General features: G+C 44.9%; 3 protein-coding genes across 3 annotated transcripts; all 3 read right to left on the bottom strand.

The window, feature by feature from the left end:
• Positions 1-22,447: 22,447 nt before the first annotated feature.
• Positions 22,448-24,590, bottom strand: aar2 (AAR2 splicing factor). Its single transcript, XM_079273299.1, has 3 exons — positions 23,522-24,590; positions 23,202-23,431; positions 22,448-22,949 (listed from the first exon to the last, which is right to left on the bottom strand). The coding sequence occupies exons 1-3, from the start codon at positions 24,279-24,281 to the stop codon at positions 22,782-22,784; spliced, it is 1,158 nt and encodes a 385-aa protein (XP_079129425.1). The 5' UTR covers positions 24,282-24,590; the 3' UTR covers positions 22,448-22,781.
• Positions 24,591-25,274: 684 nt separating this feature from the next.
• On the bottom strand, positions 25,275-28,708 carry LOC306780477 (uncharacterized protein). Its single transcript, XM_079272870.1, has 5 exons — positions 28,510-28,708; positions 28,211-28,345; positions 26,087-26,143; positions 25,781-25,921; positions 25,275-25,647 (listed from the first exon to the last, which is right to left on the bottom strand). Exons 1-5 carry the CDS (start codon positions 28,510-28,512, stop codon positions 25,513-25,515), a joined length of 471 nt encoding a protein of 156 aa, XP_079128996.1. The 5' UTR covers positions 28,513-28,708; the 3' UTR covers positions 25,275-25,512.
• A 503-nt stretch (positions 28,709-29,211) lies between these two features.
• On the bottom strand, positions 29,212-43,388 carry prpf6 (PRP6 pre-mRNA processing factor 6 homolog). Its single transcript, XM_079274130.1, has 21 exons — positions 43,181-43,388; positions 42,195-42,354; positions 41,911-42,029; positions 41,689-41,767; positions 41,000-41,176; positions 40,367-40,480; positions 40,167-40,261; positions 39,914-40,070; positions 39,513-39,675; positions 38,770-38,888; positions 38,464-38,682; positions 36,964-37,086; positions 36,174-36,295; positions 35,900-36,038; positions 35,681-35,800; positions 34,255-34,431; positions 34,046-34,179; positions 33,844-33,935; positions 33,328-33,442; positions 33,093-33,219; positions 29,212-31,338 (listed from the first exon to the last, which is right to left on the bottom strand). The coding sequence occupies exons 1-21, from the start codon at positions 43,363-43,365 to the stop codon at positions 31,186-31,188; spliced, it is 2,889 nt and encodes a 962-aa protein (XP_079130256.1). The 5' UTR covers positions 43,366-43,388; the 3' UTR covers positions 29,212-31,185.
• Positions 43,389-71,931: the final 28,543 nt, after the last annotated feature.

Here is a 71,931-nt window from a genome sequence, read left to right as displayed (position 1 = left end):
TCACACCTTGCCGCTCGGAAACTACTTCGTCGGGAGTAGAGCAGGCTAAGAGCTCCGGAGACTATATAGCTATAGCTAGCCAGCCAGCTCTGGAGATGGACAAGCTAACTAGCATTTGTCCGCTCTGGAGCGCCCCGTCGGCTCTCCTCCCGGCAAAGTAGTCTGCCAGTGGCGTAGAGGGGCGGCTAATATGGTCCAGTTGGTTGATTCTGACTCTCCCCAGTAACCTTGCGGTGAGTGATTGTGGGACAGAAACTCATATGTTCTTCAGCCATTATAAAAACAAAAAAAAAACTGCAAATAAAACTTGCTAGCCTGTGTGAACCAACGCTCTACGTTCAACGTTCTAACCAAAGAATTTGTCTTCCTCCTCCAACGCTACTCCCACAAAAATACATCATTGTGTTAACTAACAGAAAAGGGGTAGACAGCCTATCATAATGCTCTGGCACATAATATAAATCCCAGTCATCATGTCCCACTATGAAAAGCAGAGGATAACAACCAGTTGGAGTTCACGTGGACAGTACTCATCTTAAAGGGGTTTGTGTTTGTGGGCAGACGAGAGGTTTGTGGTGTTAGCTTTCACTGTTTTTAAGAGAATATTCATCATCTCTGCCAGAAATCAGGACCCACTCAGGGATAATGGAGCAAAAAAACACAATGATTCTCAAGTCCACGTTCACACAGACAACCCCTCCCCTTCTACATGCACACACAGAGTTTAAACCCAGCTTCATGACATTCGATACACATTTTTATACGAAACGCAAAATCCTTCTCACAAACTGTAAAAAATTCCCCGCTGGCGCCCGACACATGTGTGAAATACGACACAAAGGCGAAGGTGTCCAAGCTAAACTCTGTGACCTCTTCACAACCACCCGTCCACGCTATGAATTTACAGCTAGATTAGTGTTTCACATTTCATCCCTCCCTTTTGTATTTTCCTCTCATGTCTGGCCAACCGTTCACATACTGCTTCCATATGCTCGATAAATGCCCGGGGCTCTTGGTGCCAGGGGCTAAAATCAAAAACTGCAAGAGCTGTTCTCACTACAGGGCCTACCGTACAACGACATTACCACGGCAAATCTGTAACATACCATTTGTTCAATGGCTGCTAATGTAAAGAAGGAGGAAACAGTTGCGTTTGTTTCTTTTCGGGTGACCCTGTGTTGCTCAGCAACTCTCTGTGGACTGCTGTGTGCTCTGATCACATCTTCCAGTACATTAATTCATTTTGTCATCCTCAAATTGGAGTTGTTGTTTTTCAGCATGCTTTCCAAATAATCAAAATGAATTCAGGCAAGACGCTGTCCAACACAGTGATTCATTGTTTTTGAGTCTAACCGGCAGACTAGAAGTGGGTATTATTAATCACTGGTGACAATGACAGAGCTGAGGCAATGCAATCCCTTTGTGCGTTTATAGCCGTGCCCAAAGGGGGCTTTTGTGTGCACAAGTGTCATAACAAGACCACCCAACAGAGAGCCGGAGTGACTTAACAGACACAGGTCAAACACTCAGTTCGGATGTTACACAAATGTTTAAAAGTCAAACTGGAAATGACAATACAAATTAACTTGTGCGAAGAAATCAGTCATTTCCTGATGTTACTTTTGATTTCTGTACTTATTTGAACAAAACTGTAATGAACAAAATGAAGAAACTGAAGTTTTTTGTTTTTTTATTGTGACAGCGGCGTCTACATTAGTAAATGTCAGTATGATACCCTACACCCCGGTAGCAATACTAAAATGACACCACAGCTAAAACATCTGGATGGTTTACATGAATAGATGACAGAACATGGAACTTAAAACTTTTTATTACTTAAAGTGCAAAACTGTATTTATAAAAAATGTACATGGTTTCAGTGATCTGATGCCTCCTAAACTTGAGTTTATGAGATTTCTTTGATAGTTAACTTTATGTTTGTAACCATGCAGTACATCACATTAAAAGGTGTTTAACGAGGCTTTTGTTTGTAAGAACCGAAGCATCAGTAACAGTTCAGGCGGAGATGTGTTAAAAATGCACAACAGCTGCTGCAACGTCACAGTTTATGTTTCCATCCACAAAAAGCTCCTTTACATCGGTGCACATCCTCTCAGGATGCAAACTTTGCACCATACGGTCACTTTCCACACAATCTGATTCCTGCAGCTCCGCAGCAGCCGCTGTGGGAAACACTGGGAAACACTGGGAATCCCGGAATTCCAAATTCAGTTCCCTTTTCCTTCCAGGAAACGGCTCCACCTCTGTGTTTTTCTACTACTCACCCCTTTCCTCTGCGTCTCGTAGGTCTTTTTTTGAACCCATCCAGTTCATCAAAGTCACAGGTGGAGACCTGTCCTGTGGAGGAGCTGTTAGACTCACCGTCGCACAGCTCACTGACTCACAAACAACTCGTGACCCATGCAGCTTTCTTTCTTTTTTTCACCTGCAGGACACTCCTGTCTTCATCAGTGCGACTATACACATGCAAAGCTCATTTTTCTAATTATTTACTGATGCAAATCGACAAGTTGGCTTCGTGAGAAGATGGAGAGGCTGCAGAGTCTCGGTTACTAGAGCAGCATAATGAAGGTCTCACAAAGTGCACACACACACACACACACACAGTAAATCATGTGTCACAACAGAGGGTGAGCGCACAGCCTATGAGAACATGACATGGATTCAGATAAATGGGAAACAAGTGATATTTACCGAGGTCGTTATTCTTGGCTTGAGCCGCAGCTCATCATTGGTTAATATGACAGCGATGGCTGACCCGCTGTGCTCTTAAAGAGGGTGTGATGGCCATGCTGACATACAATAGCTCCTTGTGAGGACCTCTCTTCTCTGGCAGCCCTTCCTTGACAATGGGGCTTTGTCAAGCATGATGTCAGAGGCATTAAACAAAGAAGCCCAATTCGTTTTTTAAATGCTTTAGAAAAAGGAGGTTTTAAAAATCTGAGTAAACCTTCTTTAGAATGCATTTTAAACTTTACTTGTTCTTCACAGGACTTGCACAAAGGTAATAAAGTCGACCATGAATATGAGATGTGAGTTTACAGATAATTACAATCCCTCCCGGTCATAGTGGAGGTTTATGGCGTTTTGCCGGTTACACCTAAAGTCTGGGCTCGCCTGCCGTCTGCGGAGGTCAAGGATGACTTACAGTGACTGTATAACAAGGAAAACGTGCACAGGATGTATCAAGAGATTGTCAGCAAATTAATTTGCACATGTATCCAACGTTTATCAAAATTTTAATCTGTAAACCCAAAATGACCACTGTTAAAAAAAGAAATTGTAGCATTGCAGTTAGTTAGTTTCGGTGCGTTTCCCATTGAAATCAATCAGTTTGGCGCGCACACAAGTGTGAGCGACACATTGTCAGTCACAGCCAAACATGAGAACTAAAACATGTTGATGCAGCTGGCTGTTTATGGGGGCAACAGAGGGATAAACAGAGACACTCCAGCTCCGAGATACAGGCAGACTCTGTGGCCTGCTGGTCAAACAAAAGCCAGATGCTATCCTGGCTTCCAGTATCAGTTCTCTATTCTTTATTAACCTCTCTCATGGTCCTTTTCAAGGATTGTTGCATCCAGTCCATCATAAACCAGATGAAGCCGAGCCAACTTGTCGTTTTAAATGGGGGTTTGAATCTGCGGGCCTATCTGATGGAGATGGAGACCCATTGAAACAAATCCCACCTATCAACGATGCGATTCCAAAAAACGGTGCCAGAAAAAGAAGAACTTAAAGAGTCAAGCGCCATTTAGCCGCTGTAATGCTCCAATATGTGCCGCTCGGATTGACTGCAGCTGTGCTCGCAACTCCGAAAGGACTCCGATGTCTCGTTGCTGCTGATGCAACAGCAGCCGCTGGCCAGGGCCGTTACATAACCTCTGGAGCCACATGAAAAGGCCAAATTACAAATGAAAATCACTGAAAATCTCCCCGGTCACATCTACAGAACCGCGCAACTCCTCCTAACACAGGCTACCGGCCAAGCACATCACAACAGCTCTCCCCGTCTCTCTCAATATGACTGCCATATGGACGAGCTGCAAATCAACAGCTGAGGGGAGATGTGCTTGTGCAAATTGTTAAGATATTACGTGTGATATCTGCTGAATCGATGTGTGAGAAACCAACCGCCACATGCAAAGAGCTGCATAGCGGCCGACCCTTTCACAAAATAGAATGCGAGCAGAAGTCATTGACATGTATGTCACAAACTATAACGACAGCATAACAGCGCGGTTGTTGAGATTCTCCCGTGAAATGACGAAAAACAACAAATCAATCCCAAACTTGGGAGTCTGCGCCCCCGTGGGCCGAGCCGGTGACACAGAACCAGACGTTTTACGATTGCGATCATAAAAATGAAAGCCATCTCTCCTGCTGAACGGCCAAGAATTCCTGACATGTTTGATCCAGTGAGTCATGCACTCATTCAACCCTCCTTCTCCTCGAGCTGTGAGATCCACAGGAACTTCAGAAGTGTGGATTATTGGGACACTCGAATCAAAGAGCACATCCTTCATTTCATTAGCAGCACTTGGTGTAATATCAGACCCTGGTGCTGGGCGCTATGCCCACATTCTGTCTCGATATGAAGCATTTTCTTATCTCAATAACAATATTAAGAGCGTTGACACGCCGACGGCAATGTGCAAGAAGTGACGTTGTCGGGTTTGCAGTGTGTCTGTTTCATGTTGCTTCGTTCTCAAACTAAAAACAGCAATACTGCAACTTTTTCCCCCCCATAGTAAAAACCTCTCTTCACAGCGAGGGATGGGCTCATAATATATTATAATCTGGCTTTCATAGACTTTATTTACAAGTTAGTTTGCATGTACATAAAACGCTTCTCTGACCAGAACCAAACCGTTGAACGCAGTGTGTGAAAGTCGAGCACGGTAAACAACATAACCGCAGTGCTGTTGGAGACGTTTCCCCCTCAAACTGCCAAATGGATGAGAGTCTACTTCCAGTTATGAGCACACAAACACACACAGCTCACTGCACATGCTCACTGCGCTAAACGGTATTTTATAACCCAGAGCATGGATTGCAAAGTTCTCTGATCGTAAAGAAGCCCATTCAGCATTACAAATATAAAAGAATAGCAGAGGGTAGAAGATATTTCAGAGCCAGGCGCTGTAACCACTAACAGATGGAGGTCCTCCACCATTGGACTTAATTGATGGGGGAATGGAAATCATTCCAGTCCACCAATCAGAGGTAAAAGAGGCCGGTCCTCCCCCTGACACCCCTGTTCTTATTAAACAGCACCGGTGGAGTACATTATAAATCCTCGGTCGGCTGATTCTGCTGCCACTTCTCGACTTCGACTCGCCGTCGTACCGGATGACCCGACAGAACAGGCTGTGATTGCATATTCAATTATTGTGTGCTTTTCTCCCCCCCCCCCCCCCCCCCCCACCAGGGCAAAGTAATCAAGACAAGTGTGCATATCAGCAAGATCTCTGTCTCACTTCATAGTTTGTGTGAGTTTGATGTCTGCAAAATTTACAAATGAAGGTTCCTCAATCCCTGAACGAGTCGACAGCATTTCCTCTCCATAGATGCACTTTATGGTTACCTCCATTTTATTCTACAGGGTATCATTTTAACTTAGTTTCATATTTATTCTCATTATTATCGAGGCAGGATCTTCCTCGTTGCCAGTGTTTTGGTAGATTTTGTGAAAAGACCCAAAAAATAAGTTTAACGAAACTTCAGTAAAGGATGTAAAGAGTAGAATATCATGCTCAAGTAAACTCATTGTTACTGTGAAGACATTTTACTCAAGTCAAAAGTTGCATTAAATGTCAACATATACAGTAGTGGAGCATCACGTGACCAACAATACATTTCTACAGACACACTATGCAGCATTTGCATACCATGATTGATTATTGATAAAACCGCCTTCCTCTCCAGCCGTGCTGAAATCACCTAAAAGTCAGACATGCAAACAAAACATGACTGAACTCGGTTCCACAAAAAGTGGAACACAAACACACTCCTCAGGAACACTGATCATTACAGCTGCTCACAATAACCAAACAGGAAACCAGCCGACTCACCACACTCGTCCCTGTCTCCCAAACAACCAGACGTCTCACTCACCAAACGAGGTGCACCTGCCTACAAGGCTGCGACTTCATCAAGCCAATTACAACCAGCAGAGCCAACTTCTTATTCAAAAAAATAAAATGCACTTAAGTAAAAGTTAAATTACATATTTAAAAAAGTACATGTAAACACAATAACGTACAATAACGAGAGTATGTAGTAAGTTTCTTCCACCGTTACTCTTTAATGTTAATGTACAGTAACAGAAGTGTGAACCTGCAGTAAGAGAATGAGGACAGCATGTGTTACTGGTGATGTGCTGCTGATCCACACAGATGGTGAAGCCAGAAGGGCTGGTCGCAGTCATTTCCCCAGGAAACAAGCCTGCGTGGACCCAATTGGCATGCGTCGCCCCCTCACATTCCCCCACTGCAAGGGATTAAATCTCTGCACATTGAACAGGGAAACTTTCCTTTCTTTTCAATCTCTTATTTTCCTCTGCTGAGCATTCTTTTTGGCTGCAATTCTTAATTGGATGAAACCTATTTGGGATATCTGATTGAAATCCCGTTCAGAGGCGTACCGTATTTACTTCTTTACATGCTAATACGACACAGTGAAGGAAAAGTTGGACGTTCAAAGATGGAAACACAAAACATTTGAAGTGAATCAAATGCATTCCGTTCAGGCACTCTTTTTGCCCGGGGTGGGGGGACTGGAGCGAGGAGGGAAGGAAGCCGTCTCCAGCTGCTGACCAGCATCCAACAAAACTCACCGGAGGCTGGTTCGCATGAAGGTCTGGAGTCCACTTGGTTCTGTTCATGATGCTGGAGTCAGCTCCTCTACAATAAACACGGGGAGAGCTGCAATCAGTCAGCACCTCGGGCGGTGAACAGACCACATTGCCACTGGAAGCCTCATGGGAGTGATTGTGACGAGATCACCTCATCGTTCGTGCCGCCATCGTGGGCACAGCGGTGAACAGTGACAAAATAAAATGTGGTACAGGTTATTGAAAACAGTATTTCCAAAAGAGGATCCAGAGGTCTTTGTAGGGATTTGAGTTTGTCTCTTGAGAAAGTCAGAAGAGTGGTTAAGTATTCCATTCGCTTGCAGTCTGGCAGCGAGCTTTTCTCTGTTAAACAGAGGAAATATTGAGGAACAAGCGCTTTCCCACCACTGCAGAGACCCGGGTTCAGTTGGTGGCCGTCCTGCTTTTGTTTTCGGGTCGAATCGAACACGACTGTTTACTGCACGAGTAGGTCGCCTGTGGGGATGGGGATTAGGGTCTCTGGGGGAGGATAGCGTCAACATCCTTGCGTGCTTCGTCCTCCTGCTGAAGCTGCTTGCTGGCAGGTGAAAATAATTGGTCCGCACATCATTGTGTGTATTGAGGGAGACAACATCCTCCCTAAACCAGTGGGAGTCAACAATAATGTGGAAAATGCATTTGAAATATACGATAGAGATATTAATCATCTGCCAAATGCTGATATTCTACGATTAGGTTACAAAAGGAACGGCTACATGGTATGTAATTCTAACATTGACACCAATTGTTAACCCAAATTCAACTATAAAGGTCAACATTTTAATAATTAGGCTTGTGTTTATGATGACAAACGCCATGTTGGCCAGTCTACGTTTGGACCAGGCGGCAACCTCCGGTTCTGCTGAGTAAGGCCGATGCGGAAGTGTCTTAAAACGTGCAATCCCCCCACTGACCATCAGGGGGCGACTCCTCCGGTTGCAAAGAGTCAGATCATATGGTAGTCTCTGACAAAATGACTACTTCTTTAGGGCGGGCATACTGTCATTGACAGGTCGCTGTTGCTACCGGCAACGCGTCCGGCGTCTCTACGTCACTCCTCCACATTCCACATATGTTAACTTCCGTTCATCGGTTGCGAAACAAACAACATGGCAACGGCCGTACTCCAAGAAGGCGACGGCAAAAATCGCCGGACTCAAAGCTTCAAAACGTCAGTCAACAAACCGACGGAGGACGTCACGATGACTGCGTCCACTTCTTATATACGGACGATTTGGACCGTTTGGAGAGAGTTTACGTGGAAGAAACTAAAAGATGGAACTGGTCCGCTGGGCTTCTGCATTTGGGCCGGATTCTCTTTAACTGACAGACGGACATGTGGTGACACGGAGGGGTTAAGCAGGTATATGACAGACACGTGGACTCAAGTCACATGACTTGGATTCAAGTGGGACTCGTGAATGTGATGCCTTTAGACATGAGTTGAGAAAACCAAAAAAAAAAAAACAGCAACACATGACTCCACGCATGAGATTTTAACGCTAATGACCGTTGACTTCACTTTGACTTTAGCCTTCTGACCTGGAATGACCTGCTCTCCTCCGATTAAAGATTAAAATGTATGTTGTGCAGAGAATCAACAGACATACTTTGAATCAATCGGCCGTAAAGACGGAAAAAGAGGTGGAAATGTGCAACACACTGGGCTCGGAGATTACAATTGATTGTAATTGCGTCACAGAATAACAGAGCATGGCACACCGGATCATTCTGTGTTTAAATGTTAGTCTAAAGACAGTCTTAACTTTACATATAGATTTTCAACTTGTTTTTTTATAGATCTTGACAAGTCAGAGATAGTCACAAAAGGGCCAGACAAAGGTGTGTGGTATCCATGAAAAGTTGCTAACTTTCAGTCGAAACACGTCCGTTAGATCTTTGTGCATTTGACTGATCGGAGCAATAATTGACCGAATCAAACTGCCCTCAAGGTCTCTGACTAGCATTGTGTAAATTGGACTTCATTTCAGTATTAACTCAGCACACTGATGGAACATTTGATGTAAGAATTAAACTCTTTGTATAAAATGAGAAAAGCTCTTTTCAGTTGTGGGTCCCATTGATAAATTCAATCTGTGGAATTGTGTGTTGCTTTGGGGATTCTTGGCATGAAAACACTTTTAAATACACAATTAAATACATACGCGGCTAACAATGGGCATTATTGACTGGACTGCATCATCTAAGGGCCGCAAAAGAAACAGATGGAGAATCTCATATAAACTCGACAGAAAGCAGGGGAGACATTCTGAAGAGGAGAGAAAGAACTAAAATGTGTTAAAGGTGTTTTATAAGAGACGTGGCTCACCAGGGGGCGACTCCTCTGGTTGTATAGAAGTCTATAGAAAATGACTCTACTTCTCTCTTGATTTATTCCCTCAGTAAACATTGTAAACATGAGTTTATGTCTCAATCTCTAGTTTCAAGTCTTCTTCAATACAGCATGATGTTCATTTAGTACATTATGGTCCATTTAGAGTCACACAGACCATAAAGCAGGGGATGCTTTAGGGCGGGGCTACTGTGATTGACAGGTCTCTACCAGAGCCGTTTGCTGCTTTATTAATATGCTTAATTCTGTGTATTGTACCTTAAATGAAGACTGAAATATGAGAGGGGGTGATATGAAGTTTGTATTCAGTTGGTCGTCCATTCTAGTGCGTATGGCGATGAAAGCAGTGAACGGAGGCAAAGAGAGAGATGCCTTTCATTAAAACATCAAAGAGTGTGTATCATTCCCCAACCTGAGCGCTTCACTGAGCCACTTGGTGCATTGCATGCCTTATGCGATAAATTCAAGCTCATCCAACTCGAACCAATCGTGCGTTATTGTTCACGGTAATTACTCCATCAGAGGAGGTCGGCCTCCGCTGAGCTTCACGTCGGGATGTCAGAGGTCACACTCGACAAGGGTTGCGCCTCCTCGCTCTTGTGCCCCGCCCCCGTCACCCTCCGCTCACTCGGCAGCTTGACCTGGTTCCCTCTACCCTCACAGCCTGGGAAAGATTCATCCGCAATAACGGGGGAAATAGGGTTGTCACTGGAGATTTGAGTTAATACCCGTGCATTCCCCCCCCACTGGATATGCTTTTCTCCCCTCAGGCGGCAGAATTCAAAGAAAGTTAGAATGTGGATGCCAAGTACCATGTGGTGCAGCGTTAGCCTGCAGCTATCTCTCGCTATCGTCTGTCTTTAACCCTGATTTGTTCCTGCCCGGATCATAAGAAGAAGTGAGAGGGCTCCTCATTTCACACATAATAATCTCATTTCACAGCCTCTGGCACAGGGTCAGAGCAGAGGAGACGCATGGAGAGTTCTGAAAGCTGGAGGTCCAGTCACATGGCGGCGTGTGTGTGTGTGTGTGTGTGTGTGTGTGTGTGTGTGTGTGTGTGTGTGTGTGTGTGAGGGGTCTCTCTTCTGCTGAGGATGTAATAGACCCTTTTACAGCCGACGTCATTAAATAAATATGCATGTGCAATGGAAATGGCATATTGCTGCAGCCATCCAGACGAGTTAGCGAGCTTTTAACTTTGGATAGAAGCTGCTACCAGCGTCAACATGTCTGGTTGTTGCATGTTTCGTTTGTCAGAATCGATATTCCAGCAGCGGGCTCCCAATTCTACAGAATTCCAGAGCAACAGGTGTTTCAGTTTAACGAGTGACCGTGTTAACTGGTGACTTTCAGCCGATTGCTTGCGAGATTGTTCGTAGAAACCAATAAATCTGATGAAGCTTGAACCAGCGAATAAAAAGAGAGATGTGTGAAGATTGCCAGATAACAGAGGAATAAAGAGTGCAGTGCTGGAAACATTTTAAAAGGTTGGCGTTGGGCTTACAAAAACAAACAAGAAATGCTGTCATTGAACGTGATCCAGGGTTAAATAGTTCTGTCAGCTATTAACATTCTTATCTGGCGTTAGTGTGGGTGTGAGTGTGCTTCACCGTAGGGCATAAGAACTTGAAGATGCCATTGAGTTGGCCAGTTTGGACAAGTGGAAGGTTCTTAAAGTCAACTGTTGCACTTGAAGTGAAGATCAGAGGAGAACTTAGCAGCAACTCTGCACCAATACATTCCTGAAACAAACACACAGACACACACACACACACACACAGAAAGACACCGTTTCTGCACATCTGCACAAGGACTTTCTATTCCTGTTGTTTCAAAGAGCCAACAAAGGTTATACTCGGCGTTATGAATGCATAGAACACATAAAAAACAGCTGCGGCCAGTGCCTCTACTCTACATACCAATGTACACTTGAAAAATCCTAAGCATGCATGTGTGCACACATACATTCAGGGGGAGCCTCCGAGCCTCACACTGAAAACGCACTGTTGTCATAATACAGTTAGGAATGTAAGCGTGCTTGATAGGTGGATCAGTGTCAATAAATCAATGATGAAGCACAGCATTTCAGCATGGGAGCCGGAGCATGTTGGTTTAAAGGAGCGCTGCAGTAAAGGCCCTGGGAGGTTTGAAACAGACTCTTTTGTCTGGCAGCGTAATCCTTCATATGACACAGTATAATCCAAACAAATCTCACGTTTTAATAAAGACAGGAATTCTTCCTCCAGCCTGCGAGAGGACCGAGCCCGAGGTCGGGTGTGATGCTGGGAGGGAACGCATGTTGCAAATGTATCGCCGTCATCAGCTCCACGGTGTGCAGTCAAACTACACGAGCAGCTTCCTCAAAAGGTGCACTCCTACTTCCTTAACAAGAGTACTGTGGGAATGAGTCCTGAAATCTGGAAATGAGTCAGCATTTTTGCACTTTCGGTTCCTTCATCTTGAAGTCAGTGTGTCTTTGATTGGATTCGTCTGAAATAAGGTCTGTGATTCACACATGCTGAAGAGACTTTAACGTTTAGTTCTGTGATATGAAATATGTCTGGGGAATTTAGAAGCTTTTACGTGTCTTTAAAAAAAGAGTGTAAGAGACGACTAAGCGTCCTCACTAGAACACTTGTCCTCCTTTGGCCTCGTGGTGGAGACGTGAAGTCATGTGACGGTGGTGGAGTTCCTTTATAGCCTAACGTTCGCTTTTTACCGATTCTATTCGCGCCTCAATAAACCATAAAAGTGCTGAACAAAAACGTGTAAGCAACATCGCGTGTGATGTTTTGAATTTACAAGATCATTTTGCAAGTCAAGAAAGTCACATTTTGTCGTAAAACTGTTGAATTATAAGACTGTGAAAATACGGAATTGCAAAGACGACACACCCAAACGTGGCGTCAGTGACGTCTCCCTCTGAAGCTACGATGCCGGTGTGTTTCTTACCAGGATGTCCTGACGAGGTGACGCTCGTTCTTTCGCTGGATGAAAACACATCGGGTAAGATGACGTTCCATTTGAGCGCGCAATGTAGCTACATTAGCACGCTAGCTACGGTACAGCCGTGCTGGTGTTGGTGTACATTGTGCGAGACGAGAGACGTCGCTCACTCAGCGGTTTCACACAAAACTGGGACACCAGATGAGGCGGGACTTCACCTGCATGAAGAGATTCATACTGCTTCATACGGCTTCATGCGGATCTGGTTACCGGGCGTTCCTGTTCTACGTGAACCAACGATGTGGCCCCGTCTCAGCTGGTAACGTTTGTCATTATTCGACTTGTTTGTTGAGAGTTTTGGAGAACGTCAATGGACTTTTTCTCGTCCGTTCCTCTCAGATAACGTCAGTTTTAATTCAAGGAGAGAGAAAGTCAGTAGATCCTAACTGTGCTTTTAATAGTAAAATACTGATAGAGGGCCTTGGTTTGTACAGAAATCAGTAAAAGGCAAGTTATGAAAGACACCAGAGAAGTTAGCTGTAACACCTCAACACGGCCTTTTGCGTCACAACAGTGTAACTCATCAACACACCTGAATGCAGGGTGAATGTGCTAATAACTTAATAACTCTATGATCCCCGTGACCCTGTCCTTGACCCCCAACCCAGATCCCATGACCCAAAGCCCCCCCCCCACCATCCACAGAGTCCATTAATCACACAAAATACCTTCATGCCTATTACGGGGGCTCTCGAGCCTTTCACGAGAGGCATGCAGTGCTAATGAACTTCCTATTCAGTTAATTCCAATTCACTGTTTCTCCTCATCGGCAGGTTTTAAAAAAAAATAAAAAGCCACTGCAGGTATCGCGGCCCAGGTTTTTGATCAGTAAGTAATTCATAGACTCAAATTTAAGAATGTCTTCCTCTGCTCCCAGCTCTGTTCGACACATGTGTGGCGAGGACCTGACAGAGATGCTGTGTTTCACTTGTGGGGTTGATCGTGTCCCTGGTGTCTTTTGAGAAAAGTTCCTTTTCCTGCTCTGGAGATGATTTGGTTTAATGAAAGAAAGAAAAAACACACACACACACACACCAGCCTCCCAGAGCAGTATGGATTCAGCCCCTCATCCAGGAATCTGAAAGACTAACAAATCTCCACTCTTTACTGGACAGGATATGAAGGATATCTGCCACAGCAATCACAGAACATGTGCCAGTCAAACACGTGTGTGAGTGTGAGTGTGTGTGTGTGTGTGTGTGTGTGGGAAAGAGACAGAGTGCATGCATGCACATGTAAGTCAATTTGTGTGGTTTGGATTAAGAGACCCCGATGTGCCGATCTCCAGACTGCCGTGTGTTTTCTCATGCTTTGTATGGGATGTATACGTTTGATATATACCCGTCGCAAAAAACAACAACCCTCGACTCATAAAGCGTGGAGATCTTTTGTACTTAACATTAAAACCCAAACAAACGCATTTACAATACGCCCCCACGTCCTCTTTGCTGGGGACTGAGGTCTCCGCGGGGGCGTGTGAAATAACTGTGTGAAAAGCCGGACTCCATTTTGGTCGGGCGTGATAGCCGCCGATTTGCCAATCACTCCATTTGCTTTCATGGGACTGACAGGGCTGCCAAAGGGAAAAGAGAAGAGTGAAAACACCGGCTTTCAAATTAAAGGAGACGGAAGAAGAAACTAATACGTGCACACACAAAGATAAAACAAAAACCGAGCAGCAACAATCTGGAAGAAGAAAGAGGAAAGGAAAAATAAAAAGGACTCTTTAACAACTCGCCCATTCTCTGTCAGCGTGCACATTCTGCAAACCTCTCCAAGTGGAACAGATGCTGAGAGCTGTGTGCGAAAACGTGTTTGTGTTTCATCCGTTCACAGTCAAAAGAGATCAACAAAAAGAAAAGAAACGTTTCACAGAAGCGGAGACGTCAGGGAATCCCTCATCGCTCACGAGAGCCTGAACATCAGAGTCAGTGGACGCCAGAGGCAAACATTTAAACACATGGACGATTCCCCCGTCGGTCTTTGGACATAAGACGATAAGCCGTCTCTCCCGAAAACAGTAAGCTGAAAAACATGCCGACTCAGTGGTAGCACAAGTAGAGACGGCTCGTAAAGTCAGTGAACCGACTCAGTGTTGTCAGTTACACACAGGAAGTGAGGAAGTGAATCCGATGCGGTTTGTTTTTGCTCCGTATTTTTGTCAGCCGAATTAGGAAGTTAAGCGTCGCATTGGTTTCCTCGACCAAAAGCTTTTGGATTATTGCAGAAAATAAACTCTGTGGAAAACAGACGTTGACGATACTTACAGCGAAATAATCGTCACTAATTAAAACCACTTTTATGAATTTTAAAGCGTGAATGCAATCGTCAGACGAACTACATGAATGTGAGTCGACACAACGAGGCTGTGAGGGCGGACTCGTCGGAGTGATGAGGTTTTGTAGTCTTATTAAGGAACTTGTTGGCAACCGCCTCTTTTCAGACACTAAAAAGCATCTAAATTCACCAGAGGAGTGTTTAACGACTTAACTTGACCTCATTTCCGACATCTAACCAAAAACACATCAAAAAAACATTGACTTTGAGACGAGGGAACCAGATGTGCAAATATGCTGAATCATTTCCGAGTGTTAGGACTCCTCTGGTTGTATAGAAGTCTATAGAAAATGACTACTTCTCTCTTGATTTATTCCCTCAGTAAACATTGTAAACATGAGTTTATGTCTCAATCTCTAGTTTCAAGTCTTCTTCAACACAGCATGATGTTCATTTAGTACATTATGGTCCATTTAGAGTCACACAGACCATAAAGCAGGGGATGCTTTAGGGGCGGGGCTACACGGTGATTGACAGGTCTCTGCCACGGCGTTGTCCGGTCTTGCAGTTGTCCGTGTTTTTGACTTACAACTTTAACTCTTTCGGTGTGTTTTCAGTGAATAAAAATGTTAATTGTAACATTTTGGTCGCCAAAAACAAATGTTCTCATTCAGCATTTCAGGGAGGGAAATGTAATCTCTTTCTTTCTTTTAAAATATACATTATTTTTAATTTGACTGGCCATGATTGCCATTTCGCCATGACAGGCTGGATGTCTGTGTGCACCCCACAGATTGGGGAGTGACAGCCAACACCAATCTTCTGCATAACCCCCCCCCCCCCTCTCTCAGACCATCAAATACAACCAGATCACTGCATGCGTTCCCATCTCTGCACAGGTCTTTGTTTGTCTACCCATGAACCCCGGCAGCCTCTTGTGTGTCGGGGGGGCAGGAAGGGATGCCGACTGGACGCTGCGAGAGTAGAATATCATCATTCGCCATGAAGCAGATCTTCACTCAGCATCCCTGTAAAAACTCAACACATGACCCCGGGGCCCGTCTTCTTGCTGCTGCAGAGCTCTCAGATCGAATGTTTACTTTGGACCGTACGTCTTCCCCCTGAAGAAACTACAGGAACAAGACACCCCCGATTCTGACCAGAGAGGTGGATACCCTGTAAGCTTCTGACGCCCCACCTGGCAAAACAGAGGGAACAGCTTTAGTGTGTGTTTCTGAACACATAGTTGAATTACTAATGTAATATTTTCTGTACAAATACAGCATGTTAGCAAATGGATTGACTAGTATACTGTACAAAAATACTGTCATACTGTGTGCAAACTCATGCGCTGAGTGTTTCCACTGTGATCTCCAACATGTCCACAGTAGTCGTCCTCTCAGGACGCTCCAGTAGTTAAGTGAGCCGTCAGGGCCTGACTTTCATTAGCCTGCTGTGGGGGGGGGGGGGGAATGTGTGTTTACTGGCCAGACCACATGGGTCAGAGAGGTAAACATCACCAGCAGACACAACCACGAAGAGAGAGAGACTTCTGAGGTTTGCTGCAGGGAGACGAAGTGTTTATGGAGAGAAAATCAGTTGAAGCTTCCAGTGACATCATGGCAGATGAGCAGCTTCTGAGAGTTGTTAGTGAATGTTACACTCATTAAATACATTCAGTATATCTTCAGTAGCTAGGGTAGCATATAGGTGCTAACGCTAGTTAATGACGTGCTAACATGCTCTGCTAACGTTACCGCCACAGGATTTTTACGTAGAATCTCCTTCCAACCTCTCTGGGTTCAACCACGACGAACTCCAAATCCACTAAACCGGCCGGAACATGAAGAACATCTGAAACCAATCGCATGAGCCTGTGGAGCAGAGCCGGAGAGCTGTCGCAGCTCGACGACGCCACGTTACGATTGGCCAGTCTGCGTTCAAGGGGCGGGACTTAGCGAAGGGTCAATTATCCTGAAGCTGACAAACCTCACCCAACATGTTGCTGGATTGTTGCTTTTTTAAAATTAATTTGGATGATTTAATACTTTCACTTGTCTCTCAGTTTTGTTTGTAATAATGTGCCTCATGACCCGAGACTTATCGAACCTCTGCCATGCCAGCAAACACACAACTACAGCTTAATGTAGGCCACACATCTCAGATCCAGGGCCGGCATCGCTTCTTCACAGAGCCTTTTACATATCAGCCCAACCTCAAACCGCTTCGGTCACATCTCTTTAACCGGCGAAACGGCCCATTCCTGGTAATATACGTCTTCCCGTGCACGTGTTGCAGAGTCTTTGGCGTGCTTTCAAACCTTCTTCTTCCTGCTCATCGCCTGTGGTTCAACATCGATAGGAAAACGGACTCCTGTGAGCCAAACACGTGGCCACCTGGCTCCAGCAAGCGTGGCCACAACATGGAGGCAGACGCTCACACACACACACACACACATGCCGACAGAAGCCCGTGCAAATTAGACGGACATAATTGCAGTGGTGACAGCAGCAGGACGGGACAGGAGACAGCGAGGGGCTCCGATGAGGGACCATCAGCTGAGATGTGTCTGGGATTCTGGCCAGCGAAACTGGAGGGAGAGTTGGAGGGGAAGAGACTTTAAAGAAAATGGTAATTAAGAGTTATTTACTTTGGTCTGCTGGTGATGATGATGATGATGAGGAGCCGAGATTTAAGAGGGCAGAGAACAGAGAAGAGACGGCGAACTAGAAAATACCGATAACAGATCAGAGCCAACTCTCCGCGCTCTGCTACTCTGGATGATTGTCCCATAACTCAAGTTAAAAACCCGGACAGAGAAGAGCAGAGGGATGTGGTAGGAGAGAGAGGAATGGTGGGAAAAAAAGAAAGTACACAGAGGAAGACAGGAAGAGGAAGATATACTGTTGTATTAAAGAGATGCGGGAATAAAACGGGCGACTGGGGATTTAAAATAAAATGACAATGAAGAGCTGAATCCAAACTGGAATATTATCAAGTACGAAGTCAGAGTGTAAGAAGTGGACGTAGTCACCGTGACGGCACTCATTGGTTTGTAGTCAGCTGTTTTGAAGCCTGGAGTTCGGCGTTTTGTCGTCGCCATCTTGTTTTTTTGCAAACAGAAGTGACACGAGAGGGTGGAGCTAAGTGAACGCTGAATAAGACATTTTTAGGCAACTAAAATGTTACAATTTACTTTCATGAACACTGAGAAAAAGTTAAAACAAAAACATGGACGACTCCCGGACCGGACAACGCCGTGGTAGCGACCTGTCAATCAGCGTGTAGCCCCGCCCTAAAGCATCCCCTGCTTTATGGTCTGTGTGACTCTAAATCAGGGGTGTCCAAACTTTTTTCAAAGAGGGCCAGATTTGATAATGTGAAAATGCCCAAGGGCCAACAGTCCCTGCTGACATTATTTTAAACAATACAAGTAGCCTATACATACATTGTTATTTTATCATTTTATTTTCAATGACAGCAAATAGCAATGTAACCAAATGTAAGCATTCATGTGTGAACACATCTCAACAACTATTCTGCCTTTCTTTCACATCTTGAAAGTCAGATAACAAAGAACAAGCCATCTAAAAGCTAATTACATAGGAACCGATCAATATTCTCACCTCAAGACAATCTTAAATATGACTTAGTGAGGGTGATGAAAAGTTGTCTAACATTTAAATTCAACACACATGAAACAGGCTCACGAAAAAAATCAAGTTGTCTCTTCGTATCTGATGATCGCTCTTCAGTGTTACGAGCCAGGCAAACATCAGCAAACTCTGTCTTCTTCTCGGGGCAAATGTTTTCTGCTATTTTCATAACACAGTCTTTGATAACCTCACATTCCGTAAAAGGTTTGTCATGTTTAGCAATTACCACGGCCACTCCGCAGCTTACTTTGATGATGTTTTCATGTGAAAGGGACCGCTGCTGTGTGGCCAAGTTATCTTGGAGTTACTTCACTTTTCTAGCTCGCTCGCTCTCTGATAGCTTGTTGTAGCATTAGCACGTTTGGTCTCGTAGTGTCTCTTTACATTATATTCCTTAAACAAGGCAACAGTCTCATGACAAATTAGGGAGACACAGTTGTTTCGGTTTTCGGTGAAAAAAATATTGCGATCTCCACCTCTCCTGGAAGCGGCGGCCCTCATTATCGACTTTCCTTTTTTTACTTGCCGTAGCCATGACAGTTCAAGGGTCAGAGCCAATTTCAAACAGCCAGACAGTTACAGAATGGTGCTGCCACCATGAGGTAAAAATAGGAATTGCATGTTGAATTTGTATGATTTATTCATTCCGTTTTGACTGTGCTGGCGGGCCATAAATAATGCATTTTAAGACAGAAGGCGCGGGCCGTATAAAATCTGACCTCGGGCCGTGATTGGCCCGCGGGCCGGACTTTGGACATGCCTGCTCTAAATGGACCATAATGTACTAAATGAACATCATGCTGTATTGAAGAAGACTTGAAACTAGAGATTGAGACATAAACTCATGTTTACAATGTTTACTGAGGTAATAAATCAAGAGAGAAGTAGAGTCATTTTCTATAGACTTCTATACAACCAGAGGAGTCGCCCCCTGGTGGTCACTAGAGAGAATGCAGGAGATTGACGCCTGCATCAAACAGATGTTTGAGGTTTTCTGATGTTCAGTAAGTCACACTTCATCACTTTTTCCAGAGCTTTCAGTCACATCTCACCGTCTTTATTTGTTGGCGGATTCTAATCCTCAGTGTGTTTGCGTGAAGTGTGGAGCTCAGTATAAACGCTGCGCACTGTCCCTTTAAGTCGACGACTCTTCATGCTCAGCTGTTCAACATAAAAACAGATTTCATGATGATTTGAAGGGAAACGTGTCGATGTCTTTCACTCACTAAGCTCTTGAAAAGAGTTATTTTCTCGACCACTTTTTATTTGCTGTTTCCTTCTAAGATACATGAGAAGCTTCGTCCAATTTCTCTTTTCATTTTTCCACAAGAAAAAACAAAAATAGCCGGCCCGAGCCAAAGCAGCCGCATATTAAACTTTACAGCAGCGGCCAAAGACAAATGAGAGGAAAGAGGAAAACATATAAACATATTAATGCAGGAAAAAGAAACTTTGCTTTCTAATTTACTCAGTCAATTAAATGACTCACATTACTTGTATTCCCCTTGAGGGGAGAGCTATTAACAATACATTCTGAGTTTATGAAAACACTGCTGACGTCGTAGATCATACCTGATTCTGATTGGTTGGGAGAGGAGGCACACAACTATGTGTGAGAGAGAAGTCTGAATAATACATCAGAAGTCTCTGAATTATTCAGTCGGAGGGTGAAGAGAAACGAGACAATTGAAAGAAAGCAGCAGAAAAAAAGGGCTGGAAGAAAACCAGCGAGCGTTGAATGTTCTGAAGAAAGAGCCTGATCGTGGGGTTCCCTCCTGCCCGTCCTCTGCACCATTCAGTGGGTTCTCCCCTGGGTGTGTGTGTGTGTGTGTGTGTGTGTGTGTGTGGGGGGGGGGGGGGGGGGGGTACCAGAAAGGGGTCCGCTTACACCTCAAAACCCTCACACAGAACAATAAGGGTCGGAAAGTGAGCGAGAGGGGTTTCAAATCCTTTCTGCTGGGACAAGGTCTGCCAGAGTTCAGGCTCTGAGTAGCACAGCCAACGACAACACACACACACACACACACACACACACACACACACACACACACACACACACACACACACACACACACACACACACACACACACACACACACACACACACACACACACACACACACACACACACACACACACACACACACACACACACCAGCGAAGAAAACGTTTCATTGTTCTGGTGATCGGAAACAATTGCGTCAATTAATAATTCATTGATTCCATGATCGAACACCTGACTTGTTCAATAATTTATATAAAAAACAAGAGTCTCGGTCAAGATGTTGAGCTCGCACACACACACACACTTTCGTTTCCCAGCGTGCTTCACTCCCCTAGTAACAAAATGGCTGCCATACCAGGAGCATGGCAGGCAGGAGAGGAGACCGCAGAAGCTGGAAGAGTTTCGTGCTGCACAGAAAAGCCAGACGCTTAAAAGTGTAACTCCAAAAGGTCGGAGGCTAAATTCATCCGCTGCATCGTTTAGATAAATGCTCCGAAAAAAGAGTGCAAGGGGCGAAGAGACGAAACCACGCCCACTTCTGTTTCACCACGGCCTCGACCGGACGACGAGCTCCGTTTCTGAAAAGTGAAGCAAAAGATTCTTAAACCTGCATTCTCTCGACTGACCATCATTCAAACTACGAATGACAAGATTTGTTTTAATCAATACAATCTAATCTTCTGTGTTTTTGTGAAGAAAAACACACTGAATGACGAACAAAGTGAAAGTATGACATGTAGAGTTTTGATGACTTACAGACTTCAGAGCGTTGAAATGATTTTTGTGACGTGACAAAAAGAACAACAGTCTGGATCCTTGTAGACCAGCTGTTATAATCAAACAAAGGTTTCTGTATCTGTTAACATGGATCAACGACGATCAGCACTTAGAAGTAGCGGCAAAGAAACGCGATCGTGGATCTCAAAGTTACATTTTCTCCCTTTTTTCTTCTGTGCTGATCCGATCCACCCGTAGTTCAAACGTGCAGGACCTCTTTAATGCTCCGCTGTGTTTCCACTAATGGAGGGACTCCAACGCCAAAAACCTCCCAACAGAGCAATCGTCTTCACTGACAATGAACAGAAGTTCTTCCCCAGAGAGGAACACGGATCGAGGAATAATTGGCGGCCATTTCTTCTTCCATGCTGTGCTGTGATTTGTTTCCACCGTGCGCTCCAAGACATTTTCTCCATTTAATTGCATTGAAAGAGGAAAATAACAACGAGCTCAGAGCCCCAGTGGTCTGAGGAGTGGACCACTAATTACAGCCCTGATCTCCTTTTAAGAGGTTCGTACATTTGAGGGTGTTTTTCATCACGAAGCCTGAAGCATGAGACCCACCGACTCATTTCACACCACCACCTGTCTTCTGGGAGGACAATGGATTTCTTGTATTGGCATTTGGATCTTTATCAACGAGCTCAGACCGATTCACACGATTCCAGTTAGACGGCCTTCAGTCCTGTTTCTTCACATCAGCTTTAAAGATGAAAGCAGAGTCCAGCTGGACCAACAGGCCGAAACAAGGCCTGTCCAATCCATCACCGCCGAAGAAAGGACACACACACACACACACACACACACACACACGTTGTCGTCTTTGTTGGGATCAGAGAAGCTTTAACGTGATTTTAACGCGGTTGTGAAGAACTTCAAACCAGAACCCCAAAAAACACCAAACAGCTCTTCATTGTGTGTGAACTCACCATCAAAGGATCCACGTGAAGTTGTAATTATTAAACAAAAAGGCCGTGACCGCCATCTAGTGGAGGAGAGAGAGAGGTGACTCCTGGCAGGTTTAGAAACTAAATCACTCTTTTCTCGACATTTTCATTTTTCTCGTGCATTATTGAGCTCGTTTGTCTGGAAAGTAGACGAGAGAGCAGCTGCAGCAGCTGTTGAATAAACAGGAAGTCAAAAAAACAGCTACTTCCTGTTCGATCCGATCTGTAGGCTACTTGTAGTTTTCAGACCTCGTTCAGATTTATTCACGTGTTTGTAAATATATATATTCATGCGGAAATATGTGTGTATCTGCATTGTGTGCTACCCTTTGTTAATATTATTAACATCAATATATGAATATCTCAATGTTTATTTAAGTATTAAAAGTGTTTTTATTCAGGAGAATGTGGATCCAATAAATAATCGACAAAGTTAAACTTTAGAAAAGTTCTAGAGGAAATACCTCTGATGTGTTCTAGAAGTTTGAACAGTTTTCCATCACAAACCAAGACGACAACAAAACCTTTTTATCATCAAAAAGCATTATTTATTATTCAACAACACGAGGTTGACCCTTTAGTCACACTATACTTTTATTTTATTCTAGAATCACTCTTATAAAAAGGTGAAGTGTCTCCATCTATGCAGCACATTTTGGCAATAAATGTTCTGCAACTGTGGTTCTAAAACAGTCGCGTGGCAACGTCTATGAACCCACCACCAGAGGGCGCCGCTGACCCACACCGTGGTGTTGAGTGTGTCCATATATGAGACGGTGTTCCTCCTGTTCTCACCGCTCACCTTCAGTGTCCGTATCATTTCAGTCCGCTCCGGTTCCGGCATCGAACCCGCGGCTCAGGGGTCTCAGTCCACCGCGACGCCGTCGGGCAGCTCCACCACCACCGGCTCACACTCGTCCAGGTCGGCCTCAAAGTCCCAGCGGAACTTCTTGGTGAGGTGAGCTTTGAACTTCTCCGCTCGCTTACGCAGAGTGACGTCCACGCCGGAGCCACCGGCGAACTGGAAGAAGTCCTGAGAGAGAAAGAAAAGAGTCAAAACCAAGAAGAAGAATTTAGGCAATGCTCTCTTCTTCCCCCATCTATCTCCCTGTCACCCTCTCTTTCCATCTCCCCGTCTCCATCTCTATCTCCATTTTGTCTCTCTCTATCTCCCTCCCCCTTGCCTCCAAGCCTCCTGATGAAGCTTCTCCTGACACACGGTTTGTTTCCTTCACTTGTACTCAGAGAGCCAGTGAAGTGAAGACCTTCTTCTTCTTCTCTCTACCTGCAGCGTGGAGGTGAGGAAGTTGCTCTGAGACACGATGTCCACGAAGAAGTCAGGCGGTATCTCTCCGAGCTGGTGGTAGAGCACGGCGATGAGGCCGAGGTAGAGATCCTTACGCTTCCTCATCGCCTCCTCCGACCGGCAGAGCAGAGCCAGGAGGCTCTTCCAGTGCTCGAAGGCCTCGTAGACGTTTCCTATCAGGAAGCACACGAAGGAGAACTGCAGCTCACCTGAGCGGAGGGGAGACACGACGTAGTTTATTTAATGAATAAAATGTAATCAATGTTCTGATATTAAGAGCGTCTGATTCTAACTCCTACCGAGCAGGTTGAGAGGCTGCAGCTGGTGGTGCTTCTGCAGCACCGTCTCCAGGGCGTAGCTCTGGTCCAGGCTGCACTGGGTGATCTCGGCCGGCGTGGCCCCCGGAGGGTACATCTTCTCCGGGATGACGGAGAAGCGCATCTCCGTGCCCTCCCTGGGCTTCATCCGGGGGAGTCTGTCCAGCCCCTCCTTCATGCTCTGACACGCCGCGTCGTTCCTCGGCTGCTCCGCCCGGTCTTTGGTGTGGCGGAGCTGCACCTCGGGGATGACGTCGCTGAAGGCACAGATCCGACCCGAGAGGGGCTGCAGGCCGGTCGCCACCTCCTCGCTCAGCCGGTCGGTGAGCGACACCCACTTCCTCATCACCTCGTACGGGTACGGCCCCAGGAAGGGATCCAGGTCTCGCAGGGTCGCCCTGATCCGGCTCACCTCCTCCTCGCTCTGGGAGGCGGAGAAGTCCAGGTCCTCCTCTTTGGGGTCCCATGTGGCCAGCAGGATGTCTCTGGGTTTCAGGGTGAGGAAGAGGCCCATCTTTGGGCCCACTTCTCCTCCACAGTTGGGGGAGTTGACGGAGCAGTGGTGGAGGAAGTGCAGGCCCGGGGGGATCATCTTCACCCCCTTGAAGCGGGGACCCACCTGCCAGCTCTTGCAGTCGATGCCCACCTCGGTGCCCTGAGGAACTCCCAGCAGCACCAGCGTGGCTCCCTCCTCAAACAGCCTCAGAGCCACATCCGGGTCCATGTCCACACTGTTGGCCATGTCTGCTGCTCGACTTACACCAAATTATTTAAAACAAACACGAACTCAACGTCGCTTTCAAGAGTTTATAGTTCCCTGCACATTCAGGAGGATTTCCTCGACGGGTGTCACTAAAACTACGTCCGACCGTTACCGCGGAGGGATACTGCTTTTTAAAAATGTTTTGAACGGAAGCAGTTTATCCGGAAATAAAACATTTAAACAAAGTTGTAAACGTACATTTGATTCAAACGTGTTTCGTTTTACCGCAACGATACCTCGCGTGGCTGGTTGTTGACGTTTCGTGTCGTTAGGAAGTCGTTTGGTCCGCGCTGTGTAGCGTGTCTGCTGCTCCGGGCGGAAACAGTTCCGCATTAGAAGTGTTCCGTCTCCGTAGTGATAAGATAATATTATACATTAATACTTTAATATTAAACTAATATATAATACTAAAGCCGAGGAGGTCGGTTTACTCGTCTCACTCCAAAAATATTTGATACCCCTGATTAGAATATTAAATAAATATAACTCGTTTTTTATTTTAATTATTTCATTCAAAAGATTTGCTTTGTTTTGAAGTGTGACAAATGTTTGTTCTATTTATTTTTAATTAGTCCAGTATTATTTATTGCTATTATGTTTCTTTAACTTTTATTTTTATCCTTTTTGTAATAATGTAATATTGTAAGCTGTCTGATTGTTGTACACTGACTGTTGATAAATATTTTTAAAGTACTGTACAAAAATCTTGTAGAAAAAACACCCATACCACCACCATCATCAATAATAATAAATAGAATAAAATAATGTTAATTATGACATCAATTATTCAGGATTATTTTTACCATTATTGTTATATTTATTCTATTCATTATTTCTACAATTCTATAATATTTTGTCATAATAGTTATATACTTCATACACTTACTTAAATCTTTATCATGATATCGATGACAGTACCGGGACTTATGAGTTTATTTTATTACATTGCATATGCATGAGTTTGCTGACTGACCGGTTTTACAAAGACAAAAAAACAATTGTTACAAGAGAGACCTTTGGAAAATGTGCATATTCGGAGTATTTGAATGCATTGTGGATATCTTTAGCTTATCTGTGGTTAACTATTCCATACGACGACGAGCAACGCCGACATGCAAAGTCTAGAGAACACAAAACACTGAGAACTTGACGACAGTAAACATTGTATTTGCATATGGAAAGTCACTTTAAAGTAGCAGGAAAACATGTTCTACTTTGAGAGCACAGAGACACTCTGAAGTTTCTGCCAACAGGTGATCAGGGTCTTGATAACGCCGATTAACCGGATCCTCTTTCTCTTCTTCCCTCGTGTCTTCTGGACCGCTGAACAAGAGACTTTCTTCCCCTGAAAGAACAAAAATAAACAGATTTGTTATTCATCAAAATATTGCCTTTTATCCAACATGGCCTTTCTTATTTTGAGTATGAGCGAGGTGGTGGGGAGTGGGATGTCCTTTGTTTATCTGCTGCGTCCTCACCAGGTGATCCGGGCTGCAGTTGTGAGCGATGAGCTGCTCCATGCTCGCCAGAGGCTTCTCCAGGTCAGACATCCGCTTGCCGCTCCGCTGACACCTCATCTGCTGAGTCATACCATAGATGGACACCAGGATGCGACGTGCCTGCCGTGGTGAATGAAATGGAAACAGCATTACACTTCATAATCTAACACGAGGCAGCCACACGGGGAGACTATGTGACAGTTTATCAGGACACATTAACCTGTTATGAGTCCATCATCACTCTGTCCATGGTGCTGAAAGTGCACACACTACAGTGCCATTTACCTTTGCTGAGGGACAGGGGTCTCTCACTTTGGAGGTATTGGATGAGCCAGTCAAGTTCTGCAAAAAAAAAAGGAAGCAATTTATTCTGAACAGCAGCTTTACTGGTGCAGTGAAGACAGTTGCAAACAATGAAACGGCAGTTTATCACAGTGTATTCGAGCTTCGACCCCACGTTTGATCTCAGCTGCAACGGACTTCAATAAGCTCATAGCATGTGTTGGGAACTAAAGGAGCGTGTTTGGGTTATCAGCATTTAAGAAACTGAATTATGATTATTAATAACAACGGGGCACCACCCTGCGAACAGGGACCAATAACCAAACGATAAAACTAAGTCTCATAATTAGTAGTCACTCATAATGTCAATAGTCTGCGTATGACTACACATTCAGTGACAGTGAAGGTTTTAAGTTCGAGCACAGGCTACTACATACAGTCTTATCAAATACATATGCACAAGTAATCACAGACGACTGCTCCTTAAAGTATAACAGAGTTTATTAAATCAAAATAATAAATGATCAAATCAATTAATATTGCAACCAACAAACGTTATCATACAATTGTATATGCCTAAACTAAAGAATGAATAAAATGGATGAGAGTGTATGTCTGTGTGTGTGTGTGTGTGGGTCTGTGGGTGAAAAGGAAGGGGGGTCTTACAGCTACCGCTAAAGACTACAAAGATGGCGGCGTCGAGTGACGCGGGCCAAAAGGGGAGGGGCCTTAAGATACTACAGCTAAAGACTACAAAGATGGCGGAGTCGAGTGACGCGGGCCAAAATGGCAGTGAGACTGCTGGATGTAATCACGTGTGCCTGGGCAGCACGTGTGTTGTGAGGCGATCGTTTCAACGGGGTTTCCCCAGGGGCAGAGATAGAAAGAGAGCAAAGGTGGGGGTCATGAATCAAACTTCTGCGTGCGGTCCGCGTTGTAGTGAGAATAGGGAAGTTGGCCGTATCGTACACAACGTGCCGTTGTCGGTAGAACTGCCAGCAGTTATGTACGATAGCCGATAGTCGTTGCAACGTTGAAGTGTGTTCGTGGCAAAGTGGTCCGTTTTCCTCGCCGGAAAGGGGGGGCAGGGGGAGCTTTCTGGTCGGCGCGGCTTTGCCGCGGGCGCTGTGCGTCGCACGGCGTTTGCTGGTGCGACTTCGGTCCGTTGGCGTGACTTCGGTCCGTTGGCGTGAGCTCGCTCTGGAGCGAAACGCAGACGTGATCAATCCTCGATGCAAGGGGGATGATCTAACTTCGGCTGACGGCGTGGTCCATGCGTCTTACCGGTAATCATTGGTCAGGAGAGGATTAGACGTCTTGCTGCCGGAGTGTGCACCAAAAAGAAAAAGAAGCAAAAAGCGGAGAACGGATCGCTGATGCGGATTCGTCTCGCGGGCTGAGTGGGCCTTTACTCAGCGTGGAACACGGCTGTTTCGTCCAGCGAAATGGCTTTGTGACCTGACAGGGTTTGAGGAGGGGGTGAAGGGCCGTTGCTTCCTCGTGGCCAGCGTCGCGCTGGCGGGGGGAGGAGAGGCCGATGTGTCTTCATGTGTCCAGGACGAAGGTCCGGGCGAAGAGAGCGTTGTGTGCTCCCTGTTCGACGGAGGTCGAAGGGAAAAAGCAAGGAGGTGTGATCTGCAGGCACTTTTGTTTGACAGTGGTTGAACCACAGGGGTCCTGGGGTCTCTTGGCCTTCGGCCAATGAGATTGCAGCGGTGCATTCAGGTGACCATGGTTTTTTTGGGGGGGGGGGAATTTACACCCGAGTGTGAAATTCCTCCCGAGGAGGTTTGCTCTTATCAAACTACAAATCAGGATGAAACTTTTGCTTGAAAAAGTGAAGGCCGGATTCTCTTTGTTCACAGCACATGTTGAAGCCATATGGTCAGACCCCAACACATGTAAAAAAATAAAAATAAATAAAAAAGAAGTCCTAAGCCAAAGTACAGTATGTCACAAAAAGTCATACAAAAGTCGTAAATAATCATAAAAAACTCATATAGTATGTAAAAAAGTTATTTAAAAGCCATAGTACAGTATGCCGCAATAATTCCTAAAAAAAACCATAATGGAGACAATAAATCAAATAAACAGTCTTAAATGCACACACGAGCAAAGGCCTCATACCAGATTCTGCAGCTCAACCAAGATGACCTGTCTGTAGGAGCCCAGGATCTCTTTATAGTTACATCTACGTTTACCACAAGCGTCGGCCAGCAGGAGAACCACCAGGACACTACGGAGTAGAGCACCGGCCAGACACTAAGAGAAACAGAGAGCTGTTAGAACACACCATGCAAATAAAAGCTGGATCAACGAGACCAGACGTGAATCATTTGGCTCCGGCTCGGACCCGCAGGCTGGCACATCAGCCCGCCTGTTGCGTAAATACGCGCCAGATGTTCAAAACCCCCCCGCGCGCTCACCATTTATCATGGTATGCTGCAGGATCCTCAGACGAGCAAAGCCATCTCCATCAGCAGCACCGACACCCAAAAGGAACTAGCCTCCTCCTGATCCGCACGCGCTCATTGTCTGCAAACACTACACTGCCTCGCGCGGATAGGTGAGCGCGACGGAGGGTAGACTTCCGATGTGGCGCTCCGCGGTTTCCAACATCACCAAAGTCCGCGCTGCTCCGGTTTCCGTCCCCGTCATGGCTCGCTTGACGGCGCGCTTCGGATTTCACCAAACTCACAGGCGAAGGAAAATTTTCAGCAATCAATCACTCGCCTTCATCCTTTCGGTTTCGTCGGGCAGACAGACGCGATGCCGAGGAGGAGTTGTGTAATTTGGTGCATGTTTTTATTCTGTATCCAAAGCGCCGTTTGGGTAACTATTTGAACACAGTGGATGAATTCAAAGTAGGGGGCGGCGGAGCCCCTTGAGATACAGTGCGAGGGACACACACGTTATGGTGCAACATCCCATAACGTGAGATCCAAAACAAAAAACACGGCAACCAAAAATGCTGAGCACGCACGGGAGGATCAGTGTGGGAGCAAATCTCTGGCCTGAAACGTCTCACTGAGTAATTAACGAGCACGTCTGACATGCAGAGAACAACACTTTGCTTTTTATAGAACAGGACTTGTTTGGGAGAAACAGGAAATTGTGCAACAGTGTTTGTTTATTGGACGCTTTGCAAAGTATTAAACATCTCAAGCCAGCTAGAAAAAAAGCACATCATTACTACAACATGAGACATCACGAGTTTATGTACAACTAGTCAGTCAAATGGACATGAAAATACAATTCATCAGAAAAACACAAGATGTTTTTAACAAGTGTTGCCAATAACAGCTGCTCACCTGAAGAGGTTCTTCCAAACAATCTGTAAAAGGTGGATTTCTCTCCTTTCATGAGCTCAAGTTTGTTTTACTTTCTTTTTTTTTTACACAAAATTCACAATTACTGAAATGAGAGTTTCAACAAAATCAGCAGAAAAATAAATTTGACTGTCAAAGTGAAAACAAATCAGTGCAATCATTCTAATTGAATAGAAAACTAAATAACCGATTGCCTCCAACTACTGGAATACTTTGCCGGACCGGTTGGTGCCGGATAGAAGCGGTTTTCACAGATTCTGTCGAACTGAATCGACGGCTTGTGCAGCAGTTGAACAACACGCGCGTTGACCAACGATACTCGTACACAAGATATCCAAGATGCTCAACAATGAGCATAACGGACGGAGCTGCAGGGTTTTAACGGCTGAAGACAGAAGACAGTCTGCGTACCGGTGTTGTAGAAGATCCCGTCTGTCTCAGATAGACGCCTCTGGGATTTTAAATCAAGATCACAACGGTGAGGATACCTCTAAACGTCCCCGTGCATCGTCCGGTTTATTTGTTAGCATCATAACTGTGATTGCTTAAAGAAAACACACAAAATTCCCCTCCGTGTGCAGCGTGGGACTCACACTGGTCTGGACCTCTCCAAGTCTCGTCTCGGTCTCGATACACTGGTCTCGGTCTCAGTTTAGCTGGTCTTGACTACAAACAGACGCCTGAAGAATAAAGCTGCACACTCAACTCTGATGTAATCATGTAATTGGCGAGACTGTAAATCAACATTTTGGAGCCCAGGTTGATTCACAGACTCTTGAATCAGCAGAGGAGGTGCTGTTGTTTCTCTATAGTGATTTAGGAAACTACGGTTACCTGGGAGACTCACCAGGTGGCGCTTTGCTCGTAGAACATCCGAGCGACTGAAGCCAAGAGGAAGAAAACCGTCGGACCATTTCACTGGACTCACAGGCTCAGAGTAAAACAACCAGATGGAGTTTAAAGGCCAGAGGACGACCTGCAGCGTCAGAGAGACGCCTCAAAGGACGAGGCCTCAAACACTATAGAGCTGCAGGGACCATGATTATAATCTCATCACAAATGAACACCACTTTTATGATTTTTGACGTGTGAATGCAATCGGCAGAAGTAAAAAGCTAACGTGAGGCCGTAAAGGAACTCCACCACAGTCACATGACTGAGTTTACAGGAGGATGAGGACACATGACGATGTTTAGCCGGCTCCTTTAAGACACGTTGAAGTATTTACCGACGTATTTTATTTGGTAGAACAAAACGTTAAAAAGATCTCTTCAGCTTGTGTGAAACACAGAACTTATTACAGGCATGTAAGCACAAATATATAAAAAACAACTTTAAGAAGAGGGAACAGGAAGTGAAAAGATGCCGACTCACTTCCAGGTTTTGGGACTCTATCTTGTCCTGAAGTGACCGAGTCAAAGTCTTGACCTCAATCCATCTGAGAACTTGAAAACTGCAGAACCACAGATTCAGCCACAAACTCCTCCCTCCTGCCTCCTCCCTCCTGTCTCCTCCCTCCTGCCTCCTTATTCACTTGAAATCAGTGGTTTTAAGTATTAAATTGGTGCTTGTTTTCACTTTGACATTAAATCACCATTCTCTGTTGATAAGAACACAAACTGAGATTCTATTTAGTAAAACAATAAACCTGAAGAAAGGTAGGGGGGGGGGGGGGGGGGGTGAGTACTTTGTATCCGGGGAGAGAACAACAGTCGAGCGTGTTCATAGCCGAGGCCTCCGACTTGTTTTCAGTCCAACATTCCCCCCCCGGTCTCAGAAGGTGTTCTTGATCTTGCTGGCCACTCCCGCTAATATCTCTCCCGTCTTCTTCTGCCAGTTCAGGACGTGTTTGGACTCGGCGCACCACAGCTCTCCGTGTCGGGGCTCCGCGTTCTCGCAGCGCTTCCTCACCTCTTCCTGCTGCTCCTGACGGGACGCAGGACGGGTGAGGTTACATCAAATCCACCAGGTGTGGTTCAAACAAACACCGTGCAAAGCGCCGTAATGTAAAGGACACTTATTGATCCGCATTGGGGGGGGGGGGGGGGGGGGCTGAGTGTGAGAGACAGACAGAGAGGGGGGGGAGACAGACAGAGGGGGAGCAAAAGAGAGACAGAGGGGGAGAGACAGACAGAGAGAAAGAGAGGGGGGGAGAGAAAGAGAGACAGAGGGAGAGAGACAGACAGAGAGAAAGAGAGGGGGGGAGAGAAAGAGAGACAGAGGGAGAGAGACAGACAGAGAGAAAGAGAGGGGGGGAGCGAAAGAGAGACAGAGAGGGAGAGACAGACAGAGAGAAAGAGAGGGGGGGAGCAAAAGAGAGACACAGGGGGAGAGACAGACAGAGCGAAAGAGAGGGGGGGAGAGAAAGAGAGACAGAGGGAGAGAGACAGACAGAGAGAAAGAGAGGGGGGGAGAGAAAGAGAGACAGAGGGAGAGAGACAGACAGAGAGAAAGAGAGGGGGGGAGAGAAAGAGAGACAGAGGGAGAGAGACAGACAGAGAGAAAGAGAGGGGGGGAGCGAAAGAGAGACAGAGAGGGAGAGACAGACAGAGAGAAAGAGAGGGGGGGAGCAAAAGAGAGACACAGGGGGAGAGACAGACAGAGCGAAAGAGAGGGGGGGAGAGAAAGAGAGACAGAGGGAGAGAGACAGACAGAGAGAAAGAGAGGGGGGGAGAGAAAGAGAGACAGAGGGAGAGAGACAGACAGAGAGAAAGAGAGGGGGGGAGAGAAAGAGAGACAGAGAGGGAGAGACAGACAGAGAGAAAGAGAGGGGGGGAGAGAAAGAGAGACAGAGGGAGAGAGACAGACAGAGAGAAAGAGAGGGGGGGAGCGAAAGAGAGACAGAGAGGGAGAGACAGACAGAGAGAAAGAGAGGGGGGGAGAGAAAGAGAGACAGAGGGAGAGAGACAGACAGAGAGAAAGAGAGGGGGGGAGCGAAAGAGAGACAGAGAGGGAGAGACAGACAGAGAGAAAGAGAGGGGGGGAGAGAAAGAGAGACAGAGGGAGAGAGACAGACAGAGAGAAAGAGAGGGGGGGAGCGAAAGAGAGACAGAGAGGGAGAGACAGACAGAGAGAAAGAGAGGGGGGGAGAGAAAGAGAGACAGAGGGAGAGAGACAGACAGAGAAAGAGAGGGGGGAGAGAAAGAGAGACAGAGGGGGAGAGACAGACAGAGAGAAAGAGAGACAGAGGGGGAGAGACAGACGGAGAGAAAGAGAAACAGAGGGGGAGAGACAGACAGAGAGAAAGAGAGACAGAGGGGGAGAGACAGACAGAGAGAAAGAGAGACAGAGGGGGAGAGAGACAGAGAAAGAGAGGGGGGAGAGAGACAGTGAGAAAGAGGGGGGAGAGAAAGAGAGACATACAGAGAAGGAGAGAGACAGACAGACAGAGAGAAGGAGAGAGAGAGACAGAGAGGGGGGAAAGAGAGAGAGGGGGAGTGAAAGAGAGAGTAAGAGACAGACAGACAAACAGAGAGAGAGAAAGAGAGAGACAGACGGAGAGACATATATCCATCTATCCAGTGGAGTCATAGCAACGATGAGATTTACCAAAACTACATGAACTGAAGTGCAGAAGTCATTCTCCGTCTAAAGGGAACCGTGTGGGATCTTTGTGAGGACTTCTGTGAGAGCGTGACCTTTGACACCGATGTGAATAAAGACCATCTTAAGATCCTTACCTCTGTGCCGTGCTGCTGCTCAAACTTGTAGAAGAGAGCCCAAGCGTCTCCGAGGTCCGGCTCGATCTTCACCGTCCTGAGGAACCACTCTCTGGCTTTGGTGATCTTACGCTCACTCCAGAACAACCTAACGTGTGTGTGTGTGTGTGTGCACAAGGTTATTAACATGAATTCAAGCACCGTGTCTTTATTACGGCGTAAGAGAGCAGAGAACGGTAAAGAGATGCTGTCGTACTTGGCTACAGCGAGCAGGACGTGGGGATCGTGTTCACACTTCTTCAAAGCGTCCACACTCTTGGTCTTCCTCTGAGGCCGGGCCTCCAGAAACACCGCCTCAGCCCACAGGATACCTGGGAGAGGAGGACAGAGTCCGGAGGAACACAGCATTTCAGATTGTGGACACACCGACGAAGTCATTGTAAAGAAAATAAGACGTTCTCTGGATTGTTTTGATTTCTCTCTGCAGGTGAGAGCGACGGGTAAATAACCGGCAGTCTGGTTTACGTAGAACGAGCATTTTCCAATCAGGTGGTTGTTGCAGGTATAATAAAATAAAGTACGTTGACATGATAAAGAAGTCAGCGTTGGCTATAAAAAATACAAGTGATCAAGATAAAAACAAGATGAACATGGAAGTACAGACCTCATCAAACTGGATGACGTTTACAGACTATTTAGAGAACTCATTGCCATTAAAGTAAAACAAGCAGCTTTGGTGTGTTTCTGAAAGAGGGTTCAGAAGATATGGAACCTGAATTGGGGCACTCCTGCAGAGCTTTGGCCATCAGCGTGTTGGAGATGTTCTTCAGTCCGGCACGGAACTCCAGCCTCACCGACTCCAGCCTGGTGAAGGAGATCATTTCACAAACACAATGTTACGTTGATTCCAATTTGGGTTTCTGTGCTGTATTCCAAAATAAATGGCAGACAGACGCACTCGTGCGTTTCCTCACCATAGGTCGGCGCTCTGGGGGTTCTTGAGTCGGGCCTTCTCCAGGATCGCTCTGGCTCTGGTCAGCTGACCCACTCGCTCTTCCAGACGGGCCAGCAGCAACCACAGGCCACTCGAGTGGGGACACTTTTTCAACTACGGCAACAAACGATTCATTTAAAATGCCATCCAAACACGTGGGACGAAACAAACGACGGAACAAACCCTCACCCCTTGGTTGTAAGCCTCTCTGGCCTTGTCCATGTTCTCACACTGCTCCTCTATCTGGCCTCTCATCATCCAAAGTTTGGGGAAGTCCTCGTAGTGTTTCAGGGCCTCGGTGCACAGCTCCTGGGCAGCTTCGATGTTCCCCAACACCCACTCCAGCTTCACAGACTTCATGAATACCTGAAGTAAAAACACACACAAGCTTTTCAGCCAGGAGCTATGGATAGACAGACCATGAACTCCCCTTCTTAAATCCCCCTGGGCTTGTCGTGTTCTCACATTTCTTTCAAAAGAATTCAAAATACTTATATTGTCCAGCCTAAATGCTGCAGATTCTTATCTGACGGACCGATCAGCACACTGAATGGGGCTCTCTCAGGCAGCGGTAACTCACGGGAGTGTAGCCGGGTCACCTGAGAGAGCGATCGCTTAAAGAGCACCGCTGACAGCGTCGGTCAACCGGAGAGGGGACGACTGTGTCGAGGAGTAGAAACCCGGCAAGCCCGAACCTGAGAGAGGCGGCGTGTTTGTAGAAGGTATCTCAAGTACAATAAGACACTTTTAATTTACTGTTAAACGCTGGCTTCAAAGCAGGAGAAGGTTAAAACCCGATCGTCAAGACACCTTCACAACGTGGGCCACAGCTCTACTCGTATCAACATTACACAACAAAGATAAAGTGTCTGCACTGGTACAGAAGGTCACAGCAGGGCTGTAACAGGACGGGCAGTTTAAACACTTAACCAGTCTTCTCCTGTACAGATGAACCAGCAGAGAGCGTTAAGGAACTGTGTGTGTATTTGATCTGAATTACAATCCAATAAATACCAGACGAAGACAGGATTGTGATTGATAACACACCGATACGTTAAAAACCTGTTTATCCAGCAGACGAGTGGATCTGTGCAGATTTCTCTCACACACACACACACACATCCCTGTACCTCTATCTTTGTGAGGACCCTCGTTGACATAATTCCCCCTTGACCTAAAGGCCCTGACACACTCCCGTGGCTCTATTTTTTGCAGTACGTCGGCGGCTCTTCGGACGATTGAGCATGCTGAATCGGCAATGGGCCCTTCGGTGAGTATAAACAAAGCTTTACTTCCTCTCACACAGGCGCAGAACAGATGTGCTAGTTAGCCGCTGGCTTTAGTCTTGGCGATGTGTTATTAAAGCGCAACTTTTTTGGCCAAGACGCAGGCGACGCAACAGTGGGCCTTTGTCCCCGATAGTTCTCTGAAGTCACTCTGGTGTCTGGGAACTTAAACCGTGGCATTAAAACGAAATGCCGAACTGCAAACTTTACCCGAACAATAATGAATCCCAGCCTGAACCCACGAGTCTTGAGCCTCAAACAGGCCTTTGAAGAAGTGAGGACATTCTGTTTGTTTCCGTCCTCACGGTGAAGTAAAGACACACACTCACCCTGGCTGTCGGGGCACTGCTGCGGGCCTTGGCCAGCAGTCGACGGGCTCTTTCATACTCGTTATTCTCAGACTCCAGCTTGACAGCAGCGAGCCAGATCTCTTCACTGTTTGGGTTCGCCTACGGGGGAGAAACAAAAAGAAGCGGAGGAAACGGAGTTAGACACAGGTCTGGTTGGATGCTCCGTGAACAATCAAAGGTTTGCATCATCATCATCACCTGGAAGGCCAGAGCGAGGATACTTCTGGCGGCAGGTACGTCCTCAGCCAGCCACTTGGACTTGGCCCCCATCAGCCACAGGACCTCTGCTTTGGGACAGTGAGCCACGGCCCTCTGGAGCAGGGCCTCCAAAGACTCCCTGAGAGATGAGACATGGGGGAGTAATGGAGGGGAGGAGCACATGAGCGGTAAAGAAGAGAAGAACACAATGTTAGAAACTAAAGACACAAGTTCAGCTTTCGACTACGACGCTTTAGAAAGCACATGTGGTCACCTGGTGCCGTTATTTTTCTCAAAGTAGGCGGCTCTGAGCCAGACACTCTTTTTACTGGGGAACACCTGCAGAGCATGGGCGTAGATGGCTCTGGCACACTCCAGCGCTCCGTGGGACACGCACTGAAACACAACACACAAGCATCTCAGTTAAGTTAAACCCCGACCGCAGAAACTTTAATAGTTTTGAGGGACTTTTTTGAGCTCCTTTGTCAGAGTAGGTAACCCTCAGCACAAGAGGAACCACGAGGGACGTAAGAGTACGTTGATCGGTCGAACACATGAGCTAATGCGGCGCCGGCAACCGCCATTTCTAAAAACCCGCGTGAACAGATAAAACACACAAAAATGAAAGTAAAACATGGACAAATGGGCCGACAGTAAAGTCCAGAAGTGAACTCGCTGGTGAGCAAACACCCACTGAGACAAAGACCGAGCGAGAGGAGCTGCTCAGCGAGCTAGCCCAGTAGCACAAAAGCATGTGCTTGTGTTTATACGATTGTTTCTACGACAGAGTTGCTTATTTATTCTTATATTACTTTTAAAAATAAGCTCAAAGAGCGTGTGGGGAACCCGCTGCTTGCTAATTTCCCAGCCAGAGAGGCGCTGGTTAATTTGCGCCACTTCAGCGTTCCTATTAGCGGTGTGAATGCAAACAGAAAACAAGCCCTTGAACCGGTGTAGTTCTCTGAGGAAACTACGCAGAAGTGTTTGGTCTGAAAACACCTAAAGTGAGAATGTGACAGACCCTTCTAGGAGTCAGGGTCTGTGTAAAAAAACACAGCACTCACACTATCTGAATCCTCCATCCATGTGTGTTTGCGATCCTCCTCCTCGATGCCGATCCCTATGACGGCCCTGATCACGGCCTGGCAGGTAGCCACGCTGCCTGCTTTGTCACACTCCTCGGCATCCTGCAAGACGAGAAGAAAAAGGAATGCAAGAGAGTTAAGCTAATGAACTACTGACCCCAGTACTGTGGGGATAAATACAACATGTACACAACCACTGAGACCAGAAACATCCATGTAGACGACTTAGTTTATAGACAATCAGTCTTCTCTGCACAGGGAGGACTAGCTCTCCCATACACAAAAGGAGTCATTTTAGAGTGCATCTGTTGTTGGTGTTGTGGTGAGTGTACGCCTTGATAAACCTACTACAGTAACCGCGTACCACCGGGAAGAGAACGGGTTTGCAGCAAAGGCCTGCGATTGCAAAACAACTGATCGGCACAAAAACAGAATGTCAGTCACGGTGCAGGCTCGGATTCTGTTGCAGCCAGATGAAATAGCTGACGGCAGCTTTTGCCAAAATGTGCTGGCGTGCTATCAAAGCTGACAAACACATGACGCATTCTGCACTCCCGTCAACACAGAGGATTTAAAGGAACAAACGTTCCTTTATTAACGGTACGGGTTTATTCAGATCAGTGCTGAAGAAGAACCAATTTTTCATCAGCTGATCTTGATGCAAACTACAGGATTCACCCAATCTTCTATGAACATTACTGATGTTAGTTAAAGCACAAAACATAAATACTTCTTCAGCATTAGCATTGTTGTTTAAAGCGCCAATTTGGATCTAGAGCGATACATGTAACCAGCGTCGGAAATACACGAGGGCAAAGGGCAAAACTGCCCCTAAGAAATATCATTTTGCCCCAGATATCACTAGGAGAGGCAAAAAATGCCCCGGAACTTTCTAAACGAATAAATAAATGGAGCGCTTCATAATCAGACCTGTGACTGCGGTCAACTCAGCAGACACTTACATGTTCGTGCACCTATATCCTGAAATTCACAGTAAACTTATTCAAGCGGCGCAGATCGGCAGCGAGCGAAGCACTTTGAAAGTTAACGGAAAGATTAACGTGAGATAACATCCGGTTTCATACACTGTAAACCTAAACAAGTATATTGATTATTTTGAACAAAGGTTAAATGTTACTTCACAAGTTTCAAAAAGTGTCCAAGGTTTTGAAAAAGCCCCTGGATTTCAGTCAGTGGGGGCAAAAGTTGGCGCCAAAAAAAGATGTAAATTTCCTACCCTGCATGTAAGGGTTCTATATAAGACATTCAGAGCATGAATAAAACACCAAATAGGAATTTGCTATTTAAAGGTATTGATTTGAGGAGTGTCTATGATTTGCATGTTCCACATTTTATCTGAAGCGTGTCATGCGGTGCGGGACTCAGACTGGTTTGGTCCCGGCTCGGTCTCGATACACCCACACTTCATTCAGGTGGTCTTGACTGCAGCATTGGCAGCAGGAAGCCCGTGAAACGCACCTGTATCCACTGCTCTCTGTTGATCTCCACGCCGTTGGCGCGTAGAGAGGTGATGGCTCTGTCGATGATCTTGTCCACCATCTGAGTGTTGAGGTTGGCCTCCTCCAACTTGGCGGCCGTGATCCAGATGTGGCGATCGGTGGGGATGTTCTCTCGAGCTTTGTTCAGGACACGCCGGGCGTTCTCGTACGTCTCTAACCGGGCCAGAGCCAGCCACAGCTGGAGAGGACGGACAGAAATCATGAGATGAAGACGTAGGTGTTGGTGGCTGTAATTTGTGGTAAATAGAGCGACAGCTGAGCGTACCTCCACACTCGTAGGGCAACACTCCACAGCTCTGCTCAGCATGATCCTGGCATCCTCCGGCTCCTCCAGCTCCACCGCCGTCTTCCACAGCCGAACGGACTTGGACACGTTCTCCAGGGCTAAACGGGTCACAATCAACAGCTGTCATTTCACTTACATGGAGGTTCCCTTAATAAATGAGGAGCGAATTTGTGCGTTAATGTTCTTGACCATTTTTATTGCCATAGCCACAGCACCGTGTATCATCTTGAATAGGCAGAGCGGACATTTTAAAGAGATATACGTTTGATAAATCACAACTTCGTTTCATGCACGTGTTGTATTAAACATACAACCTTAAAAAAAAGGAAATGGAGGCACTTTAGATTAAAGCAATTAAACAAACAGCAAACATCTTTTGCTGCAACAGCAGAGTTCAACAGCATCCGAGTGGGAAGGCGGAGTGTTATGAAACGGAGAACAGTAGAGCAGAACTGAACATGTAGAGGCGGAGAGAGCTCTCCCACAGAGGAAGCTCCACATCCATCTCTGTCAGTCGGGTATGCTGCTGGGAAATATTGCTCTGTGTGTGTGTGTGTGTGTGTGTGTGTGTGTGTGTGTACATGTCGGGGCATTGACACCATGCTTCAGATGGGGTGCCTGGCCTTTGACGAGAAGCCAGAACCGCAGCTGCCAAATGAAACTCTTATTAAGTGTTTGTTTAACTCACTCACTCACACACACACACAATCTGGGAGCCTTACCCTTCCTGAGGACTCGTTTCTTGGCCCTGATGTCCGTCTCCAGCTCTGCAGCTCTGATGTAGATGCGGACGGACTGCGGCAGGTGGCGGACGGCCTGGGCTACCACAGCTTTGGCCGTGTCGCCGGGCTGAAGCCTGGCTGCCTCCAGCCACACATCCTCACTCTGGTGGAGAGAAAAAGAGAAACTCTTACTTCAACAGGAGGGAAAGGACCTATTTCACCACTGAAACTGGACCGTAGCGGTGCAGCGGTTCAACAAGCACACGGTTCAGTATGTTTTTACACATTCGGGAGAAGAAACCTACCTGCCTGCAAACCTACCCATCTCCCTCCCTACCTACCTGGCTTCCCATCTACCTGCCATTCTAAAAGATGAAATATCCTCGTCCACCATCCTTTACCTTCGGACACATCTCGGTGCCTTTCATGATCAGGTTCCTGGCCACCTGCAGTTTTCCGGTCACCTCCTCCAGCCTGGCGGAGGCGATCCAGGCCGGCGGGTGATGAGGGTTGGTCTCCCTCACCGACTTCAGCAGCAGACGAGCCTTCTTGATGTCACTGGGGCGAGCGGAACCAAAGGATAGACCATCAGACACACACCGTATTAACACAAACACACCCTATGAAGGAGAGAAGTCGCCAGTGTGTCTCTACCTGATGTCTCCACCATGTGTGGGGATCATGGAGTTGAGATCTGTCAGGTAACCTTTAGGATCCACCACCGTCTGTCCGCTCACGGAGTCGGACACCTGAAGATCGATAGAAGGCCGACACAGAGAGAAAACTATAAGTCCTGTGTATCTACACGGAGAGCATGAGCGATGGAACGAGGGTGAAGGCTGATCGTTGGTTACCTGGCTGAGCCTCATGTCCATCAGCGTGTTCCTGGCCTGACCGATTTTCCTCATGTCTAGCTCTCCCGTGCCCGGTGTCATGCTTCCTGGGTACGGTGTGCTCAGACCTCCCAGCTAGTGGAGAGAAGACACAGTGGTGATGAAGCGGCGCATTATACGCTCCGTCAGAATAATGTTACGGTAAAAAAAGGCTTAGGAAACACAGGCCCGGATCATATGACACCTTTCTCAGCAACGTAAATGATACCTGTGAAAATGATGAGTGGGAACCAGACTCGTGTGCTGCAGGGCCGAACTATACTGTTCATGGTGATAATGGAAAATATAAGACGGCGTGATGCTTCGACTCTCATCGATCTGGTACTTTAAGGGTACTCTGATTGATTGACATTGATCAGAAACATTGCTAGGATATTTTCCATACGGTGCAACATAACTATACAGAGAGATTACCGTACATGACTGCATGAAGAAATAGGAGCAATAACACCACAGTTGAAGTGATTTCCTTGTTTCCAGTGAGATTTCCTGACTCCTGCTGGTGCACGCTGGAACTACACCATGTGTTTCCAACGACGTGAGTTGTGTGTGGATGTCTACAGTACGTTGACGTGCGTTTGTATGTGTACTGACCCCTTGCAGAGGGTCAACACTGGTGTGGTTCTCTCCGGTCTTCAGGTGTTTGGAGAAGAAGCTGTCGGGGACAGGTGTGAGCTTCTCATAGCGAGGATTTCTCTGGCGCTTATTCCTGGCGTCTCCCACCTCAGGGATGCTCAGCCACTCCTCCTCTGACACCTCGGCCAACTTTCTCTGTGAAGAGATGGAAAAGAAGGAATGAAGAAGGCTGAAAGAATTCGCTTTATTGGCCAAGTTTGCCTTTTTTGCATCTGTCTCAAAGTGCTTACAAGAAACAGCTGTTATGGAAAACAAAGCGGGATAGATGAAGTAAAGATAAGACAGAACTGTTATCTAAACAAGTAGTGAGAGATGTGAATCGACTTGGAATGTCAGAAATGTTGTTGAAACGTCTCCCTGATCACAGGATCATTTTAAGTGCTACAATGTGAGTAACAGTTGATCCGTAGACTTCTAAAATAAAACCATTTCACAGGTTTGTGATCATATAAAGCAGTTACGAGTCCAGCTACGTAAACTTATATTTGTGCGTTTGGGAAGATGGTTGTACGCACAACAGTGACAACTTCTTATATGTTCGTAAAAGGTTAAGAGACAGGCGTAAGATGAGGACAGTAGACGAAAATATAATGTGAGCAACGGGTGAAAAGAAAGCCAACAGCATTTCAAATCATTCGTTATTGTACCTTTAGATCTGAAAACTGTTGTTGGATTTTGGGTCGCTCCATACGGTATTTCTCGATTTCATCCTTTTCTCTCAGCTCCCTGGAAATAAACAGCACAGCATTCAAAACAACGCTCACATGTAGCATCAAGTGAGCAGGACGTCACACACACACACAGTGGAAAACAAAGGATTCGCTGGTCCCCAAAGACTCAGGCGGGAAATAGACTAGTTTAGTAATGACCTTCTTTCTTTGCGTCTTTCATCCATCCTCTTGTCCAGTGCTGCGTATATAGCGTCTGCTTCTTCATCATCTTTCTCATAAGGCCCACTGGAGAACAAGCTACCCGCATATCCATTAAACTGTAAGACAAAAAAAGAGGCAAAATGATGGAATTAGAATGAAGAAATGATGCGATATTGTCTGGTCAACTTCAACTCTTGAGTGGATGGATTGAGTCCTTGCAAACAGCCCGACAACCAATGTAAACATCGAATTAAAGGCATAGACAGTCCAATCATAAGCACCTCATCATAATTTGTGTCGTTCAGATCTTCTTCTTCGTCCTCGTTCTTTTTCATTTGGTCCCCAACCGTCCTCTTCCCTGGCGCTGCATGTCGGTCGTCCACTGGATCGTTGGCATCACGAGCAGGACCGATATCAGATCGGGTGGTGAAACCAGTTGCACTAAAGAGGAGCAATTCAATTGAAATTCACTCAAATAGACCTGGGTAAACTTGTGATGGGTGTTCATTCATTTTAACGGGAGATCATGCTGCCTTGTCACTTGTGGAGATGGCCAGCAAAACACTACTAATATTAGTTATGTGACCAACACAGGTTTTCACTTTCCACAACAAATGCGTGGTCAGAAATAAATAGAAGTTAATAATTAAAGAGTAACTGACACTTTTTAAATGTAGTTTATAACGAAGGATAACGAATCAATGCCTCTATTGATAACATATTTATTAATATAGCACATTTCATACAGACTAAGTAGCTCAAAGTGCTGCACATTTAACAAAATAAATAAAATCTGAAAATCTTAATTTTACAGATACAATAAATAAGTGTATTTTGCACTTACATTTTAATTGTAATTAATTAGTTTTAACAGATGAAGAATGGAAAAAATGTTTATATTTGAAATGTTTTGTTCCAATAAATAAATAAATAAATAATAGTTCATCTAACTGACATCACCTAGCTCACTGGCTAGCTGAAGAGCAAATGAGAGTTAGCATACTAGCTAGGCATGTTAGCATACCCTCTTACTGGCTTGCTAAAGAGCTACTGAGAGTTAGCATGCTAGGCATGGCATGGTAGCTGAACAAACATTATCTAACGGACATCACCTATCTTACTGGCTAACTGAATAACTATTGAGAGTTAGCATCCTAGGCTAGGCTTGTTAGCTGAACAAACTTCAATCTAACAGACATCACCTGTCTTACTGGCTAGCTGAAGAGCTACTGAGAGTTCGCATGCTAAGCTAGCCATGTTAGCTTACCCTCTACCCAGACCAGGCACGTAGCCCAGCGGAGCGGGCATCCCCAGAAACGGCTTCTTCTTCTTCCCCATGAGCGGAGAGGCAATGGGTAGTGCCGGGAGGCCGCCGCCGACCCCCGCGGCCCCGGGGCCTCCCGTAGACAACTTGGAGACAAGTTTAGGACCTTGTTTTATTGATGCCATCATTTCGTTTTTCCGACGACGAGGAGGCAAACTGCCGGATAAACAACAGTCGCACTTCCGTTCGTGGCGAGCAGCCAGCGACCCCTTGTGCGCGTGTCTACGTGTCGGTTGGTGTTTGTCACAGCGCCCCCTATATTACAGGCGGGGTTCTGTTTATTTGCACTTATCGCATAATATAAGATCAATTCAAATAAGATAATCCTTTATTAGTCCCGCAGTGGGGAAATTTACAGGATTATAGCAGCATGGTGGATAGTGCAAACAAGATACATAGTAAAAATCAAGATCAAAACAAGTATTATAAATAAGTAAATAAGTAATAAAACAGTAATGAATATTCAATATAAAATAAGTAAAAAATCCACAATAATTAAAATATTATATCTACAGACAGAATACTTGTGTTGCAATATTATATATACAGACAGTTGCAATGTTATATATACAGACAGAATAATTGTATTGCACAGTGTATATATACACAGTGTATACAGTGTATATCATGATATTCATTCAGATCTAAATTGCTGACGTGAATCGTGAAATGTTCTTTTTTCCCCCACGCCTCACAATGTAACTGTTTTATTATTTGACTTCTGCAGGATATTTATCACGTTTGTACTCATATCAGTTTTCCAGGGAAGCCACATGAGGGCGTCACATCCTGACAAATAACAGGCCTATTAAACTACTGCTATCAATCACATTAGAAGTAGACCTGTAAGCTTCATAGATTAGTATTCCTAATGAGCCTTTTTACAGTGAGTGTTGCCTGAACTAACATCATGATGTATTTGTACAAGGTTCTCCCGGAAAGTACAACTTAATTAATTTGGGTGGGCATAATTTTAGAACGTCTTTCTTCTATATTTGGGCTACTTTATTGTAATATTCTCACAATCTTCTGAAGAGCATTCATGCAAATTTCAAAATCATATACAATAGGCCTGTTAATTATTATTTATAGTAATCAGCGTAATACTCTGTGCGCTATTTCATTTCCTGCCTTGACAGAGTGTTATGAATGGACCTGTGACCCCAATCATGGCACATATGACACGGCTGGCATTTGTTTGAATAAACAACCAGGCCCCTGAAGGTTGCATGTTGCTCAATTCAAATGAACCTTCCCATTCTTCTTAATGTCAGGGCTCTCACAGGGCTCCTGCATTCAAAAGGGGATCAGTATTCTACAGCCACGGCAGGTTTTATTGGGCCCGAACTGAAGCAGACTCTGGTGCTCAGTAAGAGTAGTGAATAACATAGTAGTGGAATTCAGGTCTTAAAGAGGATATTTAGAGTGGATTCAGCCATTCATGAAGAGTAAATCTTGACATGTGTATGTGTTACAACTCTTGCATTGTGAGGGAAAAGCATCCATGTTGGAGATATTCAAACATTGGACTGCAGTAAAGGAAATCACATTCTAACGCCACACTTCTGGGTTTCATCCCTTGAGACGACGTGAGGCCACACATCAATTCATCAGAATCACGTTTTAACTCCGCCCATCCGCTGACTGATCCTCGGCCCGGGCCTTTACATCGTTTCTTCACTTATTGCCTGGAGGGCAGACGTTATTTCTCCCCTGAGAAGAACGTGATGATGGATATGGACTGTGAGATACATTCGAGGACATATAGCTCCCACAGATGAAGACCAGTTTAAACATGAAGCTCAACCCAAGCATTCATTATACATCTCTAACGCGCAGACTATTTTACACTCCTGTCATTATTTTAATTTAATCTGAATGATCTTTACGATCATATAGCATGAAGTGCAGCTTGAATTTGCATCGTATGTTCTGTACAATAAGACAAAGACAGGAAACCAAACCCCAGATGATGTGTGTGTGTGTGTGTGTGTGTGTGTGTGTGTGTGCGGATCATCGCGCTGACCCACGGATGAGTGATCCAGGTCAGTCTCATCCGCGATAAATAAATCATGAGTCGGCCTAATGCTGACCAACGTTAAGACGGAGAAAATCCTTCACATTCTGGTCCAAGCACACGTAGAGGCTGCTGTCTAATTTGCACAAGTATGGGGTTCATTTAGTAACCACACTGTCCAGATGGCTGAAGTAGGAGTTCTTAAAAGTGTTTCCTGATCCACCAACCTCCACCACACACACACACACACACACACACACACACACACACACACACACACACACACACACACACACACACACACACACACACACACACACACACACACACACACAGTTGTTTTGCACTGAAATCATATATATTTTTATATTTCTTTTCCAACATAAAAGCACGTGATCTTAATTGACACTGGGTTTTTGATTGACAGTCTATTTGAAGATTATTATTATGCTGAAGGCAAAAAACACATCATGTCCTTCTCTTGGAATAAGCCATAGTGAGGTTTGTCGATGTGAGCAAAGCTGAAAGACAGTCATTTAATTGCTAAGCCTTTTTTTGTTTCTTTTTAACAAAGACTAATCACTTCATTTGGATGGAATTGCATTTTGGATGCGAGAGATTCACAAAATAATATCCCTCGTTTTGTGAATAATACTTCAATTTGCGGAGACGAAGTGACGTGTGAGGAAAGAAGTAATTGCGGAATTAAAACGACGAGCTACAAACAAGGCAGATCATAGCCGGGGTATACTGTGCGTCTACTTCCGTGCAAGTATAGAATAATCTGCATGTTTATGCATTGGTGTGTGTGCCAGTTTGCACGGATGCTCGAATCCATTTAATCTGTTCATTCAGTGCACGTACGGGGACGGAGGCGAAGGCCACCGGACGATCTGTGCTGTCTGTCGCAGCAGATGTCCAGAGTGCGATGATAAATAGATGTGCTGTACAGTACGTATGGTGGAGCTGCACGCAGCAGAGGCAGAAACAGATACCAGAAATTAAAATAGACGAAATCACGCAAATAAAACGGTGATTGCGAGAAAGCTGCAGGAGGAGATGTGTGGAGATGACAGGTTTATGGATCTACTTTCATGCAAACACACAAAGAAACACAGACACGTCACTCACAAAGCCCGAGCTGCATTGTGAGTTCATTTTAGCTCATTATAGTCCACAATACAATGTGGGCAAAGCGAGAAAGAAAGAAATAGGACATGCACATCATCATTTTTCACAATTACACACATGTTAAACTCTATTACCATCTCTTAGTTGAAAGCGGTTATACGTGCACAAAGCCCGATTTGATACATGGGAGAAGGTCCTGATTACTGATGGTGTATTATTCAGACACAGAGAGAAGAGTCCTTGAGAAAAGGACAACTGTAAATTGGGCCTTCCTTTAGGGAGAGCCTAACAGAGTCATATTGGGCATCATATGCTCAAAAATGGAATTGCATTGATCTGGAGCTGAGTGCGACAACAAAAGCTTTGAATGAGGACAGTCTGGTCATCAGTCCAGGGCAGGATCTGAGACTCCGCACAAAGGATTGAAAGATGGTTGATTTTGTGTTGTGAATACTAATGCACTCGACAAATGTGTCACGCACAAGCTGTGGGTTAATCATGTCGCAAATGATTCATTAGGCCCGATCGCCACGCAAAGAGAAACAAAAGGACACCCTCATGGCTTCACCTTGGGTCTGAGGGAGAAGACTTAAAGATGCTCCACAGCAGCAGCTTAACTCAAAGCTTGACGTGTTCTCTTCTTCTGTTTCTCCATGTAAGCATCAGGTTTCCTGAGAAGAAAGGAGGGAGAGTGACTGCCTCTGGTTCAGTGAGAGGGTTTTCATGTTTCCCAACGTGACCGCGCAGCAGAGCGGATTTGTTTCCCCCCCGATGGCTCAGCAGATAAATTACATTATTGACTTGCAACTGTTTCCTGCAGACCCGTTTGTTCGAGCGAGGCGGGTGTTCAGCTGGGTTGTATCAGACCATGATTCATTTGCTGGGTTATTTTTTCTGACCCATTTTCTTTTGTGTCCTGAGAGGAGGAAAAGGGAGACTGTACGCTGCTTGAGCTGTTTGGACAGACAGCAAAAACAAAGCTGCATGGCGGGAAAGAGACAGAGAGAGATGAGTAGGATTGGAGAAGAGTGATCCTGACATTCCTAATTTAGTAGTTTGAATAAACCTGGATTCTCAGAAGCGTCCCTGGAGTCTCGACACAAAGACATATTTTATTTTTTACATATATACAGTATATATAAAGGTGAAAGTGAACCTGGCACCGTCTTCTTGTCTTTGTGATGTCTAATTCAGTGGAGACGCAATGTGTAATTTGTTCACATTTTCAGTGCTTTGCATTTAAATAATTGTTCCCTCGTGATAAAACAGACTTTTTGAGGACGATAATAAAATGAATAGTGTCAAATTTTATGTATTCAGAAGCAGTAAAACTAGTTGTGTTGCATGAATGAAAAATAGTTCTGTTGTACCTTGTGTGTTTTTTAGTTTATTTGAGAGAAGGAAAAGTGTAAGTTCATAAATACACATGGTGTGAATCAAGAGGCTGGTCTTCCCTGGCTTCCTAAAACACATCAGGACAACAGGACATGCAGTTTAAAGGTTGGAAAAGGACACACAGTTGTTTCAAGCGTCAGTGACATTTGTAATATGAAAGACATTGCAGACAAGCAGGACGTATAGATGGCAGATAGCAGAAAGGTTTAGTGATGACACGTGTCTTCTGTTGGTCATTCATTGTTTGAACTGCTGAAAGATCTGTAAGTGTTTACTGTCTGATGTGAATTTAGATTATATTCCACACAGATTACTGAAATCTCCTTTTAAAGACACGATCAGTGTTTGTTCTTCTGTTGATATTGGCTACAAGTTGGCGGTGGAGCTAAGTGTGCATATTTTATTTGGTCATCCCAATTTAAAATCTGAAGGATCGTCATCGTGGAATTTGACTTGTCACCATCTTGTTTTTTGGCCATATGCGTCTTTTATTTTATCGTTGCCATTTTGGTTTATGGCCGTCGCCGTCTTGAGTTTTGGTCGTCGTCATTTGGGTTTTTGGCAGTTGCCGTTTGGATTTTTGCCGGTTGCCATCTTTGTATTTAGGCGTCTGGTTTTTGCAACCAGAAGTGACACGAATAGGTGGAGCTAAGTACAACAGAACGCAGAATAAGACATTTTTAAGCGACCAAAATGTTACAATTATTAACTTCCATGATCTAATAACACAATGTGACAATCACCGTGTAGCCCCGCCCTAAAGCATCCCCTGCTTTATGGTCTGTGTGACTCTAAATGGACCATAATGTACTAAATGAACATCATGCTGTATTGAAGAAGACTTGAAACTAGAGATTGAGACATAAACTCATGTTTACAATGTTTACTGAGGTAATAAATCAAGAGAGAAGTAGAGTCATTTTCTATAGACTTCTATACAACCAGAGGAGTCGCCCCCTGGTGGACATTAGAGAGAACGCACCTTTAAGGCACTTTTGCATCGGCTTCATTTTTCAGACCCGTGGGTTCTCAAGAAACGTTATCGAGGGAAATCCTGAAAAAAAGAGATAAATCAACTCTCAGTAAAGCAATTATACTCAAAAGGAACCGTCTCTGGAGAAAGACAAGAGTGACCTCCGGAGCCAGCGGCGCTGCCTCTCAAAGATGAGGCTCGATGAGAGCGGGATGATGAGTGATGGTGCAATCGTTGCCTTTCCTTTCTTTTTTGACTTGCAGGGTCTGCTATTTTCATTCGCTGTGTCTTTTACGTCTTTGTTTTTTGGGGGTTGGGTCAGTGGTTGTTCCGACTGCTACTCTTTTCTCAGTCTGTGTGGAGAGGAGTTATACTATAGATCCAACTGTTCACCAGTCCAGCTCCTAACTAATCTGACAGAGATAACGTGGGTTAGAAATGTCAGTGAGCTACAGTAAAGGGAGATAAATGGTCATAGTAGACGTTGGCACAGATTCCAAGTGTCCTACTGGAGGAACGGTAAACAGCATTTTTACAAAAACATATTCCCTGATCTGGTGTATTGATGCTGTTGATGGAGATCTGACTACTGTTCAGCTCTCAGCATATTATTGATATAATTCTAACACCAATCAAACCCTCGTGCCCTTCTGGATGGAGCCATTGTCCTCCTGAAAGAGATCACTCTCATCGGCGTAGAAATGTATCATCATAGAATGATGATAATCACTCAGAATAAATTTGAATTTATTTGCAGAGACATTTACAGCATAACAGATCACCTCCCTGGAGGGTCAACTCACACACATTTGAACACCAGTGCCGGTGGGTTTTGCACCACATGCACTCAAATGTGCACTCACCTTGTCAGTTACATCTTTTCCTTCTTGTCCTCTTGATCCAAGATGAAAATCAACTGGGCGTGCTGAGCATGTTTGCTCATGCGTGTCACACAGGCCATTATAGGACGTGAATGTTTGTTTTGGTTGTTTCTCACTCTGCACACAAATACACATGCAGTATATGGACCCTTTTACAGCTACGGTCATGATTACGTCACAGTGTTAAGTGGAGGCATAACAAAGGAACCACTGGAGGCTAAACACGAATCATCTCGGAGTAGTGAGCTAAAGTTAGTGAGCTGAAGTGAAAATGTCATCTCGCTGTGTCGTTTGGTGCCAGAATCCACATCGCAGACATGTGCGATGAGGAACTGTGATTCGAGGCTCTCAGCGAGCTACAATATCGGCAGAGCACGTCAGAGATGGAGTGAAAATATTGCTAATAGTTTAGCTTAGCCTTCTGCTAACCTCAGACGCTGCTACATTATTGGAAAGGTGGACATAAACGTTGCTGACAGGCTAAACTAATAGAGAGGCAACGAGATGGCCGACTGTTGGGCTAATTATCTGTAACCAGTGCAGCATGAAAGAATGATGGAATGAGTTGGCTAGCGGACGGCTTGATACGTAGCTAGCTTGCTAATTCTGCCACGCTGTCACGCTACACTGGTAACAGAAAATGATTCAAACTAAATTGTCACTTTCTGAAGTAGTGGTTGTACATATTGAGAGAAACTCATCTTTTCTTTCTTCTCACTAAAAAACTTGCCATTCAGCATAAACTAAGCAGTATTATTCTGCCTCCACGTAGCGTTTGATTTCAATTTAAACCAGATATCTATTTAGTTTGGAGGGTATGATTTAAATAGAGTTTCATATTTATTCTTGTTTCCATCCACCCAAGATCTTCCTCATTGCCAGTGCCTTAGAACATTTTGTACCAAGGTACAAGAAAAGTTTAAAGAAATCTTAAATAAAGAGGTAAAAGTGAAGTATGGTTTACATTTTGTGCTATCTTGTCATTTGCAACTGCCTTCATCATTTCAAGCGTTGACCGTAACACACATAGGGTGCAGATCAGGAGAGGAGCGGTGATGATCAGGGAGTGGCAGAGCGAATATCTCTCTCAAATAGGTTCTGTCATTTTTCTTTGTACTCCACATCCTCAATAAATCCAGAGAGGCAACGCCGGCTTTTTTTTTTTTTTCAAAGGAGACCTCACTATATATACGACGCGCTAAGAATCACGGAAAACTCTCCAAGGTTCTCTGATTAGGAAAACAGCTCAGGGCCACAATTTAACACGATAAAGTGGATTCCTCTCCATCATCTGCACTCATCTCGGTGGAGTAAACTGCTTCCTGTGGGAATTCATTAGACTGCTTTTCACTTCCACCTGACAGAGACTTCCCCTTTCAGATCCCATTCGGAGCCGGCAGTCGAGAATCCAGCTCCTCTTTGAGTCTTTACTCTGAGCAGCTCGATGCACCCGAAGTTAGTCCGGTTCTTCCTCAACTGCTTTTTTCTCCCCCATTTGTTTTTGCCTGTCCTATTTGGCACCATTATGTTTAAGTGCCAACATGGGGGGCATTCACCATGACACCAGCTTTGGTAAAGGCTGGTGCTACACTCCAGTATCAATGGCTTCTCTATGTGTCTCTGGAGGAAGGGTTCTCTGTCTCTCAAGCACAGACGGCCCTTTTCATCACGTTATAATCAAGATGTTTCTGTTCAAACATACTGCTTTTTTATTTTTACAGCTGTTGAAGTTGTGTGTGTGTGTGTGTGTGTGTGTGTTGATGTGTTTTTCTACGCGTTTGTGTGCCACTGTGACAGCAAAACAAAGACAGGTCTCTTGGCACAAGGAGAACAGGCCACATGTGACAGTAAAAGTTTAATGGCGTCGTCTGCTAGTACACGTATTGGCTGTATAGAGACTGCCATCACTCTTCCCTTCCCCGACTGCTTATCACCGGAGGACGCTTCAACCAAACTCTCAGTGGAAACTCCAGAGTAAAGAATGAATATAAACACAAACATGTTCCATTTCCCCTGAGCTCCTATTCCCTCGTGTTTATCTGTGCCGCGTCACAGAACTCTGTGCAAACATTTATTTTTCACAAGAGTCGTCTTATATATATATATATATATATATATATATATATATATATATCTTCTTTTTCTGCCACCTGACACCCAGCGGGGCCGGGACTCGACAAGTCTAACCCCTTGATCTCTGCAGGGCCCGGCCTGTTCCTTATTCACGGCGCTGACCATCCTCTGAATTAAAGATTACAACTGCTCTATTTCTTTTTTACTTTACAGGACAAAGTGTCCTTACAGGCGCCCAGTAGCACACTTCTAAATTAAGCTCTGTCTTTGAGAGCATGAGCAGAGACAAATGAGTGTCCACGCACAGAGAAACAGAGAGTAAGTGCAATGCTGTGACTCTGTATGAGCAGCCGTGTGTTCCTGGTGAAGCCCCGATGGACCAGCCGTGTCCCTCGTTCTTCACCCTTTTGATGATCCAGTGCCTGGACTCTGGGGAGGGCCCTCGGCCTCCGACGCAGACCCACGGACTGTCTTGTAGTCTTTCAGAGACGTGTCTCCACCAGCGTTGAGCAGAGCTTCGTGCATCGGATAGCGGCCGACGTGGGTGTCTGCGGCTGTTTTTAGGATTTTCTGCAAGCACCCAGTGGAGCTCCTATCCTGCTTTCTGTTTCCTGGTTTGTGCAAAGATCGTGTGTTTGCATAGACGGTAGCCCACACGTGCTCTTGACCTTTTTGTTCCAGTGAAGCTTTTCCACCTTAAAGAGGCACTCCACCGATTTCACACAAGGAAACTCAGTTGATTCATCATGAAGAGAACTATTCAGCATTTAAATAACAGCTGTGTAACATCCTCTAGAGTTAGAGGGAGGTGAGAAAAAAACCTTGATGATGTCAAATTATTGACAGAAAGCCACGTTACATATTCAAGATGTGGAATTTCAAAGATGAGGCCCGAATAACAGTTGATTAATGGCACACCTTACTTTGTTGCATTATGTCAATTTACGGAATTGAAAGCGAGAGTTTGGTTCGGCACAAAACACGTCTTGGTTCGGTTCAGTAGAACATCATGGTTCGGGTTAAAATTACTTCCTCCTCTTTAAGGTTCGGGGTCCTTTGATGTGACGGTTTCAATAACAATCAAGTGGTATTCATAAAAGTACGTCTTAATAGAGTGCTGCAGGAATGAGTCAGCATTTGTGTGCTTCCTGTTCACCTCGTCTTGAAGTCAGTGTGCTTTTGATTCGATGCCCGAACTAAAGTCTGCGGTTGACAACAGATTTGAACGTTTTGTTTCAATGATATAAAATAGGCCAATAAAAACCCATCTGGTGAGTTTTGAAGCTTTTACGTTTTCTAAATACGTTCACGCTTAAAAAATCATAAAAGTGGTGTTTATTTGTGAGGATCGTTTTGCTGAACTAAACGTATAAGTATCGTAAAGGTGTGTTTGCCACAGAGATGTTTTTTTTGCATTCATCCAAAATCCAGTGGAAAAATCTCATTGGCTTTTTGTGGCGGGAACCAGAGCGACGCTAACTTCCGTACAGAAATACATCATCAGCTGCCTGGTACAGCCACGAGAAGGCTTAAACATAAACACACTGTTTCTATGGTGTTGGGCTACTCGTGAAACGTTTGTCCCTTTTTAAAAGGACAGTTTTGAAGCTGGATGCTGGATATCTCGACCTCTGCTTATTCTTGTTCTTTTTCATTTGATCTGTCTCTTGTGAGAACCTAAACTTTATGGAAGTGCAATACAGCATTTTTATTTTGCCATAAAAATGTTTTGTCTCACAACCGACATTGCAAAGAAATTGGAAACTTGCGGGTCAAATCTCTTTCATATTTCAAAAAGGAGCCGTTGTCTTCGAGTGTGACTGAAAGTAAACACGAAGAGCCTGATATTGCTGATATGTCAACATGCCGGCTGACTTATTTGCTCTATTCATGAATGCATGTTTGTTTATGTCGGTCTGAGATGGGGGCTCACTTTTGGTTTAGCTTGTTCGAGTAAGACGAGACGAGTGTTCTTGTCTGCAACAAATAAAATGACAAGGTACACACTGTGCATGTTTCACTGCTGCCACGATACAATAAAGGGAGCTCTTCCTTGGAGAGTCCCTGCTGACTACTTTCCGTGTTACAGTCGGATAGAAAGGCAAGTATTTCATCTCATCTCTGTTAAAGTGAGGGTTCTTTTGAAGACGATGGAGGCTTGCGCTCCTTCACCTTACCTCAGCCGGCATTTCCAAAAAGTCTAGAACAGAGCTGTTGAGTAAAACCTTATCTCGACCAAGATTCATAGGCAACAAAAATATGATTGATAAACACCGTGATTTCCCTTTATGCACCACCTCAAATGCAGACACAATTATTGATATGAATTCCCGTCTTTTGTGGTTCAGTTGTATCACTGGACAGTTTCAGCTCACAGTCACTGCAGTAATATCACCAACATTATATAATTGATATTCATGGGCCCATAGATGGCATCACGTGACTGACCCAGAAGTTGAAGTTTTTTGGTCACGATGTAAAATTTGCCTCAAACCCTGCCACTCTTCCTGGGGACTACCGCAAATGTGCTGACAGACAGAGCTAGCAGTGTTTACCTGAGGGGGAACCGGAGGGGGAACCGGAGGGTGGTCGCTAAGCTTAGCGCCGTATAAGCAGTAGCTACAAAGTCTAACTCTGCGTCATGTAGTTATGGCACTTCCGTGGTTATTTTAACCAAACGATGATCTCTTTCTAAAGCAAACTAGTAGTTTTGTTTCTTAACCCTAACTAAGTATTTCACGATCTTTTCTTTAAACCTAGCTAACTATTTCACGACCTTTTCCTAAAACGAACGAAGTATTTCACGATCTTTTCATTAAACCTATCTATTTCACGATCTTTTCCTAAAACTAACGAAGTAGTTCACGATCTTTTCATTAAACCTATCTATTTCACGATCTTTTCCTAAAACTAACGAAGTATTTCACGATCTTTTCATTAAACCTATCTATTTCACGATCTTTTCATTAAACCTATCTATTTCACAACCTTTTCCTAAAACGAACGAAGTAGTTCACGATCTTTTCATTAAACCTATCTATTTCACGATCTTTTCCTAAAACTAACGAAGTATTTCACGATCTTTTCATTAAACCTATCTATTTCACGATCTTTTCATTAAACCTATCTATTTCACAACCTTTTCCTAAAACGAACGAAGTATTTCACGATCTTTTCATTAAACCTATCTATTTCACGATCTTTTCCTAAAACTAACGAAGTATTTCACGATCTTTTCATTAAACCTATCTATTTCACGACCTTTTCCTAAAACTAACGAAGTATTTCACGATCTTTTCATTAAACCTATCTATTTCACGATCTTTTCATTAAACCTATCTATTTCACGATCTTTTCCTAAAACGAACGAAGTATTTCACGATCTTTTCATTAAACCTATCTATTTCACGATCTTTTCCTAAAACTAACGAAGTATTTCACGATCTTTTCATTAAACCTATCTATTTCACGATCTTTTCATTAAACCTATCTATTTCACGACCTTTTCCTAAAACTAACGAAGTATTTCACGATCTTTTCATTAAACCTATCTATTTCACGATCTTTTCATTGAACCTATCTATTTCACGATCTTTTCCTAAAACTAACGAAGTATTTCACGATCTTTTCATTAAACCTATCTATTTCACGATCTTTTCCTAAAACTAACGAAGTATTTCACGATCTTTTCATTAAACCTATCTATTTCACGATCTTTTCATTAAACCTATCTATTTCACGATCTTTTCCTAAAACTAACGAAGTATTTCACGATATTTTCATTAAACCTATCTATTTCACAATCTTTTCCTAAAACTAACGAAGTATTTCACGATCTTTTCTTCAACATAATTAAATATTTCACGATTTTTTCTTCAACCTAACAGCATTTTATGATCTTTTCCTAACTAAGTAGTTAAAAACAAAATGTAGGAAAACACAAAAAATAAGGAGTAACTTTTGGTAAGATATCATTCTCACCGTTGCTCCACTATATCTTTGGACAATATTAGTTTGACGCTACATCAATATAATTTAGTGCCTTTAAAGTAATGTTATGCTTGTTTTTGGCAGCTTTGTGTCACTTTATTGAAAAAGAAAAATCATATTGGGGGTTATTTAAATTAATATTTTTGTCTGAAAATAATACCAAGATACCAAATAATATTCCTATTGCAGCGTTGCTGTAATCATAAAAAGAGGCGTGATTGTGTTGCTGTTCGTGCGTGAAAGAGAGAGAGAGAGAGACGTCGGCCACTAACAGCTGGTGTCGATGCGTAATGACCATTTGTCTCCAGGCGGTCAGGTATACGGAGAGAGAGAGAGAGAGAGAGAGAGAGAGAGAGAGAGAGAGAGAGAGAGAGAGAGAGAGAGAGAGAGAGAGAGAGAGAGAGAGAGAGAGAGAGAGAGAGGAGGGGGGAGAGAGATTCAGGAGGAGCCGCTTCACATCGGACTTGTCCCGGACAACAAATGGTCGTGAACCGGCAGAGAGGGGGAGTGTGATGATTTATTTTCCTTCTCTCTGTGCGACGACATGAGAGCCGTCTCCATGCTCACATCGTAGGTTAGAGAGGGCAAGCAGCGCTCTTTATTTCCTCTCCACATCTTTTCATATAATTGATCCATCCGGCGGAGAGAGATGGGAGAGTCCTGTTGACACCACGGAGAGATACACGCTGAGACCGAGCATGGCTGTGGACGGTAGGAGCGCGTATTTACTTCACCACACAGCATCCAAACTCAATCACGAGCTCGTTACACTACTTTCAGATTTTTTTAAATTACATTATTCAAACAGTTATATTTGTGATTTTATGTGATTCATCAAAAGCGTCACTGTAAGCTACAGTAGCAGGTAAATGTAGCTGTAGAAACTACAATATGTGTGTCATTTACTTGATTTTGGATTAATCTCCTGGAGCTGAATCATCACAGGATGTCAGATCCCGTCAAAACAAAATGACTCTAATATTATTGTCTTTCATTGAATTTGACAAACTTGTGAAACTTATGAATGATCATGCAGTCACAAAGTATCTACAGTTTTTCCATCAGTGCCTTATTCTGGTATTGTATTAATATGTTAAGCAGCCGGCACATTCTACTGGAAGTCAGAATCAGATTCATTGAAATTCTTCTGGAAAGAAGTCCAGTGTTCCTCGTGGTTCTATTTGTTCTTTCTGCTTCTGTTTGAGGGCCAGCACCTGCCTCAGCTGGATGAATTAGTGCTCAGCACAATGAGGCAGCGCTCTTTGTTCTTCGTGCTTTTGTTTTGTGTAATAATAGAGACAAACTGGTGTAAACAGAGGTGCCCTTGCAGACAACAATAACTCATGTTCTTTAGAAATGTGACAAATTAAAGGAGTGGAGCTCCAGGTCCTGAGCGAGGAGGAACCAAACACACCCCCCCACCATCGCCCAAACCAGTTTAACTTCACTTACAAACACAAACTTCACTGAAAATGCAGAAACAAACTCGTCCGATGTAAACACAAGCATATTGTTTTGAAGTGTAGACCAGCAACATCTTTCTCGTTCGTGTGTAATCTGATCAATATTTTCGTTCAATTAAATGTCAGACAATCGTGAAAAGTAGACATCAAAATGTTCAAATCGCTTGTTTTGTCTGACTGAAAAAAGTCAGACAAATTTTCAATGCGTTGTTGTAAAACTGAGAAAAAAGCAGCAAATCTTCACATTTGAGAAGCTGGAAACTGCAAATGTTTAGTCGTTTTGCTTTTAGAAATATAGAAACTACTTAGATTATCAAAATAGTTTCTGATTGGTTTGCTGTCAATCGATAACTTGGCTTGTTGTGTCGGTTTTGGTGTTACAGCAAACCCCACATTTCTTCCATTCTTCTCTCCAACTTCCAAACCTCTCTGTCCATTTCTCCAGCTTGTATTTGACTTTGTAACTCACGGTGCAGAGGACGCTTTGACTGGACTACGGAGTTTTTTTTACTTTGCATATGACTCACAATTGCTGATGTCGAACAGTTTTACACAAAGTTTGCATCCGTCTTTCTTCTCCCATTTGGAATTCGTAGCCAACCGGGCTTTAAAGGATTGTCAACCGTCGTGGCTGTTGAGAAAGTTGGTCGACGTTTTACTGCCGGGGTGGTTTCCATCCATCCGTTCACTGATAGACATAAGTCAATAAGCTCGCCATCCACCCTGACAGGCTCTCATGGACACGAGCACACAGTTGACAAATCCCCCCTAAAACACAGCCCATGAACGAACGTCTGTCTGAGCATGAGGGTCGACACACCGCTGTAGGAGGGTCGACGTTTTAGGGTTTTAGGGGAGACACTACATGTGAATAGGGTAAAAGATTTAACTGATAGATATCACCATGAAACTTCACCAGTTCATTACTGAGATGACGGCTATTGTCTTTTGTATTACAAGTTTTCTGAAATGTTCTGTTAAAATATGCAAATGAGGCATTATCCTATTAAATATGTGGTAATTTAAATTCATTTCCAGAACAGAAATCGGAGCATTGTTTCAAAATGATTGTTTAATTTTGTTGACATATGAGAGTTAACGTTTTTTACAGTGTGAATGTTTAATGTCTCTTCATGTCACTTCATAAATCTGTCACCCGTGACCCGTCTGGACCCTTTTGCCGGAAACCCCACAGAACACCAACACACCTTTTCTTCTTCAACCGCGAAACAATCGTCCCCCAGTCTGCACGGGTCCACGTGGGCATGCGTGTGTTTTTGGTCCATGCGTGTGTTTACGTCGGTGTGTGTGTGTGAACATGCAGATGAAGCAGAAGGGGGAAGCCAGCACCTCAGTGGGTGGGACGATGGGGGAGGCGTGGGGGGTGTGGTTTGTTAGCTTTACACAGACAAATACACTCTTTGTTGTTTTGCTGGCTGCTGCCTCCATTTGGCGCAATTGGTGTTGGAGCCAAATGTGTTTGTGGCCTCTGTAGTGAAGTAAAAGTGGTAACAGTGTGTTAACCCTTACAGAGGCACCGCGTGTGTGTGTTAATGTGTCCATCGTCACATGAATACAGCGCAGGGAGAATCCTGTGGAACACACACTCCGTCCTGTCATCCATCATCAGCTCTCAGCCCTGCAGCTGCACCTGGACCACCATCACCTCGAGAAACTGCTTCGGTTCTCAAAAATGTCCCGACAGGACTGATGAAGATCGACCGTGCTCATAAAGTGTTCCCTCGGTTGAGTGACATCTTAAAAGGTTCAAGGATTTTAAAACTTTGTATTACAGCTTGGGTCTGATAGTTGTCGTTTTGGCCGTTATGTTTTACTGGTTATGATCGCATTAAAGGGACAAAATCAAAAACGCATATCGTTCATCTTACCTGCTGCTTATCGATGGAGATGGTTCTGGTGTTATTTACAGAGTGTTGGAGATGTGATGATGAGACGAGATGGTGCTCGGCTTGTGGAGCTCAAAGGGCCCAAAAAAAGGATTTTATTGATACTAGTACTCTTATTGATTCTGCCTATCGATTCGGTTCCTTATCGATACTCTTATCGGTTCTTTTTGATCATTCTGTGAGAAAAAAAGACGATTAATTAAGAAAAGAATCCACATTTCTTTATTATTCTTGTATGTAAACAAAAAGTCTTTCTTGAGCAGCAAACATAAGAAGTTCTAAAATCTATAAACTACATTTTCATCCAATCAATGATCTCAGTGATCATCTCTCATTGATCATCTTGTTCTTCTGATCAAACGCCGTATGACATCACTACCGTATGACATCACCACCGTCACCTGACGGCTGCTCCACAGACAGACTGATGTTCTGCTTGTTGGTCACATGTTGTGATGAACTTACTTGTGAGGGTTTCATTGTGTTTGAGACGACCAGAGTTCTACAATGTTTCCTTCTCTCTGATCGTGATGAGAGTCTCACGCTGTACTGAGAGGAGACAAAGAGACAGAGAGACAAAGACACAGAGAGACAAAGAGACAGAGAGAGGACGTCTGAGACGAGGATGTCTCACTGCAGAACTAAGAAAGTACCGATAGCAGAGCCGCTCACTCTGGACCTAATCAATACTCCGGGTTTTACTCATTTAGAACCGGCTTTCGAGGGTTATCCCGAGCACCACCAAAGACATGTAAACAGACTTTGAAATGCTGAGTCGGTGGGATCACCTTTCCGGTTTTTACCCTTTCTGACGTGACTTACATTGGCGACTGTGGCGAAAACTCTGGAAATGCGACCAAAGTTGCAATAAAGAGGAATTATCCTGAAAGGAACTCGATAATAAATCCTGTATCTCAGGTCGAAGGCACTTCACACAGCTCGCTATAATAGAAAGACAATTTCATTCAAACGAATAAACCATTCATGAGAGTTTGTGTTGATGGACGTTTTCAATGAGTTATTGCTTCGGATGGATTTATCAAGTGCCCCTCTCAGACGTCTGACCCCAGTGTGCAGGAGGGTGATTCTGTAGATAAACATTGATGCTCTGGTCCTCCCAGAGATTGATGGAGCGGTAAAAGAGAGTCCGCCCCTCAGGATCAACACGAGGTGGATTCCTTTTGGATTCACACTCCGACTCTCTCATCCTGTCCGCCCTCGCCGTCACTTTAATACCTAGAGAAGTGACAAGGCGTCACGGTTCTGATCGCCCTCGCTCCGGGTCCGACTTCTCCCCCACCTCACCCTTCAGTCTCCTCCCTCCCTCCTCCATCCTCCCTCCTTCCCTTCCTTCCTCTTTCTCTAGCTGAATTAGTGTGCGCACAGGTCCATATCCAATTCCTCTCCTTTAATTAGCCTTCTGCAACCGGGAGAGGCATCAAGGGAGAGGGCTGAAAGGGTACAGGGATGGAAGAAGAGAAATGTAATTTTTCTGAAGGATTGCACTAATTAGATATCATTTCATACAGGGGTTGTGTCCCTGATGTATCCAACTGTTGCCACTTGCTGACTTAATACCCGTAAACTCACTCACTGTCTCTCCTTCTCGCTGCTTGATCAATCTAATCAATGTGTTCTGGCCTTTCAGGGAAAGCGTTTGTGTGCTTTTTCTCCGGCTATAATTATGTTGACGTTATTATCATTGCTCAATTTCACATTTATGATTATTGTCCATTGTTGATCTGCACCATTACATCTGCCCTGGGAAAATGAGAGGAGGCCGTAGAAATAGAACAGGCGTACCGTTGGGTACGAGAAGTGGAGTCGTAACGTTACGAAGCGCAGAGAGCCGGAGTTAATGAGTAAAACTGAACTTAATGCTTCATCCACACTCTGTTGTCGCAGTGTAGCAAAGATCATTGCATCGACAGATGAGGGATGACTTAGTTCGGCCCATCTTCTGTATCCGGTGTAGCATTAAAGCATGGTGGAGCTAGCAGGGTGAACTAGCTAGCTAGCTGGCTAATTCCACCATGCTTCAATGCTACACTGGACACAGAAGAGCCTTTCAAAGAGCAGCTGAAAATATGAATATGTTTAAACAGAAACTAATAACCCATCTGTTCAATCTGATAGAGTGTTATATCATTTTTATGTTTTTATTATCATTGCCTATTATTACATCCCGATTTTCTACATCGTTTTTACGTGATGGTTTTAGTATTTGTACATATTTTATTTCTTATTTTGTTATGCTCTTTTCATTGTTGTATTTTATTTATTTTATTTTATTTATTTTATGTAGTTTATTTATTTGTGGTATCTTAATTTGGTCTCTTTGTCTTCGCTCAATTTTCGACCTTGTCAGTCATTTTTAAAGCACTTTGATTTTGCATTTGATTTGTTAAAAAGGTGCCATAGAAATAAAACGTTGACTGATAACGGAGAAGGACGAGCTAACGAGCTAACTAACGGCGTGACAACATGAAAACCAACAACAATAGCCTTTATTTTTCGCACTATAGTAAAATGAAAACCGGTCAATAGCCGTCCTACTCCATCGATAGCGGCAAAACGTGATGAGGCCACGTTCCACTAGTACCCCCCCCCGTGTCCTCAGTCTACATCCTTGGCCAGATGTCTTTCATCCTGCAGTGTCAAGGAGAGAAGTCAACCCCCCCCCCGACACACACGCGCTACCCTTCCCATTAGAGTCTGCTAGATAAACAGTCTAATTAAGTGTGGCCTTGCGTGATAGGGTGAGCTCGGAGCTTTTCACTCCTTTGTTAATAGGTTGGCCTGCTCCTCCTACCGGGTGCCGGGGGTCAGCGGAGCCTGTGGTGCAGATTGCCCATTAAACCAAATGGCTGATGGCTGCGGCTGCACCGTAACAAGGCAGACATCCGCGCACACTCAGGAGCTCAAGTCACGCTCAGCCGCCGCCGCCGCCGCAGAGAGAGAAAAAAGCAATTACATTGCCGCTCGCAATCTTGAATGCACGATCTGCGACAGGTCTGATCAGCATGTGAGGTGGTTTACATGCACATACAAGAAAGTGTTGAAATTGAACATGTTTTAGACTCATTCCAACCATCGGTCGTACCTTTTTCCAAAAATAGAAATCAATTTTGCTCTGTCTTCTGCTCTTATCAGCATCTTAGCCGTTCTCTCTGCTCCTCCAGACGATATTTCACACATTTGGGTTTTTTTCCAATCGTCCAACCTCCAATACGGTTCACCTTCTCATGCATATTTCTTGCTGCATATTCTACTGTCTCTCTCTCTCTGTCCTGCCGTGTCCCCTGATGTGTGTTGTAATGGTGAACATGTGAATATAGATACAGCTCTGACAGAGTGTATGGCTGTCACAGTGCTGCTCGAATGGACCCTGACATTTCCCGTGTCGATGGGCGGCCGAGTGTCAGCTCCACAGCTGAGGAGGTGAGAAAGAGTTGTTTCAATGCAGCTCAACTCTCTGTGACTCTCTGAACGTATTGCTGCCGCTTTGCACACTCGTTATCTCTGCCCGGAGGATCGCCCGTAAGCGAGTGAGCGTGCACCTCTGCGTCTGTCCGCGGCTAATCTCACATTCTGCTGCAGCAAACTGGATCATATTTCGCGGTTGCACAGTTCAGGCTGCGCGCTCAAAGACCTCTCGTGGTTGCGGTGATTCGCACTTTCTCACAACACCTTTTATTGCCTGTTCCGTAGAGCAATCGACTGCCCGCTGACTCCTCACTCACCACTCTTAACCGGCCGGCAGGGGGGCCGCTCGTGATAACACAGCTGAGTGCGCTCGCTTTTATTGTTTTGGGCGGTTTGGTTGGCTAACAGCTAACGGAACTACGAGCGCACGCACTGTTGAGTACATCGTCCCCACTCGGCCGCTGCTTCGCCTGCAGACAGCTTGCATAATGCCGACAAAGAATCTCGAATCTTAATGTATTTTTCCGACATTACTCCCCTTTTCGCACACATTCACTGCTTTTGTTTGAATGTTTTTCATGTTTCCTTTCATCTGCACTTTATTCTCACCTCTCTCTCTCTCTCTCTCTCGTCACCCACCTATAGCATCCCTCTGGAGTTACATTAAAAAAAGCCTCTTTCCAATCACGTCAAATCCCACAATCTCTTGCGAGCTTATTGACAAAACGAGATTTCCACTTAGCGAACGTTTCCCCTGTTTTCCCTTTGAACTCACTGAGGAATCTCGGGCTGCGATATATAAAAGCCATATGGCACTCTGAAGAATTACCTCACGCCATGTCAAATATATATACAGCAGAGATTTATAACGTGCTCGAGCTCCATGGATGTTAGAGTAGTTTAATGTGACATGCAGGTTTCTGTTTGCTGCATATAATCAGATTTTCTGCCTCTCAGCCACTCAAATAAGAACCCGCTCTGATTTTCTTCATGTCACAGCCCAGGAAATGTCCTGGAGGCTGAATGTAACCCACTACCTCATGTGCCCCCTTCTTATTGAATGATTCATTCCCAGAAAGACGATACGATGCTGGAGGCCGTCGCTTATACAACATCTACAGGTTATATTTTACAAAGACACATAATATTTTACTTTGATCTGTATTTAGCTTTGGAATCCCAGACCGGCAGCTGGAGTTCTTCTTCCTCGATGTCATTGTTTTCCTTTTCCACGCCTGTTTTCTTCAGATGTTTTGGACGTTTTCATCCTTCACTTTGGTCCTTTGCTTCCATTGACATCGTGTGTCGGTGGAAAGAACTGGCCGTGCACTCTTTGTGTAGAATAATGCTCTTCAGAGCGTCTGCACCCTTTTGACCTGGTTTTGTTGGAAATCCACTGAGACATGTGGCTGTTGTGCCTTATCCGTAGATTAGGAGGGATTTGTCCCGTGAAAGTGGGAGATAGAAGCAGCGGGACGTGATCGCCTAAGTGCTGCGTTGGTCACAAAAGGCCGTGAGGCTGGAAAAACAGAAGAAAAAAAAAGAATCCTGCAGCGACACATGTGCAGCCATGTATATTTTCACTCTGTACACGCACCCGGGGGCAATGGAAGACTTTTGCACATCCTGACAGTTGCTTTGAGGAATAAACAGCCATCGGTTTGCGTCCCAATATATCGCCCTGAAAGCAGTTTCCTCTCATTCCACTTCATCTGGCTTTGTCTTGTCCTCCAGTCCTGTTACTATGTTGTTTTTTTACCGTTTTATTTTTCACTGAGCTTTGAATGACAGACAAGACTGAACCATTGTCGCGGGGCCGTCAGTCAGAGTCAGCGGGGGCGGGCTCTGAGCTGTCACCCCGACGTCTCGGTCTCGCCCTACATATCAGGTCACTGGTGCTCTGCAGGCTTTGGGTGTTGGCAGGAGCAAACACACACACACACACACACACACTCTTATAAACTCAAGCTACATGCATACAGTTCATGCACTCGCAGATGGCGACAAAAGGAATAAAAACAAAAATCGAGTATTCTAAGTTTGCAAGAATCTCTGCGTCATCAAAAGACGGAATAAATGTTTTTAGAAAAAAAGGATCCCCAGAGACGGATCTTCCTTGAACTTTACAGACTTCGTTAGAAGCCTCTGTGGTGGGTGACAGCAGAGGAAAGTTGGAAAGTCTGGTTGGATGATGCACCTAATTTGGCTGAAAGTGAAGTAATTAAAGGGTTGCATGATAACGCTCCTCTCTCTTGTCCTCCTTCATCTCATGTTAAAATGCCTCAGTTAACACGAGTGTAGATGTAATGGCTCAGACATGGGCCTGTGTGTGTGTGTGTGTGTGTGTGTGTGTGTGTGTGTGTGTGTGTGTGTGTGTGTGTGTGTGTGTGTGTGTGTGACTTAAAGAGAAAGTGAACCAGGTCACTCACACATGTGCTATTAGTGCCCCATTGTTAACACGATGTCTGTGAGGGATAATTGGAGTGTGTGTGTTTCAGGATCCGGGTGAATAATAATAAGGAAATGGTTCAGCAGAGTTGAATAGAGAGAGTGTGTGTGTGTGTGTGTGTGTGTGTGTGTGTGTGTGTGTGTGTGTTTGCTCCAGTAACAGTAGTTGAAACAGTAGTTTCCAAATGACCGGATCACGTTGACTATGAGTGTGGTGATTGTTTTTAAAGACATTTACTGTTGCAGCTGTGGATGGAAGCCGGTTCAATCACACTAATGAGTGAGATTGTTTTTGGTGTTTTGACACCAACACGAAGATAAGTCCCCGAAATCAAACGTCGGCAGGTTGAAACTGATTTTGCTGTGATTCAATGACAATAAACCGATCATCACCAATGATGCTGAAATAACTACACAATGATGCTGATTTGTAAAACGTCTGAATTTGTGGTTTTTCAGGTCGACAAGCAAACTGATTTTAAAATGCTTGTTTTCTGAACGGAGTTTGGATCTCTTGGTGCGAGGCTGCATACAGAGCTGGTACAAGCACCTCTGATACTCACTGATTAACACGCTATCATAAGATAATCCGCAGGAAAAGCAACAAGCGCATTTCCCAAAATGTTGAACTGTGCATTTAAGAAAAAACGAAAGGCGAGAAGGAAATAAGTAGAAAAGGGGTTTAATAAAAAGAGGAGGGATGAATAGAAGACAGTGTGTTCAGAGTAAAAGGACTGAGAGGGAAAGGGGAGTAGGAAGGTTCCCTCGGGACATGAGGTCACAATCGGTTCATCCTTGAGTCCAAGTGGACGCTTGTGACAAATATCCAAATATTACATCCAGTCTGTGGTTTTTGTCGCATCTTTTCCATCTTTTGCCGGCAAACTTTCAGGTTTGGAGGAAGTGGAGCAGAGTTGTCTCTTGTTTGATAGTTTTTTTTATGCAATGCTGCAGTTCCCCGCTCACCCGTCTCCATGCTGCCCCCCCCCCCCCCTGTGTGTGTGTGGCCCCCTGCCACAACCTTTGCATCTGCTACCCACCTCTCTCTCTCTCTCTCTCTCTCTCTCTCTCTCTCTCTCTCTCTCTCTCCACCTCCACCTCCGACGCCGCCGAGCTGCTGTTTCTAATCATTTATGCAGCTGACGGATCTACAAACTCACTCCGTCTATCTCAGCTTCAAATTCCCTTCTCTCTCCCTGCCCTCTGTTCTCTCTCTCCCTGTTTACCGCTCAGCGTCTGTGGAGCATTAACTTTTATCTTTTCTTCTTCCTCCACCAGTTACCCCCCCCGCCCCGTCCATTCTATAAACCCTTTCTTTTTCATTCCTCTTGATTTTCTTTCATCCCCTCGTCCCGGCCGCCTTTGTGCGGCTGCAGGGATGGCGTCGAGCAGATTATCAGCCAACTCACAACGGTCATTTATTCATTGCGTTGTTTGCGAACCCCTCGGTGCTCAATAACCTTTTGTGTTTGTGGACATTTTGTGCCAATCGTCTGGTTTGTTTTTTTTGTCTCCACGCTACGTTGGTCAGACGTTCCGTCTCTGAGCAGCGGCACACGTGTAAACAAAGCAGAGTGCTTGTGTGATTTTCATGGAGATTCAATAAAGTATTGAGTCCTGGACCCCCCTCTACGGTCTCACCAGGCCACAGTGTGAGTGCACCGTATCGATTCACGGACCGCATGTGGCAATCAAAAGGAGCCGGAGTCCATTCAGACTCCACTCGGCTTCCGGCACATGGCGGCGGCCTCGTGTAAAGAGTGCGAGGAGCCAGTACGCTCGGCGTGGAGGATCCCTGCCGGACGCCCTGCAGGCTCTCACCGAAGGTATTCGTGAGCTCAAGCATCCAGAATGCCACGGTGTGCGTGTGCGTGTGCGTGAAATGCTTCTGTAATTCCAGCGGAGACAAAAAGATAATGGCAAAAACCTGTTTGTCACTTTAGAGTTCATGAGCAGTCCATCTGGCTCATGGCTGTTTGGTTCCAAATGAGCAGCTCAAACTGCACTTGAAAAACAAAAAGATGATGTTTTGATATTGAAGCGCGTGGAGACTGGGTTTTGTTTTGTGTGTAATGACTTCCTGCTGGTTATTCAGTGTTGTGCCTTCATCGAGGACAGGAGTTAACATGGAAATGGAGTATTTTCATACTTTTTGTACCCAAACATCTGTTAATTCCCCCTCAGGCAGAACGTGTTTGCCACCTTGGGGGATGAAACAGCTGTAAACAAACACGAAATATTTAAAAAGCCAATCCTGTCAAAGGCGTTTGTGAGTGCGCTTGTGGTCGCTTCATCACTTTTTGATTATTTTTGAGTAGAACTGCAGAGGAGGACGTCGATCGTGACGGATAAACTGAGGAGACGGTTTAGATCTCAGCATGAGTGGAGATTTGAAAGCTGAGGAATAATGTGTTATTGTTATGCGACGGCCAGTGCTGGCTGGTGGAACATGTTCTAGGTAGGGCCATCCTATCAATTTCACCAAATATCCCAGTATGATTTAATGCAAACAAAATGTATCAAACACGCATTACTACTTGTCAGTTAAATATTTAATCTCATGTTTCCTTACCTCCTCATCCCTCACTCCCTACCCTGGTGTTCTCATGTTTCCTTACCTCCTCATCCCTCATTCCCTACCCTGGTGTTCTCATGTTTCCTTACCTCCTCATCCCTCATTCCCTACCCTGGTGTTCTCATGTTTCCTTACCTCCTCATCCCTCACTCCCGTAACTGTCCGTGCTGGATCCGTCCTCGTTGTTTTAAAAAGCGAAATAAATGATTAGCATGACGTCATGCAGCTAGCTAACCTGTCTGGTGTTCAGCTGGTACAGAAGCTTCATGTACTGCTTCCCTTTCCCGCGAGTCTGCTGTCTGATTGTGAGGTCAGGCTGATCTGATATCAGCTCTTTGGCTGCAGAATCTCCTCAAAGTTCTCCTCTCAAACGGGTCTTGGAGGAGGAGTGCTCGCCTGTAGAGACTTCTCCTGACGAGAACGCGCAGCGAGGGGGTCTGATCGTTCTGGACCACAGCTGAATCTATTTGAGGGCGCTGATTGGCTAAATTGTATGTCACTCATTTATATCTTGAATCAGCAATTGGCTAAACTGCTTCATAGACCCGCCTCTTTTGGGCCAAAACGATCAGGCCCCCCAAGCTGCGCGTTCTCAGAGTGTCGTGCACACAGACAGAGAGCACGAGCAGAGAGCACACAGGAGGAGAGCACGAGCAGGAAAAGCAGATATTTTGCGCAGATATCATATTTTACACACATTACTGGGTAATGTCACCTCCCAGACGTGGTAGAGACCTGTCAATCACCGTGTAGCCCCGCCCTAAAGCATCCCCTGCTTTATGGTCTGTGTGACTCTAAATGGACCATAATGTACTAAATGAACATCATGCTGTACTGAAGAAGACTTGAAACTAGAGATTGAGACATAAACTCATGTTTACAATGTTTACTGAGGTAATAAATCAAGAGAGAAGTAGAGTCATTTTCCCATAGACTTCTATACAACCAGAGGAGTCGCCCCCTGGTGGACACTAGAGAGAATGCAGCTTTAAGACACTTTTACGCTAATTACGACAATTTTACACAAATGTCAAATAGGATAAACAGATAAAGTGATGACATTTTGCACAGACAACATGACACAACCGTGACTCAAGTTTCTCTTGCCTAAAAAGAGGAAGGCGAGGCGCTCGGCTTTGTTCTTCTTTGTGCTTTCAGGGTGCAGACTAGATGGACTTCTACAGCGACCAGCACCGTGAGCCATAATTGCCCTGCAGTTTAAATCCAGAATTCAGCCTCCATCCACATGGCTGCACATACAGACTCTCTGTAGCTTTATTCCGAACCGCTGGCCTAAACTGAAGCAGACAGGGATTACACAGATGTGTGGATATGCGGATCCTCATGCTGGCATCATGAGTCACATTCACGTATGCATTGGCGCGTCCTGGCATTCGCCGACGCACACACACACACAATCATGCCCACAGATTTAGCTGGTGTTTCCCTCGTTAGTGTCCCGATGAGAGCTGGTGTGATGTCCATTGTTTACTCCCGTTTCTGTGTCTGCGTGTTCCCGTGACGCTGATGGTTTGTGAGAGGTAGACCTCAGCCCCAGTGTCTCATGCCAGAGTGGGTAATAGACTGCAATGCATCATGGGAAAAGCCCTCTGGGTTCCTGGGTTTTATATTTATTTTTAGCCGCAACCAGAATTCTTCCCCCCCCCCCCCCCCCTCTCTGCTCTTTCAAAATGGAGTAATTTCATGGCTCATTCCTGGGGTTAAGACCAGGTCTGATGGAGTGGAAGATTTGTAAACAGCCTCTCGCTTCACCCCCCAACATCCAAACATACCATAGGACCAACACATCTGGATCACTGGTGGATGTGGACATAGTGGGAGTTTTGCAGCAATCGGTCTGTTGGATGCTATATTCAGGACTTAAGTTTTAATGTGTAACACAGGCATGAAATCACTGCATGATGAAGTTTCAACCCCGCGTTGCAGATTACAGAGGAATGAGGGAAACTGGGCTTTTTTCCCCCTCTCCTCTTTCGCATAAAGCTGCAAATAGAAATCTTATCTTTGATTGGAATAAGAAGCGCTCGGTAGGGAGGGAGTTGATGTCAATATCACGCTGCTGAAATAAACCACAGCACCCTCTCCGTGATCCCTGAAATAAAGTGGATTAGTCAGAACACTTTCCTCAACCTCCTGCTGAGAGGATAGAAAAGCGAAGTCCCACCTTTGGGACCTTACTTCAGAACAATCGTCTACGCGAGTCAACAGCAAAAAAAACAATTTTATCCCGTTTGAAAGTCACATTTTTTCGTAAAACTGTGAAAACACGTAAATAGAAAGACTTCACACCAGAAGTTGCTGAAGTGACGTCTCTCTCTGAAGCTGCACATCAGGTAATATATAAAGTTACCTTTCTGCGTGGAACGTAGCTAAGTTAGCTCGCTAGCTAGCAAGCCAAGCTAACGGCCGTTGTGTTGGTGACGTTCATCATGTGAGACGAGATGTAGTTCACTGGTACCACGACAAATCTACGACAAACTGAGACTTTCTTCACTTGCAAAATCATCTTTTGAATGGACAAATGCATACGTTATTCATGGTCCAATTCAAATGGGATCACAATTTATATTTACTCTACATCTTATATGTATTTTAAATAAGGTCCCATGGTAGTCCACCGGAAGGGGCGGGACCTCACCTCTCACATGCGCCCTGAAGTCGATGCCAAGGTTATGCAAAAAATAATAAAATCAAACTTCTGCCCACTCGGCAAAAATAAATTCCACACGGACTAATCTAGATGCTCGCTTTTGGAGTCAAATCAGTGATGGCCAGCGACGCCATGTTAATCTACTGCGGGATTTGGCTCGGACCTAACAGCTTAATTCCCTTCTCAAGAGGGAATACCTCCGGGATTTAGCGGCCGCTCTGTGCGGCAGATATGCTGCTCAGTCAGGAGGAGGTGATATGAAGTTACACTTCACTGGGCTGAGTCGTATTGACCTGCCTACCCTCTGCGCACGCACACACACACACACACACACACACACACACACACTGACACACACACATAAACACCTGTCCGACACTCTGCCCTTGGTTTTGACACCTCTAACCACCAACAGCTCTCTCTTTCTCCCTCCACCTTTTCCCTCCGACGCCACAGATTCCTGAGCTTTTTCAAAGTCGCACGACATCACGTCTTCTTATTTACTGACTCGGGGGAACACGTAGCACGCCATGCCTCCCCTCCATCATTCCTTTGTCTCCTCTGCGACAAAGAAAATAACACGACAGCAGTTAGTGACACATAGGACCGAGGAGACGTGGCGGTTGTCCCGGCCGATCAAGAAGCATGTTGAGGCAGAGAAAGGTGACTGACAACAGGATGGCAATCAAAGGTCCATTTAGAGACACTGCCTCCTCTCCTTCAGCCTCGTTTAGAATACGTTGCATTTTCCCAAAGCGTTGCATCCGGCAGATGAAATGTCATTTTGAAAGAAAGAGACGTAAATTGGAAAGTATGAACGTTTCAATCAGTAGAGACGAAGTGAACGATAATCGTTCATTAGAGGAGGTGATAATAAAGTCGTGACAGAAAGTCTTTGGTGCTTCGACCCCAAAATGTTCAAAATGTTGTCACTTCTTCATTTTATCATATTAGATATTCGTGTTAACAGGTCATAATTAGCACACGAGTTCATAAGTTATGGCCTAAAACCACAGACTGTCTATAAGACGAGTCACAGTGACGCCACACATTGGTTTGTAGACGGCCATTATGAAGCCAATGAACAAAAGTTACCATATTTTGAATGCGGAGGAGTGACGTAGAGACGCCGTAAAGTATACGCATCCCCTGCTTTACGGTCTGTGTGACTCTAAATGGACCATAATGTACTAAATGAACATCATGCTGTATTGAAGAAGACTTGAAACTAGAGATTGAGACATAAACTCATGTTTACAATGTTTACTGAGGTAATACATCAAGAGAGAAGTAGAGTCAAATGCCAAATGACTGAAAACAAAATGCAGTTTTCTTATGCAAAGACAGAATTGTCATGTATATCTTCCTCGAGGCTGTTCTCAGCAGACAGACCGCAGCTCGTGACTTATTCATCGCGGCTATCGAAGTTCAACCTGCGTGCACAACTTTATGTTATCAATCAATCAAGTTATTTGTCCAACTCCAGTGAAACGCAACCCCCCCCCCTGTCAGCTCCTTCAGCTGGTGCATTATTCATCATGAGCACCAGCCTCCTCACTACCTCCCGCCGGAGTCTCTGCTCCACCAGACAGGAGAAAGACTCACCTGCTTGAGCGGAGCTCTGCAGCCGAGTCTCAGTGAAACAAAGGACACCACAGCTCATTCTCATGTCGCCAAACAAACGCTTTACTTTTGCTTTAATGATTATTAATGACACCAAATGATTCACTGAAGCGGTTGGTTT

This window comes from Melanostigma gelatinosum (genome assembly GCF_949748355.1).
Source record: "Melanostigma gelatinosum genome assembly, chromosome: 8".
In the NCBI taxonomy this organism is placed as follows: domain Eukaryota; kingdom Metazoa; phylum Chordata; class Actinopteri; order Perciformes; family Zoarcidae; genus Melanostigma; species Melanostigma gelatinosum.
The sequence above is the reverse complement of the archived record's forward strand: the minus strand, read 5'-3'. Positions and strand labels throughout refer to the sequence as shown.

Coding starts and splice junctions, on each gene's coding strand:
- aar2 (XM_079273299.1), bottom strand. CDS start 24,281: ATGGCCAACAGTGTGGACATGGACCCGGATGTGGCTCTGAGGCTGTTT. Junction 23,432..23,521: donor GCAGCCTCTCAACCTGCTCG/GTAGGAGTTAGA, acceptor CCCTCCGCTCAG/GTGAGCTGCAGTTCTCCTTC. Junction 22,950..23,201: donor TCCTCACCTCCACGCTGCAG/GTAGAGAGAAGA, acceptor TTTCTCTCTCAG/GACTTCTTCCAGTTCGCCGG.
- LOC306780477 (XM_079272870.1), bottom strand. Junction 26,144..28,210: donor TGGTTGAGCTGCAGAATCTG/GTATGAGGCCTT, acceptor TTTTTTTTGCAG/AACTTGACTGGCTCATCCAA. Junction 25,922..26,086: donor ACCCCTGTCCCTCAGCAAAG/GTAAATGGCACT, acceptor TCACCACGGCAG/GCACGTCGCATCCTGGTGTC.
- prpf6 (XM_079274130.1), bottom strand. CDS start 43,365: ATGATGGCATCAATAAAACAAGGTCCTAAACTTGTCTCCAAGTTGTCT. Junction 38,683..38,769: donor GTTGCCCTACGAGTGTGGAG/GTACGCTCAGCT, acceptor CGTCCTCTCCAG/CTGTGGCTGGCTCTGGCCCG. Junction 36,296..36,963: donor GGATGGAGGATTCAGATAGT/GTGAGTGCTGTG, acceptor GTTGTGTTTCAG/TGCGTGTCCCACGGAGCGCT.